This window comes from Quercus suber, unplaced genomic scaffold, assembly GCF_002906115.3.
Source record: "Quercus suber isolate HL8 unplaced genomic scaffold, Cork oak 2.0 scaffold_679, whole genome shotgun sequence".
Lineage (NCBI taxonomy): Eukaryota > Viridiplantae > Streptophyta > Magnoliopsida > Fagales > Fagaceae > Quercus > Quercus suber.
The window spans coordinates 228,558-300,646 of record NW_027070120.1 but is presented as its reverse complement, the minus strand read 5'-3'; the positions used below and the strand labels follow the sequence as shown (position 1 = coordinate 300,646).

At 36.4% G+C, this 72,089-nt stretch overlaps 3 protein-coding genes, 2 long non-coding RNA genes, 1 other non-coding gene and 2 pseudogenes across 6 annotated transcripts in view; 3 read left to right on the top strand and 5 right to left on the bottom strand.

Moving 5' to 3' along the window:
• Positions 1-3,514, top strand: part of LOC112035946 (sodium/proton antiporter 1) — an 8,435-nt gene extending 4,921 nt beyond the window's left edge. Inside the window, 4 exon segments of the mRNA XM_065766083.1 lie at positions 336-397; positions 2,206-2,508; positions 2,742-3,036; positions 3,120-3,514. Coding sequence (XP_065622155.1) covers positions 336-397; positions 2,206-2,508; positions 2,742-3,036; positions 3,120-3,239 — 780 coding nt within the window. The 3' untranslated portion in view covers positions 3,240-3,514.
• Positions 3,515-4,062: 548 nt separating this feature from the next.
• On the bottom strand, positions 4,063-20,732 carry LOC112035952 (ADP-ribosylation factor 2-like; annotated as a pseudogene).
• Positions 6,286-9,469, top strand: LOC112035950 (uncharacterized; annotated as a pseudogene).
• On the bottom strand, positions 12,851-13,433 carry LOC136064396 (uncharacterized). Its single transcript, XR_010626019.1, has 2 exons — positions 13,325-13,433; positions 12,851-13,153 (listed from the first exon to the last, which is right to left on the bottom strand). It is a non-coding gene; the product is annotated as an uncharacterized LOC136064396 (long non-coding RNA).
• LOC136064395 (uncharacterized) lies at positions 16,171-16,752 on the bottom strand. Its single transcript, XR_010626018.1, has 2 exons — positions 16,644-16,752; positions 16,171-16,473 (listed from the first exon to the last, which is right to left on the bottom strand). It is a non-coding gene; the product is annotated as an uncharacterized LOC136064395 (long non-coding RNA).
• Positions 20,733-22,237: 1,505 nt separating the features above from the next.
• Positions 22,238-24,035, bottom strand: LOC112035953 (uncharacterized). The gene is made up of 2 exons (XR_010626016.1): positions 23,746-24,035; positions 22,238-22,633 (listed from the first exon to the last, which is right to left on the bottom strand). It is a non-coding gene; the product is annotated as an uncharacterized LOC112035953 (transcript).
• Positions 24,036-57,983: 33,948 nt separating this feature from the next.
• LOC112035964 (sodium/proton antiporter 1) lies at positions 57,984-66,181 on the top strand. The gene is made up of 10 exons (XM_024068786.2): positions 57,984-58,534; positions 59,297-59,473; positions 59,607-59,735; positions 61,025-61,201; positions 61,871-61,977; positions 63,042-63,162; positions 64,154-64,215; positions 64,879-65,181; positions 65,410-65,704; positions 65,787-66,181. The coding sequence occupies exons 1-10, from the start codon at positions 58,286-58,288 to the stop codon at positions 65,904-65,906; spliced, it is 1,740 nt and encodes a 579-aa protein (XP_023924554.1). The 5' UTR covers positions 57,984-58,285; the 3' UTR covers positions 65,907-66,181.
• A 1,682-nt stretch (positions 66,182-67,863) lies between these two features.
• On the bottom strand, positions 67,864-71,804 carry LOC112035938 (D-3-phosphoglycerate dehydrogenase 1, chloroplastic). The gene is made up of 5 exons (XM_024068762.2): positions 71,159-71,804; positions 69,905-70,281; positions 69,718-69,828; positions 69,534-69,629; positions 67,864-68,778 (listed from the first exon to the last, which is right to left on the bottom strand). Exons 1-5 carry the CDS (start codon positions 71,706-71,708, stop codon positions 68,107-68,109), a joined length of 1,806 nt encoding a protein of 601 aa, XP_023924530.1. The 5' UTR covers positions 71,709-71,804; the 3' UTR covers positions 67,864-68,106.
• Positions 71,805-72,089: the final 285 nt, after the last annotated feature.

Below are 72,089 nucleotides of genomic sequence, written 5' to 3'. Positions count from 1 at the left end.
TCCTGTAAATTTATGGAATTCCCTTTTTTAATAAAAGTTAATTTTAATGATGATGATTTTAAACTACAGCAAAGTTGAGTGTCAATCACTTCACTCATAAAATCTACTCTGCGATGATGAAATTTTAAACACCTGTTTATAATTAGTGATAAGAAAAGCTTATAAAGCATTTGGTTAAAGTTTAGCACTCCCCAGCTGTGGCTATTTCAATGCCAGGTCCTTAAATCACTTGAGATATACTTGTTCAATTGCAGTGACTAAGAATGTTTAATCACAGAAGCATAGAGCTGAAATTAAATAAAGAGTTCCCATTATAGCATTTTCTTTTGTTACAGGACTTATTTGTACCTTCAGCTGTGTCTCTAGCTGTCCCACTGGCTCTTATGTCCCTGACTATGTACTCTTCTTGCTATGGTTGTTAAAATCTAGATTTAAATTGTAAAACCTTATGATTTTATAATCCCAACTCCATCAAACAATCTAAAATGCTTTAAAAAACACCATGTTGTAGAATTTGGTGGAATAATAACGATGCCTTAATCCCAAACCATGGTGGAATCTAGATTTAAATTGTAAAAAATCTATATTTTAATTAAGATCTTATGTATTTTTCAATTTAGTAGAAAACTTTTATCTTCTTGTGAGCTGTGATTTATGTGCTTATCTAAAATATTGATATTGTTAATAAGAATATGCTTACATATTACTCTATATACATTGTATCAAATTTTAATTGCAAGGATGCAAGGATTTGAACCTTAACAAATTATCTATAACTTGTAAACAAAAAGTTTTACTTTTGAGCTACATTCCAAACTATTCTACTTCTTGAATTTGTTAATATAAGATGATAATTTTTTTATAGTTATTAAACATAGTGTGTCAAATCTTACAATTCCCGAATCCAATTTTACAATCCAATCTTGTAGACCATTCAGTGATCTTAGGATCTAGGTTTAAACAGTCTTGCTTCTTGTATTGTCAAGGCAAAGCCAGTGAATTTTAGTTTAGCAAGGCTAGGTTTAAGTTTTTGGATTATGGATGATGTGATATGAGTTTCTCTTCTTCCATCCAGTGAAGTTAATAAATACGGACAGGACTCTTCCAATGTTATGGCATCTGAACAGATGGCTCCCCGAGGATAGGGCCTTTTTTTTTTTTTTTTTTTTTTTTTTCCCCCCCCCCCCCCTCCTTCTCAAATTAGCTTCTTTTTTTTTTTTTTTTCCTTTCTTTGAGAAACTTTTTTAGCTATTTTATTTGCATGCTCATATTTTAGAGTTTATAGTTGGCCCCCCTCAAATTTTTGGATTGGTTCAAATAGCCCAAAAGAAACTAATCACTTAACCTTTTCTTTAAACCCATGGCCCCTCTATAGTCCAAATACAACATAACAAAAAATCCACAAATCATCAATATCATAATTCAATAACTCATAACCAAAAAAATCTCATAGAAAAAAAATTTTCTCTTACGGGGGTGACAATATTTTATATAACTTTTTAATTGATTTATAAATTATGGGAAAGTCAATTACAATATTTAAATTTTTTTCAAAAGATAAAATGCAAAATTCTTTTACAAGCCAATATTGATAATATAACATTGCCAACTCTTACTATTAATATCTCATTTTTAAAAAATCCTCAAACAAAGTTTTGAAAACTTCATTAGTGTGATTTTTAGTTGCATTCAAAAGTATGACTTTATTATATTAGTGAGTTGGTCAATGTGATAAAATTAACATATTAATTCTAATTATCCAAAATTTGGAGATCCGAAGTCCTCTTTTTTTTTTTTTTTTTTTATTCTTCTCCAAAAAGTTTTGACTATCATATTGTAACTTTCAACTTTTTTTGTTCATATTATTTCCTTCTTGACTTAAATATTTATGGTAATAAAGTGAATTGTTTTGTCTACCCTGATATTTTTTTTTTCTTAATAAACCATGTCACTTGAAATTTTTTTTGTTCATGCTTTCGCCCCCTAAGTTCAAATCTTGGTTCCGTCCCTGAATATAAGGTGATAATTTTTTATAGTTATTAAACATAGTGTGTCAAATCTTACAATTCCCCAATCCAATCTTGTAGACCAATCAGTGATCTTAGGATCTAGGTTTAAACAGTCTTGCTTCTTGTATTGTCAAAGCAAAGCCGGTGAATTTTAGTTTAGAAAGGATGTGATATGAGTTTCTCTTCTTCCGTCCAGTGAAGTTAATGGATACGAACAGGACCCTTCCAATATTATGGCATCCGAACAGATGGCTCCCCGAGGACAGCTTGTTTTTTTTGTAGGTATTGGAGCTTTGATTTTTGTTCCAGTGTTCAAGGCCCTAACCGGTTTGCCTCCTTTTATGGGTATCCTGCTTGGACTTGGAGTTCTTTGGATTCTAACTGATGCTATCCACTATGGTGAATCTGAAATGCAGAAGTTAAAAGTGCCACAAGCTTTATCACGGATTGACACTCAAGGAGTTCTTTTCTTCCTTGGAATACTTTTGTCCGTTAGCAGGTGAATAGGGAACACATTTTGAACTTCTGTGTTTCATGTACTCTTATGCTACATAATATATTTTTAGATATAGTAGCTGTATTTATGTGTCTCTGGAAGAACTATAATCAAGATATTTATGATATATTAATCTGATTTCCTAAAAAACATACTTGGATACATATACACGTGAGATATGCTAAGTTATTACTTCTGCATTATAACAAACTTGTTTTCTTTTTTTTTTCCCCCAGCCTTGAGGCTGCAGGGATTCTTCGGGAATTGGCAAATTACCTTGACGCTCACATTCCTAGTAGTGAAGTGATTGCCTCTGTAATAGGAGTCGTATCTGCAATTATAGATAATGTTCCACTGGTTGCAGCAACGATGGGGATGTATGACCTCACCTCCTTCCCCCAGGATTCTCAGTTTTGGCAGTTGATTGCATATTGTGCTAGCACTGGTGGATCCATGTTAGTTATTGGCTCGGCAGCTGGAGTAGCATTCATGGGAATGGAAAAGGTGGACTTCTTTTGGTACTGACGGAAGGTATGGACTGCTGTGTAGTGACATTTTATTGACTAAACTTTTATTTTTCTTTTTAGTAAAAGAAGTCATTCTTCTTTGTGCAGGTGAGTGGTTTTGCTTTTGCAGGTTATGTTGCTGGTATTGCTGCCTATCTAGCGATGCATAATCTCCCCATCTCCCTACCTACAACTGTAGCTCAGGTTCCTTTCCTTTTTGGTTCATAAACTATAGAGAGCTTTTGCTTGAATGTTTCCCTGGCTTCAAACAAGGCAGTAAGGAAATGTTGCAATTCACGTTAGTCTAGTGAAGATTGACAGCACCTGGTTTTTCGGAATGTGGACATGGTTTTTTGAGATATAGAAAGTCAAAGGAAGACCGGTGGAAAAGATAGGTTGAGATTATTTTGACCACAGGTCAGTCGGATTCACAATATGATGAATTCAGTGAGAAATGTAATAATATTCTTTATATCCAACGAGTCTTACTTTCAAGGTTAAAATGATTGGGGTAATATCAATGTTTCAGTTTCCACTCCTTTATAACATTAGACAATTGCGATGTACACATCTTTGAATATAGTGATGTATTTGCAAGGAGTTTAACTTGACTTTCTTTTAAGATGTATTTTTGAAGAAGTAGAGAAAATTAAATATAGTTAGCTTGCATTTCAAATGATTAAATTTATCATATTTCAATAGTTTAAGCTTTTGAAACAATTGATAATTTAACATGGTAACAGAACATGAGATCTTAAGTTTGATCCTTATTTCCTCCACTCTACCTCTTATTTAAAATCTCACATGTTGGGCCTCGCCTATTAAAAAGAAAAAACTCATCAATCAGTCATCATGGTTGAATACTTAAATCTCTCAATGCGAAAACAAATGTAAAATTTTCTTGGAAAATGGCTGCAACAAATGTAAAATTTTCATAGAAAACGACTGCAACACTACACCAAGACAGAACCAAACCTGCATCCATTAAGTAATACAATTACAACTGGGCAGATTAAAATAGAAAATTGAATTTGGGAACATGGCAACTCAATGCAGTACAAACTTTTCATCGCAAAGCTAATTTATTGTTCTTCCTTTCCATCAAGCTACAACAACACTCATAGAAACTATCAAAATTGACGCTAGGATGTGGTTATGACTAATACCAACTATCCAAAAAGGAAAAAGAAAGATGTAGTAATTATGATCCACACTACAACTTGAGAAAAACAAACTCTTCAATGGCCAAATCTTCACCAATCTTCTTCAAAGCTTCCTTGCTTGGTTGGTCATCCACACCAATTGCCATTACAGCTTGCTTTCTGGGGGCAATCCTTCCCACACTCATAAAGCTGACTTTCACATTCTCCTCACCCAAAATGCTCCCAACTGTTCCAATCATACCTGGCTGATCGACCTGTCTTCAGAGTATAATACTACCTTCCAAGCTGACATCAACTTCGAAAGATCCTACCCTTGTCAGATGGGGAATCCCATCCTTCACTCATCCCTCGACCTTAATCTTCCCGGACTCTGATATTGCAGAGACAAATTTGGATTCCACATTCGCAATCTGGACTTGGATGAAATCAAGTGGGCTCTCAGGTGAACCATCTAGAACAATTCTCTCCTATGATATCCTCAGACCTCACTGCTTAGCAGTAAAATCAGCATTAACCAAATTCACAAACACACTGGAACTGGGCTCAATGATACCCTTGGTGATCATGGCACGAAGAAGCCTGGTGTCAAGATCATCAGGAGCTCTAGCAAAAGCATACGTCACTTTAACAGTTTTCACACCACTTCCTCCTGCTACTAATTGCATAGCAAGTCTCCCGACTTCTCAGCAGGTACAATATACGGCTTCAGCTCCAATAACACCTGAACATAGAAAAGGAATGACAAAACATGAGGTTTTTGTGCTCCTTATAGCTAAAATTCACTTCAAAGTTGAAAGAAAACAACCGAGATGCCACTTTCTTAATAGTACAAACATGATGCATAATTAATAGCCATCAGCCATTATGAGGCAGACAAGGCATATGGCTAGTTTTTTATTCTTGTAGTTACCATTAACAATAAATCTAGAAGTTAGGCATATAATTTGCATGCACCACAATGGGTATGTTCCTGATACTGCCTGTACTAGCATGTCAATCTTGTTACCATGAATTCCCAATCTAATACAAAAAGGCAATTATTTCCTAACCATATTTTGAGATAAGAGAGAAAACATAGGCTGAGAGAAACTACTTCAAAATCAAAATAACAAAAACAAAGGGAGATAAATAAATAAAGGGATATGTTTTTGCTATTTACAATTTATTTATCTTCCCCATTTTTTCATCTTGAAGGCTTTAATGGACTGTTCTTCACTTAGGGTTCAAATTTTGAGAACCATATGATCAATTGTAAATAGCAAAAACAGAGGGAGATAAATAAATAAATAAATAAATAACTGAGGTTGGTCTATATCCAATCTTCTAGCACTGGTACACTCTTGCTCCATCCATATCCCTATCAAAGTGAACAGTAACAAATTATAACTTCGATTGTAGAATGACATAAGATTTATTATTAAGCAAGACTTGTGAATAAATTTTTGGTCATAAGATTTATTGACGAGCTGAAGCTGGCATTAAGTTAAAACCCTTCAAAACTTAGAAAATAACGTAACAAATAAACCAAATATTTTAAACTCTATTGATGAACCGACTGAGAAACAAAAATGTAAAGGTTTTTTTTTTTCCTATATGTTGCTACAACTTTGTTTTCTCTTCCCAGGAATGATACAAGTAAACCGTCATGCATGTGACATATATAGGTAGAATTACTATAATATGAAAAAAAATTCTGGCAGTTTGGTCCACGTATATGAGCAACTTTCTGTTTATTTGAGAGAACAAGTTTATTATCTTTTTGTTAGGAGTAATTCAATCAAGCTTTTTCCCACATCTATGATATGGGATAAGATAGTGTCTATATTGTAGAAATCCTTTTTTTTTTTTTTAATAAACAATTATAAAGTATTTGTTATTTTTTATATATGGTCCAGTTAATATGTACCCTTAATCTTTTTATTTTTGAAAATATTTTTTCGAGAATTAAAAAAATTATCATTATTTTTTCAATTATCAAAATTTTTTTTTTCAAAAATGAAAATTAATGTGTGCTCCGAGACCACACACTAGTAAAATCCTTTATATATTACACTCCATTGCATATGACTTATATATTCCCATCTCGTGGGTCAACTGCTAGTAGCTATAAAACCCAAGTCCTCTGTTTTCTTTGTTCCGCCTCTCTTTCCTCTCCTACTCACTCAGTTTTATCAGCCAAACCCAAAACCTCTAATCTGTGGGTTTCGACTTTTGATTCGCTGGAAGCTCCAAACCTTCAGTGATGGGCAAGTCACGCTCACGGTAAGACTATCATTATCATATTGGCAAACATTTTTTTTTTATTATTCAATTCATGCCTGGTTCATCATTAGAACCAAAAAGAAAAAATTGATTTACTTATGAATAATTATGCAGACCGGAATCGACGTCTAAAGCAGACCTTAAATTCGAGAAGAAACGCCAGTTTTATACAAGTAAGTTTCTTCTTCTTTTTTTTTTTTTTTTTTTTTTTTATGAATTGGTCCAAGTATGACAATTTTTACAGTTGCTCCTACAAAAGAATCAGACGCATTTAGATTATTTATGCAAATTCTGAATACCCATTTCAGTATTTGGAAATTTATGGGGTTTTAATGCTCTTTTAGATATGCATCACCAGCATGGAGTAGTGTTTCTAGAACATTTGATGTTTTCCCACATTGTTAGTTCCTGTTTAGTGTTCATTTGTTACATCTTTCGGTCATGTGGAATCTTTTTTATCCTCTATAGTTTGATAATTTTTGGTCCCATAAGGATTGATTGTCCATAGTTTTTTTTTTTTTTTTTTTATTTATTTATTATTTTTTTTTTATGAAGGACAAAAGAAATCATCATTATAGATTTTCATTCGTGCTTTAATAATATGCAGAGGTTAAAGATACTGTTGCTGCCCTGAGTGCCCAGAAGGCTATTGGCTAGGTGAGATTCTTAAATTAACATTCGTGTAGTTTATTGTTGTACACTTGCCAGAGTTAATTTTTGGTGCTGTTGGTGGGTAGTTTGAACTGTGTTTACTTGCTTATTGGCAGTTTGGTTATTGCATTGGTTAGTATGTTAAGATTTATATCTTTCTTTTTTTTTTTTCTTTTTTTTTTTTTGTCACTAGCAAGAAAGTTCCAGTCAGGACTTGCATTGCCAAGTTGTAAAGTTTGTCTTCCTTTTGATGGACTGAATTTCAGCTCCTTTACACATGTTGTTCGCCTATCTATTTCAAGATAGATTTAATTTAAGTAAATCTTGCACTTGCAAGAAAATATAGCATTGATTTTGGGGCAATCTTTTAGAGTTGAGACATTACCTCCAAAAGGGAATTTTGTACAGAAAAGTTAAAAGAGTGTTGGAGTTTCCATACTTTTTTAAGTGATTTAGAAAATGAATTGGCATAAATTTTTGGTACTTGTAAAATAAATTATACAATATTTAGCAAAATGCAACCTTTTCCAAAACCGCAAGGATGTAGACAAATTTTAATCAAGTGGTATGCAGGATCCACAAATACATTTTGTGGTTGCTAGTGTGGTGCAAATCTGTTCTATAATGGGTATGGCAAGTTAAGGGAGTAGCATTGAAAAATGACACATGATGCCATGTACAGATAGAGCGAGATTGTTCTACTTACATGTAAAGGTGAGTACCTTCAATCAACCTCTAGGATGCAAGATACAAAATTGAGTAGTTTATTCACTACTTAATTTGGGTTAGTGACAAAGGTTTAAGGAATGTGGTTCGATTGGGATCAACGTTTTGAGTTTGAGGGAGTGATGTAGGTTCAAGCAGGATACCCACTGGATGATGCTACTCGAACCCCATGAGTTGAGGTTAGGCTTTGACCTTTATGAGGGTTTGTCTATGGCCCCTTTATTGTTTAGGCCCTTAAAGCATTGGTTCCTCTGTAGATAGGTGCTACTATGGTCAGGCTCATGTAGGGTCTTCCGTAGAGCAGTCAATCCTTCCCTTTTTAACCTAGCTAAAATTAAGTGAGAAATGTGAAAGGTGGACAATTGAACAGAATCTCGAACCTTTATCTCTTAAATGTCAAAAAGATAAGTTAATATGAGCCTGGATCAAAGATTTTTTGAGTGAAAACTGTATTGCAGCAAAATTATGACCTGGGGATTTCAGATATGATAAATTGTTAATTTGCCCAAATTCTCATGATTCTTTTTTAATTAAAAAGGACCCATTGGAGTCCATAAATCTTACCAAAGCCTTGTAAACCTCAGTATTTTCTCATTCCATTCTTCTTGAGTTTGTTGTCCATCCTAAGGACTTTGCATGGGGACATGGTTCTAAATTCTAATCTCCAAACAAGGAATGTCTAAGCCTTAAAAAGAACTTTTATTCAATACGGACCAATTGTTTTAATGATGATGTTAGGACTCTATTGTGTTCCACAAGTACTAGATTGTTTGTTACAATTGTGTATTAAAATTGTATACCTCTATTTACCAATATATGAAGAAAAAAAATGTATACCTTTATTTGATATCTGAATCTAAGGTGATGCCTTTCTTTTGTTTCGTTTAAACCTTTTGAACGAATATGTTGTGGCAAATGTTTGATAACACTTGTAATACTTATTTTTGAGTAATAGTCATAATCCTTATTATGTTAAATATCTATTTATGTTCTGCCAGAAGAAGAAACTTAGAAGCCGACAGAAGAAATTGAAAGTATATGATCTCTCGACCCTCTCAGATTTCCTTCCTGATTTGAAGACCCCACGGCAACCAACTCCTCCTACAGATGAGTTGAAGGGAAATTGTAAATCTATGAAAAAGTTAATGTGAGCATATGAATTCCATGATTTACTTCCTGTTGCAAGCTTTTTCATTGTGATATCTGTCTTAATGTAATATCGGGTTCATTTTCATCAGCTTGAAGGAAGGAAAACAGCTGAGTACAGTTCTTAATCATCCTGCTTTTCAGTTGGATCCTTTGGCTGCCATTCATCAACACCTGCAGAGCACACAACCTGTTATAGATGAGAAACCAAAGAAAAAGAAGAATAAAAATGGAGGGAGGAAGAAAAAAGCTAAGAAATCTAAGGCTTCAGATGGACCTCAATCTATGGTTATGTGAATTAAACTTTTGTCAATCTACTTCTATAAGCCATATTTGTTCAGATCTGATCCTGAATCATTCCAATACTTACATTTTGAATACGAAATATGTTCACCTGGTTAACAACCCTATCTGGGTTTATTTTGTTTCAATTTCCGAGAGATGCTCTTAGTCCGATCAATGTAATTTTTTCCCCATTTGATAGTTAGCTTTATCAATCTGCTTCTACAATCCATATTTGTTCGTATCTGATCCTGAAACATTCCTATGCTTACATTTTGATTACGAAATATGTTCACCTGGTTAACAAGTCTGTGGATTTGTTTCTTTTCTATTTTCTAGAACTTGGTCTCAAAAAGGATTTTCTTTCAATTATAGATTTCTGTGATTATTCATTTTTTGGAAGGATGAAGTAAAAGCTGTATATTCACTTAACTCAATCTATATTTGAGTCCTACAAGCTACAAATGAAGCTGACTTGCTTGGAGTGCAGAATTACAGTTATTTAAGCACACATATTTAGTTCTTTTACCATGTAACCTTTTAGGTGAAGAAAGGTTCATTTTATACATGTCTTTAAGTTCAGTTCTCTTCCCATCTGTTATTCTATATATTGGTATTTGGATTAATGATCAATGATATACTAGTGATATTTTGTCAGTCCTTTCAAGAAAAAGAATCTGCATGCGCATGTTCTTTTTATGAGCGCAACCATCTGCTTTTCAAGTGTGAAACAACCAGCTAAAGCGAAACGCCTCCTAAGCCAGAAAATGGTTTGCAATGGATGTTATCTTCTTGTACACCAACACTAGCAGTTCATTCATAACTTTTAACATTGGAATAATGTGCATGCAGCTGATCTTAATAAATACTCCTTAAGATAGATCAATTCCTAACTGATTACAGCAACTATCTCGATCAGGCAAAAATATATATATATTGTACTAAACATTCTCAATTGGATTATGATCCAACCAGTGGTTATAATTTATCATATAATATTTGCATATAAGAGTTGTGTTTCACTACCAAGTGCCACTGCTGCTTGAGATATCAAAATTTAAATTTGAAATACATGTTTGCCGGCCTGCTTAGGAGAATTCTCCATTAATGCTCCAATTAGATTGGGTTTTCACAAAAACTCCTCTTTTTAGTACTTATCACATTTGGTCCTACTGATTAAACCGAGGCCAAACTTAATTGGTATAATTTTCCACGTCTTAGTTGTAAGAGGCATTGGGGAAGAGATCATATCATGTAGTTTTGTTAGAAATGTTGTTTGATAACCAATCAAGACCTTCATATAGTCCTTGGCCAGAGGTGGCAGAAGCACTCTGGATGTACCCGCACAATGAATTAAGTCAATCAACCAATACCAGGGGCGGAGCTAGGAATTTTTGTTTGGAGGGGCCAAGTTGCAACTCTAATATATTTATTAAGACAACCCCCACATACACTTATACACACGCTTTTTTATTATATAAACACATTTTTTTATTTGATAAGTTATATATACACACACCAAACAAAAACAAAAACAAAAACAAAAAGAGCTTAGTAATTTTAATCAAAATTATGTTTGGTGGCGATCTTTCATAAAATAAAATTCATTTTTACTATTTTTATATAGTGAAATTCTTAAAAAATTTCATTTTCGATACAAATTATCAAATTTTATACTAAAGTAAAAAATCTTTCAATTGAACTAATGAAATTTTTAAAAACATAAATGATCCAAAACTTTGAGGAATAAGTTAAGCTTCAAACATATTTGATGCTATATTGCTCTAACCCATTATGTAGTAAATAAAAAGACATTTCATGTATAGTTTTAGTGACATTATTTTTTTAATGAGTCAATGACTTGTTAATTGCCACATAACTGGTTGAAAAAGATATAGATTCAAATATGTTTAGTGCCAAACTTTATCAAATATTTAACAGATATAAGAGCATATTTTACAATAAAAAAATAGAATTGTGAAAAATAATGTTATGTCTCTATAATTATTAGACCAATTTTTTTTTTTAAGAGCATCATTGGACTAAATCAAATATTTAGGGGGGCCAACTCTTATTTTTGTAGACTAAATTTTGAAAAAATTAAAATAATTATATATATATATATATATATATATTTAAAAAAATTTCAAAATTTTGGGGGGGCCATNAAAATTTCAAAATTTTGGGGGGCCATGGCCCCCCACCCTTACACGTAGCTACGCCCCCCTGACAATACCGCGATTCAAACTACATGTATTTTGGGCAATCCCATTTGTGTGTTTGGATTGTCTTATTAGTTGATTTGCTTATATCTTGAATGTGGATAAAAAGTACCTTTGAACATAGGAACAACGGGATTTTAAAAAACTGTAGGCTAAACCAAATGCACACTGATTTGAGATAATAAGACTTTTAATTTAGATCATATGCATAAATCACAATAAACCATGTTAGCAGTTATGCAAAAAAGTGATAAAAAAAACATAATTTATATTTAGATAATTTTTTTCCAGAGAAAACCATATCAAGAGTGGTTTCTTCTTCTGTTTGTATTTCTGTCAACTAAAGGGTTTGCCTTGTAGAGTGACAATGTACACTACAAAAAGGAGAGCCAAAGGGAAGAAACAAATAAAATAGTACAGATCATTGAATGAAAACATGACTGATAAATAAGCCAAACACATTACAAAAAAGATTGCTATTAGCGATGGCCAGAGTTCGTCGCAACAACACAAAAAGCCGTCGCAAATTAGTATTGCCGACGGTAAAAGGCCGTCGACGGCTGTCGGAAAAAGCCTTGTCGGTAATACTATATTACCGACGAAACCGTTGCTAACACTCATTTTCGACAGCACAACTCCGTTGTAAGTACTTGATAATTGCCGTCGTAGATTCAACTTCATATGAGGAAGTTGGACGACCAGATACCTTTTGTGACGACCTTCGGCCGTCATTAATGCATAGTTTCGAAGACAAAATGCCATCGTAGTAATTTCATTTATCATCGACAATACAACTTTATATGAGGAAGTCATATGACCAAATACTTTCTACGATGAACTAAGGCTGTTTTTAATATCGTTTTTTGACGAATAAAAGCCGTCGTAATTACTTGGTTTGTCATCGACAATGTAACTTCATACGAGGAAGTCAAACGACCAAATACTTTCTACGACGAACTAAGGCCGTTGTTAATACCTTTTTTTGACAAATAAAAGCCGTCGTAATTACTTGGTTTGTCGTCGACAATGTAACTTCATACGAGGAAGTCAAACGACCAAATACTTTCTATGACGAACTAAGGCCATTGTTAATGCCCTTGTTTTGACGAATAAAAGCTGTCATAAGTACTTGGTTTGTCGTCGAAAATAACTTTTGTGATGAACTATAGTCGTCGTTAATGTAGTTTTTCAACGACTAAAAGCCATTGTAAAATAATTGGTTTTTCGTCAACAATACATCATCAATGTGACCATTTACCTTTTTCAATGAATTTTGACCATTATTGAAACCTATTCACCACGTCAGTAATACATTATTTGCAACAAAATAACTTTGTCAATAATAAAAGAGAGATCATTTCTAATATTTTAATTGTGAGGAAACATAAATCTCCCAAAAGTTTTTCAATTCAAATAACAAGCACAAATCCATAATTGTCCAAATCTAGAAAGTGCATAATGCAATAAAAAAAATATATTAAAACGACTATAAAATAGAATAAAAAATATTAATTAAAACGTCTACGTGAAAGCTAAAATATCCTTCACCAAACTTGAAAACATAAATATTGGAAGATCAATCATCATCTGAGTCAGTTTTCTCCTTCTGAAAGCCATCAGAGTCATCTTCCTCCTCAGAATCATCTTCTGTGTTTTCGTCCACATTTTGATTTCCTTCTCCAGCATTGGTCTGTAATATTTTGATTAAACTAAATAAGTATACAAAAAAATTATTACTATGCAAATTATATTTAAAATACATAATAAAGATATTGAAACGTATTAATTTAACAACATCAACAACAATCCCCACAATGAATAACAATGGTATTATCAACATCAAAGAATACAGGATCCTTACTAACAAGAACCTTGTAGTTCTCTTGTGAATGAGAACTTCAAAGAATAAATTTGCCACCAATAATCACATTAATAACATTTTCATAACAAACACTACAAATTATGTACTTTGCATGGATAGGTAAAGATATACTAATTTAAATAACATTTTTTTAATCTAAATTTAGCGATCCAAATAATTGAAATCTATAATGAGAAACTTTACAACTTATTTCAACAACCTCAAGAAAATAGCAAAAAATATTAATGTTGATTATACTTTCTAACAGTAATCGGAAAATATTTTTTTATTGATTTCAGTTTTTAGTTTTCAACAAAATAAGTGGTATCCAAACACACCCAGTCAACAAAAGCATAATTAAAACCAAGGACCACATATTAGAAATATCAATATAAAATTAATTAACAAATTGCTAATTTAATTAAAACTAATTAACATGAAAAGCTTAATCAAATTTTAGAGATCCACTAATTTAATTAAATAATTATATACAAATAACATGCACAGCTTCAACAAATTGCTAAAGTTTAGAAAAAAAAAAAAAAAGAATTGCTAAGGTTACTTTTATGGTACACTTATATTATTATATATCTACAAGACAAATACTATTATTATAATACTATTATTATAGGGTCACAGTTTCAACAAAACAAATATATATATTATTAAAAAGTGCTCAACAAGATTCTAGTCTCTTGCAGTTTTACAGACAAAGGAATAGTCAACGGTACATTAACCAATATTATATTATTATATATCCACTACAAACACTAACCATTCATTCAAATATATTTTTTTAATCAAAAAAATTTTCAGCCATTCATTCATTGGCTCATCACCCACCCTTCCACTATCACTATATATCTATTCAATTGATTCATTTACCCAGAACACGCAGTATAACATAAAACTGTACAAAAAACTAAAGTGCAGAAAAAGAGAGTGAGATAGAGTGAGTGATACCAGTGGCTTAGCAAGATGATTGGATTCTGGCAAGTATGGAGAACTATGGTGTAGAGACAAGCAAACATACTGACGGCGCAAGAGAGTAATAAGACAAAATTGCGTTTTTTTTTTTTTTTAATGTTTATGTTTTTTGGTTTTTGTACTGGGAATTAGGGATTTGTTGAGGAAGACAGATTTGGGCTTTTTTTGTTTTGTTTTGTAATTAGGGACATGTTTACCTAAAAGGAATTTCCTATATTTTTGGGTTTTTTAAACCTTTTTCTTTTTCTTTTTTTTTGAGAAGATGTGTTTGTTCCCATTGTTGCACCAACTGTATTTTATTTTTTGATTTTTTTTTCAACAAATTTATAGGGTCACATTATAAAATTTTAAAGTATAAATTAAAATTTTTTTTTTGATGATATGAATTTTAAATTTTTTGCTGCCAAATTGTAAATTTTGAGAGGAGTGGGGGTAGGAGGGAGGGATGGCGGTAAATAAAATTTTTACATATGTTGCAATTTTATCCATCTCAAATAGGAAGTTTCAAAAGTCAGGGAAATATAACCTCAATATTGTGTAGGTGGATTTTTTTGAACGAAAATATAACCTCAATATTTTAAAAAAAAAATGGCAAATAGATGCAGTACGGTATATATTTTCCACATATCAGCATTGCATTTGGTACAAGTCAATTTTGCACAATAATGAAATTTGGACTTTCCAGTTCAAGACAGTTGAAGTTACCTTGATGTTAATGGAGCTTCCAATTGGTGGTTTTTAAAAATAAAAAAAATTAATAGCCGTTTGTTTAAGCAAGTACATGCTTGCATTTGTGCATTCATTGTGTGTGTGTGTGTGTGATGCAATATTTTTTCTTCAATAATATGAAATCTGACAGGGACTGCACAACAATGCCACCCCCTTATCCCTCTTGACGTCCTTTAAGACTTCAATGGATCTAATAACATTACACTACAAAAAAGATTGCTATTAGCGATGGCCAGAGTTCGTCGCAACAACACAAAAAGCCGTCGCAAATTAGTATTGCTGACGGTAAAAGGCCGTCGACGGCCGTCGAAAAAAGCCTTGTCGGTAATACTATATTACCGACGAAACCGTTGCTAACACTCATTTTCGACAGCACAACTCCGTCGTAAGTACTTGATAATTGCTGTCGTAGATTCAACTTCATACGAGGAAGTTGGACGACTAGATACCTTTTGTGACGACCTTCAGCTGTCGTTAATGCATAGTTTCAAAGACAAAATGCCGTCGTAGTAATTTCATTTGTCATCGACAATACAACTTTATATGAGGAAGTCATATGACCAAATACTTTCTACGACGAACTAAGGCTGTTGTTAATACCGTTTTTTGACGAATAAAAGCCATCGTAATTACTTGGTTTGTCATCGACAATGTAACTTCATACGAGGAAGTCAAACGACCAAATACTTTCTACGACGAACTAAGGCCGTTGTTAATACCTTTTTTTGACAAATAAAAGCCGTCGTAATTACTTGGTTTGTCGTCGACAATGTAACTTCATACGAGGAAGTCAAACGACCAAATACTTTCTATGACGAACTAAGGCCATTGTTAATGCCCTTGTTTTGACGAATAAAAGCTGTCATAAGTACTTGGTTTGTCATCGAAAATAACTTTTGTGATGAACTATAGTCGTCGTTAATGTAGTTTTTCAACGACTAAAAGCCATTGTAAAATAATTGGTTTTTCGTCAACAATACATCATCAATGTGACCATTTACCTTTTTCAATGAATTTTGACCATTATTGAAACCTATTCACCACGTCAGTAATACATTATTTGCAACAAAATAACTTTGTCAATAATAAAAGAGAGATCATTTCTAATATTTTAATTGTGAGGAAACATAAATCTCCCAAAAGTTTTTCAATTCAAATAACAAGCACAAATCCATAATTGTCCAAATCTAGAAAGTGCATAATGCAATAAAAAAAATATATTAAAACGACTATAAAATAGAATAAAAAATATTAATTAAAACGTCTACGTGAAAGCTAAAATATCCTTCACCAAACTTGAAAACATAAATATTGGAAGATCAATCATCATCTGAGTCAGTTTTCTCCTTCTGAAAGCCATCAGAGTCATCTTCCTCCTCAGAATCATCTTCTGTGTTTTCGTCCACATTTTGATTTCCTTCTCCAGCATTGGTCTGTAATATTTTGATTAAACTAAATAAGTATACAAAAAAATTATTACTATGCAAATTATATTAAAATACATAATAAAGATATTGAAACGTATTAATTTAACAACATCAACAACAATCCCCACAATGAATAACAATGGTATTATCAACATCAAAGAATACAGGATCCTTACTAACAAGAACCTTGTAGTTCTCTTGTGAATGAGAACTTCAAAGAATAAATTTGCCACCAATAATCACATTAATAACATTTTCATAACAAACACTACAAATTATGTACTTTGCATGGATAGGTAAAGATATACTAATTTAAATAACATTTTTTTAATCTAAATTTAGCGATCCAAATAATTGAAATCTATAATGAGAAACTTTACAACTTATTTCAACAACCTCAAGAAAATAGCAAAAAATATTAATGTTGATTATACTTTCTAACAGTAATCGGAAAATATTTTTTTATTGATTTCAGTTTTTAGTTTTCAACAAAATAAGTGGTATCCAAACACACCCAGTCAACAAAAGCATAATTAAAACCAAGGACCACATATTAGAAATATCAATATAAAATTAATTAACAAATTGCTAATTTAATTAAAACTAATTAACATGAAAAGCTTAATCAAATTTTAGAGATCCACTAATTTAATTAAATAATTATATACAAATAACATGCACAGCTTCAACAAATTGCTAAAGTTTAGAAAAAAAAAAAAAAAAGAATTGCTAAGGTTACTTTTATGGTACACTTATATTATTATATATCTACAAGACAAATACTATTATTATAATACTATTATTATAGGGTCACAGTTTCAACAAAACAAATATATATATTATTAAAAAGTGCTCAACAAGATTCTAGTCTCTTGCAGTTTTACAGACAAAGGAATAGTCAACGGTACATTAACCAATATTATATTATTATATATCCACTACAAACACTAACCATTCATTCAAATATATTTTTTTAATCAAAAAAATTTTCAGCCATTCATTCATTGGCTCATCACCCACCCTTCCACTATCACTATATATCTATTCAATTGATTCATTTACCCAGAACACGCAGTATAACATAAAACTGTACAAAAAACTAAAGTGCAGAAAAAGAGAGTGAGATAGAGTGAGTGATACCAGTGGCTTAGCAAGATGATTGGATTCTGGCAAGTATGGAGAACTATGGTGTAGAGACAAGCAAACATACTGACGGCGCAAGAGAGTAATAAGACAAAATTGCGTTTTTTTTTTTTTTTAATGTTTATGTTTTTTGGTTTTTGTACTGGGAATTAGGGATTTGTTGAGGAAGACAGATTTGGGCTTTTTTTGTTTTGTTTTGTAATTAGGGACATGTTTACCTAAAAGGAATTTCCTATATTTTTGGGTTTTTTAAACCTTTTTCTTTTTTCTTTTTTTTTGAGAAGATGGGTTTGTTCCCATTGTTGCACCAACTGTATTTTATTTTTTGATTTTTTTTTCAACAAATTTATAAGGGTCAATTATAAAATTTTAAAGTATAAATTAAATATTTTTTTTTTGATGATATGAATTTTAAATTTTTTGCTGCCAAATTGTAAATTTTGAGAGGAGTGGGGGTAGGAGGGAGGGGATGGCGGTAAAGAAAATTTTTACATATGTTGCAATTTTATTCCATCTCAAATAGGAAGTTTCAAAAGTCAGGGAAATATAACCTCAATATTGTGTAGGTGGATTTTTTTGAACGAAAATATAACCTCAATATTTAAAAAAAAAAAATTGTGTATTTTATTTGGCAAAACCACCCCAGGGAAAAAACATTTTTCACTTGAAATCTCATTAACCAAAATTTTTTTTAATTAATATTTAAAATGTTGTATACTAACTTGCTCTCAATCTTCCAAAATTATCTTATTTTATAAATAAAATTTACTAATTTAAAAATTTTAATTAAATTTTTCTCAAAAAAAATTAATTAAAGAGTATTTAAAATATTCTTCCAATCCAATGGTTAGATTTTGGATTTGAATCTAGAGCATTATGGACATGTGTTGTTGTACCAAATAAACGGGAAGAACATGACTAATAAGATATTCTTTTTCTTTTTGATGGGGTATAGGGAAAGCAAATGCTTACTAGGGACGTTGATTGAGTGAGTATAGGCCAAGTTTATCAGCAACCTCAGAAGCACTCATAGAATTTGGAAGGTCATGCTTATTGGCAAAGACAAGAAGCACGGCATTGCGTAGCTCAAACTGCACACAAAAAAAAAAAATGATAAAAAGTGAATCTTTATTTATATGATTATAGTTACTCATCAATGCAATACTTCTATTATAAGCACAGATTTTTTTTGTTCTTTCTATATTGGGATGAAGAATTCTCTAAGCATAGGATTAATTGCACTAAAAGAAATTCAAGATATAATCATAATGGAGATTTTCAATACTGAAACATTGATTTGGAATCTGTTTAACAATGAAATTCTAAGTTAAGAAGGTAAAATCTAATTCCAAGTTCCTAAGTTCTAACACGTTGTCCTTACTAACCTCAACAAGAATACGATGTAGCTCATTCCCAGCTTTTGCAACTCTTTCTCTATCATTGCTGTCCACGACAAAGATTAGTCCTTGAGTATTTTGAAAGTAATGGGTCCGTTTGGAATGAACTTATTGTTGCCGAAACTGAAAACTGAAAACTAAAAACACTGTAGCAAAATAATTTTTAAATGTGTGAATAGTACCGTGGGACCAATTTTTAATATTTTTTAGTACGTGAATAGTGCGGTGAACAGTGATGAACATTGCGTAAATAGTATTTTTTGTCCCCTACACAGTGAACCCATGTGATGTTACTATTCACACACAAGAAGGAAAAAAAAAAAAAGAGAAAACGTGAAACGCAGACGCAGGACGCAGGATTCAGTTGAATCCAAACGCTCACAATGTCTCCATAAAGGTTAAATCTGTTTAATAATGAAATTCAAAGCATATGCAACATTATTAAATTTCATAGAACATAATGACAAAACCATTATTATTTTAATATTTTTCAAGAATAAAGATGAATTCTTTTATTAATTACAAATGGGTACACTTCAACCTTTCTTTTCTACTTTAAAGAAAATAAAATGTCTTTCACTATATTATAACCATAGGTAGAGCCAGAGTTCGAATCCCTGTTGTAAGTAAAAACAAAAACAAAAATTTCCATGGTTCAAAATTGAAATGGAAATTACAAATTATATAGCAATATTAGAGACAATGGAAGGTACATGAGATTATTCTATGAAATGTGTCTCATCAATGTATGAAATATTTGAGAGAAATAACCTTGGAAAATTATAAGGTACTTATGATTAGGTTAATGGGGATACTTTGATCTTTGTTGAAAGATGAGCTAGATTAACTAATTCATCTTTCTTCATAATCAAACTGAACCCTTACATAACTCAGTTGAGTTACTGCAACCACTTGATTTTATCATGGATAAATATTTGTTATTTTCACTTTCTCATCATACAGAAATCCATTTTTCATTTTTGAGGCCAGAAGAGAGGAGGCAGAAATTTATGTGCAAATCACTAACAAAAGAGTTATGCCATAGAATAATATCAAGTTGGTACCTTATCTTGTCCTCCTACATCCCAGACAGTGAAGCTAATATTCTTGTACTCTACAGTCTCCACATTAAAACCTGTTCCATTAAAAATGAAGGCAATATATCATTATGTATGAAACAATAAATCAAACAACAAGGAAATATCACATATAAAAGATCTGGAAAAGTTTCTAGCTCAATCTATAAAACCATCACATATATTCAATGAAAAAACTATAAAAAGAAATAAATTCTACCTAAACTTTGAAATATCTTGTGCTTAAGCAACAGAAAAGGAGGTAGTTCCATAGTGACATTAAGCATTAAACATAATCATCTTATTTAAATTGTAAGAGTTTCTAATGTAGTAGTTACCAATTGTCGGTATGGATGTAACAACCTCTCCCAGTTTGAGCTTGTACAAGATGGTGGTCTTCCCAGAAGCATCAAGACCCACCATCAAAATCCTCATCTCACATTTTGTAAGAAACCTCTTTGCTAGTCTAGATATGACTGCACCCATGCCACTTTACCAGCAAAAAAAGATCAACTAGTATTAAAATTTTCAAACAAAACCTCAGCAACAGAGAAATATTGGAAGAGAAAGAAAATGGATTGTTTCATCAATATGAGAACTTATGTAAGAGACAAACTTAAGGAGAAACATAGGAAAAAGGATATCTCTTGTATTTAAAGCAAGCACCAAATGGGACATTGTTGGGTGGAAAGGGAAAGGAGAATAAATTCTGATTTTAGAGGAGAGGCTCAAATTATATACGAATATTGTATTGTTCAACTTCATTAGTACTTGCCATCATATGGGAACCCTCACAAAAAATGTTGGTGTACTAGATAGCCAAAATTCTTTTGGTTGCTTTTGAAGTTAAACAGTAGTGTGTAATGTGTATTTGACTTTTATAAAGCCTACACACACGTCTTTGTGCCTAACAAAGCTGAAACAATAGATCCTTCTCAATGAGCACTTAGAATGATGCCCCAATAAGAGCTAATTGATTCCAGATGGTCCAGGTTATTGTTCTTTCCTGGAATCCAATCAATTTCAAATAATCATAACTCTTAATAATACAATCTTTTTCTTCACACTGTTTATCATAAGCATTTTGTTTTTCATGCAAGCCCGTCCAAAAGCGTAGAAGCAAATATTCCCAGTATCATCATTGAGCTAAATAAACTCTCACGCATTTATTGTCCTCAAAATAATACTACTATTTGGAAAAATATTTCTTAAGATAGTGCCATATTTTATTTTATTTTGTTGAAATATACTAAATTCAAGTATCATTGTGATGCTTTCAGTTAAGGCAAACGTTTGAATATTATGTTTATATGCTTTCCAATAAGGTGTTGATAAAGTAGATAAATCACATTTGGTCAATTTGATATCATGTACATCTCAAAATTTAAATGAGTCGGGATTAAAACGGCTATGTTCTGCCAAGCATATGGATTCCGTAACAATATATTTCAAAATATATACAATTATGAAGGCATCAAGAGCTTTTTAATTTAATTGGTGTTTCTAATGGAGATGTCCATCCCTCTACACTGTTACAACCTAGAATTACCTAAATTACCACTGACATACAAAAATTGTCAAAAATCAACTTGTGAAAAAGCAAGAAAACTATTAATTTGGAAAGCTGTTAAAGAGACACAGGTCGCTCTTAAAACATAAAGTTCAGCTCGATAAATTATTTTTGTAGTGTTTTCCTTGCAGCTTCTTTCAGAGATGACATGTAGGGACAATCTCTCGCCTTAAAATGCTCAAGTCGCCTCGACAACTGCTTTTTAGTGATATGGGGATACCCTTTTGCGCCATAACCCACAAACACAATTCCATTTCCATCCCACTCCAAGATACTAATAGCTGATGCACTTTCACTTACATTTTCTAAATGCAAACTATATGTCAACTTTCAAGTGTCAACAAACTCAACACCCTTCAATCCTATGGCCAAGGAAAAATGCATCCCTCCTTTCAAACCTAACATAGTATATTTGTAGTTGTCACTCAAACCTTAAGAAAATAATAAACGCAAACTAGGCTTTTATAACATCAACAGTATTATATTTGAAAAAAAAAAAATCACGACTGCATTATTTTTTGAGAATATTTTTTACAAATAGCATTAGGATAAGGAAAAGCTTCAGTGTAGCACTGAAGAATAAGTGAAAGTAACACCACAGAGAAAAGCCTTTACATATATTGAAGTTTCCATATCTGGTACATTCTCAAATCTTAATGTCAATATTTTTTGGTTACAACAAGTGGGGGAGGGGGATTTGAACCAATGTTTTCCTTTATGGGAGAATCAGGTAATGGAATTGAGTTACAAGGGCTCTTGGTATCTTGATGCTAATGTTGGCATTGGTACAAAATTACAAACAAATGGACAAAAAGTAATCTAGTAGATTTTTCAGAATTACAAACTTCACAAACATGAAGTGACCTAAAACGTGATCAATCTTTTGAAGCAGACTGGAAGATAAAAACTGCTGTTAAAACGCCCACCAATGCTGTAACCGCCAAGGCTACTGTAGGCAGGGGACTTGTGAGCCCAAAATTCTACAAAAATTAAAATGACCAAACATTTTTTAATAATTGTTTGTGAGTGCAATGTTGCTCTTGCAATATTTGGTTGTGTGCGCTTTTGTTTGTGTGTGTGTGCAGAGAGAGCAGAGTAGAGCGTTTCCATGTCAACAAGAAAAGACTATCAAAACCAATAAACTTGACTTCCACGAAAATGATTTGACATGTCCCAACTTCCAAGCTAAAAGGAAACCAAAAATGACAAGGGAATTTATAATTGCTCGCATTTTTGAACCTTATGACGGATTAGAAATACCATTCCCTTTTTGGCAAGAATATAAATGTGTATGTGCGTGTGTGGCATTCCCCTGGTGCACATCAACCTTTGACTTTCCAACATTAGAAAAGGCATCAAGAGCTCAACAGGAAACAATAAACTACTAATCACCCAAAAGGTATCTTATGTTTCAACAGGTATTAAAACACATCAATAGCCAAGATTCTCCAGGATCTCCACACCAAAGCCCCGGGCTTGAAGGTTCCAAAGACTGTAGAAAACTGTACTATTGGACAGTTGGCTCAGACATCATCTAATGTCCAAGGCAATCCTCATTAATGAGATGATTTCCTTCAGTGATGTCATACATATCTTCCTTTTTGAGGGATGAGGTGTTTGTGAGTGTTTATAAATATAGAATGGGGAGGGGAAGAGGGCCGGGGTGGTAGGTTTGTTTGATTAAGGAGGCCTCACTCAATTGATTAAACCAAGATAATTTTCTCTAGCTTTAAATTTGAACAAGTAATTTACAAATGATGCTTCTAATAGAGCTAAAGATCATCATTAGTGTCTCGCATTAATTATTGACACGTTAAAGCAACATTAAATTGTATGAGTTTATGAAATAAGCGACACAAATAGAATAACCTTTTTTAACGTATAATACACAGATATCATTAAAGATAGTCATAGAACATTTTACTTGTTTTAATTTCCTGATGAATATAATGCCTTTTTTTTTTTTTTTGTTATTTGTGGTTTGCAAAAAACTGCAAGTTGTATCCAGCAACCAGTGCAGAAACAAAAAACTATGCTTGAAACTAAAAGATAGCTTTTGCTTGGATCTAAAAACCCATAGCATGTGACATACCTCCAAAAGTCCCTTGCCTGTTGTTATCTCAACAGTAATAGCCACTGCAAAGCCAATCATTGCAAATCAGCCTAGCCATACATCCAAACTGTTGTCCTGGGTGCCTTGTTCACATCTTATGGAAAGTGACATTGCTTTGCCTGCAGGCTGCTTTTGATAACAAGTTCTCCGTATCACTAAAAATGAAAGCAAGCATCAGCTCTCACCAATTAAGTGATCCTTAGGTTGCCAAGAATATTGAGGAAAATTTAAAACTACATTTTACAAATAATTCAAATTCTCTTTTCTTTTAGTATACGTTTGGATACTGCTTATTTTACTGAAAACTAAAAACTAAAAACAATAAAAAAAAAATAATTTAAAAATTACTGTTCATGCGTGGGTTACTATTTATTTGCATACTTTCACTGTTCATGTCCCATGAAATGAACAGTGCAAGAGGCGCTGATCAAGGGGGGAAAAAAAAAAAACAGAAAACAAAAACAAAAACACCAAACGTTAAACGCAATCAACTATCCAAACGGGGCTTTAGAATGTTTAGTGTGCAGGGAACCTATGGCTGAATAATTGGGCTGAAACGTGATCCAAACGCAAAGAAGAAACTTCATCCTTCAAGACTCAAGAGGCTTCTTTCTAAGCTTATTTAAAGGAGTCTTTCCCTTAATACAAGATGTGGTGTTTCCTAGAATCCAATTCTCTATATGAAAAAAATCCTTTTGTAACTAAACTATTCAATGTTCCAAATTCATTCAATTGTAAGTTGTAACTCTTTTCATTTGTAATAGCTTCATATGCCACTTTTTTTCATCTGTCCAAGTGTAATGACTCTCTAATATCGATACATGTTTGTTAGTTCTTGAGAATTATTTCATGAGAATCATTACCATTTACGATTTGTTGAGATATAGTTTCCAATTTGTTGAGAGATAATTTCAATTTATGCTGTCTGCTTTTGATGATTGTTCTTCATTATAAAATTAAAACATTAATTGATTTTTGGTATAGGTGGAAATTCAACACTAAATTTCATGTGCTAAATTATTATTAAATTACTTAAGTTACTAAATTGTTTTTTTTTTCTTTTTTTCTTTTTTTCTTTTTTATGAGAAACTAGTATAACCTTGGTTGTTTTGATCGTGCCTTGTGATATAGGATGTTGCGATGGCATTTCGAGACATGAAATTCGGAGACATAAACGTTCCTAAAGGTGTAAATGTATGGACCTTGATGGTATCCTTTCACGGTTTCACCAAGACCCTGATATTTGGGGACCCGATGCCAACATCTTCAACCCCGAAAGTTTTGCCAATGGAGTCAGTGGTGCATGCAAGCTTCCTTACGTGTACATGCCATTTGGAGTTGGACCTCGCATCTGTGTAGGGCAACACTTTGCCATGGCAGAGCTCAAAATTCTTCTAGCTTTGATTGTGTCCAACTTCTCCTTTTCCTTGTCACCCAAATACAGGCACTCCCCGGCATTGTGCTTGCTTATAGAGCCTGAACATGGTGTCAATATTCTTATTAAGAAGCTCTGAGCTGTAAGCCAACTATCATACTAATGTTGGTATTGCAGAAAGTTTTCTTATTTAATGATGAAGTTATTAATTAAGTCAGTTCTTGATACTCTGTGTTGAAACTTGGTTTATGACAAGGGCAATGCATATGTAGAATAGTACGCGCAGGGGATTATGCATGACCAGCTGTTCTAGGCACGAGAGTCTTACGACCTAGCATCTTGGCCAGACACATTTCTTTTTCTTAAGTTGTAGTGAAATGTAATAATTGATTTACAATAAACATGATATAAGTGATATGTTTAGAAGGATACCAATCATAATTTTTATTATTTTTTTTTTTTTTCAAAGAGTTTCAATATATCAATCATAATTTGTACTTAGATAACTTGTGAAAAAAGTTGATATTATGTGTATGTATATTGCATTCATGCATTGTTTGTGTAAAAATCTTTGTTTATTTTAACATAAAACTTACTCTTCTTTTTTTCTATTTTACATAACAATTTTTCAAAAATATCCACATCAAATTATCTATTCTAAAATCTATTTCATCAAATATCCACCCCCCCCCCCTCTCCAAAACAGTATATTCAAAGTGTTGCTCTTTTGTGAGTTTATAGTGGTTTTTTTTCTTTTTTTAATCTAGTTTACACTTCGATGATCCTGAAGGCATTTTGGACTTCTTCTTTTTTCTTCTTTTTTTTTTTTTAATTTTTTTTTTAAATTTTTTTAATGTAATAGAGATTAGGGTAAGGCTTCTTTAAAGTCAAGTATTATTTCTACTCTTACCAGTCAAATTCAAATCATTTAAGAATATCTATACATTGATGCTACTTTGGGAAATCTAATTCATAAGTAGCTGGATGCATTTGCTAAGCCCTATACCAGTTCTACTTCTTCTTCTTTCTTAGATACTTTTGTGTGTATCAGGACCATCTCGTCTATGTTCCATTCATAGACATGTATAAAAAACAATTTTTAGTATTATTGTTTATCTCTAGATAGAATCATTTATATGGAAAAAGGAATTCCTCTCTCCCTCGGGTATAACAACCTTCTTTAAATTTATTTTGTTTTCTATGAACAAAGTTCCTCTTGTATGCTACGCGAATCTTTATCTTCCTTTTGACTCACGTCCATGCATGGTTGCCTCAAAAAGGCAATCGTATTATTGACCATGATCATTTTTTTTTTTTTTTGTGAGTAAGATATGAACTGACCCTGCTCTTGGTATAGCTTGCTTGCCAGCAGTATGCCAAATAAGTCGGCTTATATGATTGGATGACCTTGCCCCTTTATTTATTTATTTATTTTTGGCACATAAATAACTCTTCCTTTGACAATTTCTTTTGCACGTATAAGCTGGTCCATGATTGAAGAATTTGGCTTCAAGTTTTTGCAGGAGTTTGATTATACACAAATTAATCTTCGGAGGTACATTCTTGTACAAAACTTTTCTTTCTTGTGAATTTCTCTTCCTGCATGTCTATTTTTGTTTTTGTATTGTTCCATTCCATTTAGAATAGGTAATATGATGACTTAGTGGCACTACGAAGGACCTACAAGAGTTTATTTTGTTCCTCAAGCCAAGTAGCTCAAGAAGTCTATCTGTGATACGAAGACTTCTTTAAAGATGAAGACAATCTTGAAGACGAAGACAATCTTGACAACGAAGTCTATCTGTGATACGATGACTTCCTTGAAGATTAAGACAATGCTTCCTTGAAAGCAAAGACAATCTTGACAACGAAGTCTATCTGTGATATGATGACTTCCTTGAAGATGAAGACAATCTTGACAACGAAGTCTATCTGTGATACGATGACTTCCTTGAAGATGATGACAATACTTCCTTGAAGGCAAAGACAATCTTGACAACGAAGTCCATCTGTGATACGATGACTTCCTTGAAGATGAAGACAATACTTCCTTGAAGGCAAAGACAATCTTGACAATGAAGTCCATCTGTGATACGATGACTTCCTTGAAGGCAAAGACAATCTTGACAACGAAGTCCATCTGTGATACGATGACTTCCTTGAAGATGAAGACAATACTTCCTTGAAGGCGAAGACAATCTTGACTACGAAATCTATCTGTGATACGAAGACTTTCTTGAAGATGAAGACAATCTTGACAATGAAGATTGCATTGAAGAAGAAGGCTACTTTAAGGACAAAAATTGTCTATGCAAAGATGTGTGTCCATTGATATCTTGCGGTGGAGCAATGCTTGCATATGAGGATAAAATAACTTTATGTTTTTTTCCTCTATTTGTTGCATGTCCATGGCCCCTTCTTTTTATTTTTAACCTTCTTTGGACCGTAGTTTATGTTCTTTTTTACATTTTTTTTTGTAGGTTCGCCCTATCATCATGGTGTTCTTCAAAGACTTCTCTTCATTCAACAAGAAGTATCTTGTTGTTACTAAAGAATCGAATGATGCTAAGGAAGTAGACATATCAATGCTTGTTGAAAGGCCGATTATTGGTCGATTTGCGGAAAGATGGCCTGAACTTAAAGACTCAAGAGACATTGTTGAATGGACTTATGATGTCTCTCAGAATTCTGGTTCCCCCTCTGGAGCATGGTCTTTGCGTAGTTCTCTTCACAAGAACACTACAGAGTCTCGTTATTTAGTGACTCTTGGCCGTCATATAATATCAGGCGGAACACGTTGGGGCACTCTTTTCAAGATCAATGGAGAGTGGAGTTACATACCTCTATATTGGGAATGGCTTGAAGATGTTCTTTTTAGAAGCAAAAAGACTCTCAACAAGGCCCGTATTTATGACACGGTTTTAGCATCTCTCTACACATATGATCGAAATACTGATGTAATGCGAGCATTTTGCAAAGGATGGTGTCCACAAACCAATACCCTTCACATATCACTTGGTGAGATGTCTATCTCACTTTGGGATTTGTATCGACTTAGCGGGCTCCCTATCTTTGGTCGTCTTTATGATGAAGTTATCCCTTGCTACGAGGAATTGACAGGAAGTGACGAGACAAAGAGGTTCATCCCAAAGAGTTGTGAGCACCTATTTGCAGCCTTTCATCGCTTTAATTCTAAAAAGGAAAGAGAAGACCCGCGTGTTTCGGCAAACGATTGGGTCAGCTTTTGGTGTAGGCATGGAATGAAATATTAAAAACCACCTAGTCGAAGGACAAAGAGGTTGAGTTGTGCTATCAAGACTCATAATCCTGATGGTCCGCTTAATAAAATTCAAGGTTGGTCCAAATGTGGGAAAAATCCTTTTATTGAACTCAAGATTGAGGATGGGCTATGGGAAGAGACCTACTTGGCTGCATTACTTTCTTGTTGGCTTTGCACCTTTGTTTCGCCCAGTGAAGATCTCAATACAATTCGCCTTGGAACCTTCAAGATTGCAAGCTTCATGGCAACAAGTCACCTTATTAGTCTAGCAATACTAGTTCTAGCTAGCCTCTACCGAGGCCTAAACAAGATTGCTTATTCTTCTCCCATGATTAGTCGTTCAGGTGCCTACTTCCCTGTTCATTATATTTATGGCTAGTTTGGTCTTTATTTTAGAACTCATTATGAGATTGATGTCCCGGGACCCAAGATAGTTGTATATTCTGAAGAAGGAGGGGCCAAGCATTTTGATGAACACGAAGCAAGGAAGTTGATACATGGTACTTCTATGCAATGGGATGCAAATTTGTATGTCAAGAATAGGGAGGAAACTTTTCTTGATGATGGAGGACTTTTTCGTAATTCATTGACATATTTTATGAGTATCCGTTCCTCTTACTTGTCCATGCGTCAAGATGGTCATCTCATAGTGGAACCTTATAGTCCTTTTCGGTTTAGCCGTCAACTTGGACTTTGCCAAGACATTCCAGGTACCATTAAAGAGGACATTTGTCAAGGGACTTTGGATAAAATTGTGGAGTTTTGGAGATTATGTATTCTTTACAAGACTGGTTGCAAAGCATTCTTCCCAGTGCCTCCTACCCTATCTAATTCCATACTTCATACTACAAGTGGCTACAAAAAGTGGTGGAATCACATTCATGGGAAGTATCTTGATGATGGTGTAAATATTTTGGTTGCAAGTGCACATCCTCCTCCTCCCAAGAGTAAGGTAGTTCAGCCTATCAATGTCAAGAGCGACAATAATAAGGATATTCAATTACCCAAAGTTCATGTGCCAAACACCTTCTCAAAATCTGTGAATCACCCTATTCAGTCCAAGGAGTCTCAAGGTGTCACAACTAAATTGAAGAAGCCTCCTTCAAAGGCCCCCTATATTGAAAGATCCTTAGAAGTGCAGGACGCATTTGATGGAGGAGCAAATCCAGTCCTTGAAGAAATGAGTGATGATAACGATAGTGATCATCATTGGGTTCGGACTAAAAAGCCCAAATTAACAATACCTAGCAACCCAAATTCCCTTAGAGGTATTACAAGTGCTTCTGAAAACCTTAAGGGTGCAAAGGATCAGGTCTCTTTTTTTTTTTTTTTTTTTGAAGAAACTTTCCTTTTGTTTATGCAAAGTATATCTTATATGACCAATGTGTATTTGATGGCAGTCTGGTCAACAAGTTTTGAACATGGAGGTTGACAATGAGGCGGCTTTTGAGAATAATTCCAATCCACAATCTCTCTCTACATCACCAAAAAACAGAGTTCAGGGATTCATGATTAGTCTTTAACTCTTCTTCATGCTTCTCTTTAACTCCTTATGAACTATGTATTATTATTATCATTATTATTTTTTTTTTCAGTCTGATCAGCAAACCTTGCCACTGGACATTGATAATGATGTGGCCTCAAATGATAGTGAAAGTTCAATTTCTGGTCCACAGTCATCTACTGCATTGCCAAGGAACATAGGTGAGGTGGCTAATACTGATTCTAGGAAGAATGTTACAAGATCTCCTCAAAGAACTAAGTCTTATACTCCTAAAGTTTTTGAATATAATCCTAATGATGAAATTTTGAAGTGCCGCATTGATCTTGCATTTAATCTTTGGAAAAGTCTTCAACAAAAGATTGTTAGAACTCCATTCAACAAGACATATTTACTCCTTGATGGGGCTAACAAAATTTTTGAAGCCATAACAACCAATCAAGCTATTGATCCTTCAACATTAGAAACATTGGTTGCAGAATATTTTGATAAGGCCAATACTTTTACATCTCTACAGTCTTCCTTTTCCTCGTGTATGACACTTGAGCAGCATGACAAAAAGTTGACAGAATATAAAGTTCAACTTGATGATTAGCTAAAGGTAGAGGGTGAATTGTTAGCAAATGGTGAGGCACTTAAGGATGGATTAGTGAACACCAATTCTAAAATAACATAGCTCCAAGAAGAATTGAAACGATTATTCACTCACAAGAAAGAACTTGAAGCTTCTGCCCTTGAGAATGATGAAAAGCTGTCTAGCCAGAAAGCAATCATTTCAAACATCCAGGAAGAGATTTCTTCTGTAGAGACTTCATACTTTAAGTAATGTAGACACTGAATCCTTGGAGTTGTTAGAACAAGAATTAAGGACAGCCCGTGATGAATTAGAGAATTACAATTGGAAATATTGACTTGTAACAGATAATTGTTATAACTATCTTCTTCTTTTCTCTTTTCCTTCTTCTTATTTTTATTTTTATTTATTTTTTTATGAACAATAAAAGAATTCCATTATGTCAAATTTTTTTTTAATGGATTGTTTATTTCTCTAGCTCTTGCTTCAATGATTGTTAAATATACATATATATATATATATATATATTTGGATATGTGACTGAACTTAACATAGAATGTCAAGCTACCTATGTACCCGAAAGGAGATTAAGTCAAAGTAGTTCAGGAGGAGAATTTGTTTTTGAGGATGTGACTGAACTCAGTAAATGATACCAAGCTGCCTATGTACCCAAAAGGGGATCAAGTCAACACGTAGTTCAAAAAGAGATTTTGAGGATGTGACTGAACTTAGTAAATGATACTAAGCTGCCTACGTACCCAAAAGGGGATCAAGTCAACACGTAGTTCAAAAGGGTTTTTTTTTTTTTTTTTTTTTTTTGCCCTAAATTTTGCATAGGTCGCCTTATACAAAGGTTTTCAACCTAGCGGGCTTTTTATTTTTTTTTGTATGCCCTAACTTTTGCCTAGGCCGCTTTATAAAAGGTTTTCAACCTAGCGGGCTTTTTCTTTCTTTCTTTCTTTTTTCTTTTTTTTTTTCTTTTTTTTTTAGGAACACTTTCAAGAGTAATGGGAAAACATCATGTACCCTTTGAATGTTGAGGTAGGTAGTTTAGGCTCTTACCAAGGAGTGCTTCAATCTTTAGGCATAATAACGTTTCAGGAATTTGCCGTTGATAGGGCCAATTCTCAAAACGTCTTTAGTTGTATCAGTGTTGATTTCCTTCAATTCATCAACTGTAGCTTGTATGCCTTCTTCAAATATGGGCGGCGCATCCTTAACATCATCTTCGACTTCTTGGTTTGTGGTCACCATTGTACACCTTTTTACAGTCGAGGCTTCTCCAGCATTCACTTCCTAAATGGTTCTACGTTTCATACGAGATGGAATGGAGCTTCGAATCTCATTTGAATCTTGATCAATAATAAGTGTGTCGTTAGCACCTTTAGGGAGGAAATTTGTCCTCTCATTCTACTTTCACTTTGCCTTTAAATCTTTTGAGAGTCGAGAAGGGATTGAATGACTGAGCCTTGTGAGAACTGAACCTCGAGTGCCAACTTGAGAAGGAGTTGAGTGATTGAGTCTTGTGAAAATAGAGCCTTGAGTGCCAACAACAGAGTTATCTTCTTGTGTCCCCAACCTATCAAAGACTAAGATATGTGAAGTGGGTCACCCAATACGGTAAAAAACAGATGATTTCTTTGACAGGTTCGAAGATTATTCTTCTTCCTCATAATTTGTCGAAATTACTGAAACACTAGCTTTTCTGATGGGAATATGAACAGAAGTTGGTGGGGTGTATCCAATTCCAGCCTTACAACTTGCTACTCTAAAACCTTTAGCCTTTGACACCTTAAGTTCTTCTTTTCCAAAGGCTTCAGGGATGAGCTTACCCAAACCACTCGGCTTCTCATGGTTATAACCAACTTTAGCCGTAAGTCTATATGCATTAGGGTCAAAACCCTTTTTGGTTCGTTTGGTGGGCAAAGTCCCATGTTTAACAATCGGTTCTTGGGATGGTTTTGTGAACCCTTTCAATGGTTGGCTTGAGATTCTTGATTTTGTGATTTTAGCAAATGGGAGAGTTAGTCTCTACAGATTTTCCAATATTGACTCCTCATCTCCTAAAAAGGGTGATTGGCCCTCTTTTCTTTTGGTGACTGGGACATAATGTAACACAAGAGCTGCCTTAGTTGTTTTAAAAGCTTCAAGCTTCTTCTCTTTTGTGGAAGTATTTGTTTGCTTGGTTTCCTTCTCCTCAATTGGCTTGGCTTCCTTCTCCTCAACTGGAGAGTCAATCCTTGAAGTTTTGGAGTGGAGGTTTACTTCTTTGCTGGATGGTGAAACAATGACTTGTGCTTCTTCTTGCGTATTATCTTCCAAGTAAAATTTTGCATCAGCAAAATGTGATTCAGCTACAGTAAAGGGCTTGTGATTAGCTACTATCTTCTTAACTTGTCCATCTTGGAAATATTTAAAGCATTGGTGATACGTAGATGGCACAACACAATACTCATGCAACCATGGTCTTCCAATAAGCATTTTGTAAGTGGTCTTGACATCAATGACATAAAAGAGCGCACTTGATTCCATTTCACCAATGAGCATATGAAGTCTAATCTTCCCAATAGCTCTTTGACCACCTTGATTAAAGTCTTGAATCATCAATTTACTAGGAAGTAGTTCATCCAAGGAGATTCCAAGTTCTTTCAATATTTTGAGTGGGAGGATATTGACTGCAGATCCACCATCAATAAGGATACGATTGACTTCTTGTTCTCGAATGTAGCCAGTCACAAATAAGGGATGATTATGACTCTTGGATCCCAACAAATGATCATCATCAGTGAAAATGATTAAAGACCAATATGCTCTATACACAATAGCTTGCTCTGTTTTCTCCTCACTTTCTGAAGATTCTTCTTCACCGCTTACTTGATAACATGTAAGAGATGAAAATATATAATCCTCGGAAATTGGCACTGGTGAGAAAGGTACTTTCACCTCAATAGGCTCAAATGAACCAAATTGAATGGTGAAATAAGTAGAAGTGGTTGTTGAGGCTACCATGGCTAGATTGGCAGTTGCAACTTCATCATCAAACATGATCTTTCCTTGACGAGCTAGCTCCATGATTTTATCTTTCAACACAAAGCATTACTCAACGGGGTGGCCTATGAGGCGATGATACTTGCAATACTTGGGATCATTTGCTTGGTCAGCCTCTTCAGGACGTTTCATCTCCGGTAGCTCAATCAACTTTAACTCAAGTAGATTATCCAACATGTTGGAGATATTAGAATCAGGGAATGGATATTGCTTTTCTTGCATTTCTTGTAATGTTGGTCTTCTTCTTCTTTCTTGTGTGAGAGCATATGTCTATTCTTTTATCTTGGGTTTAACTCGAACTTTGAGAGGAGCTGTAGTTACAATCAAAGACTGCTTGTTTTTTAGTTTAGGAGGGAATTTGCCCCCTTTGCGAGTATCTTGTCTTTCTCTCCCATTGCAGGGTTCTTGAACAGGCGGGCCTTGGTGACCATTGGAAGCAATACTAAGCTCCATGTCATGCGCACGTGTTGCTAATTCTTCAAATGTTTTGGGCTTTATTCCTTGAAGGATGTAGCTTATAGCCCAATTCATTCCTTGAATACACATCTCAATTGCAGACGACTCAGATAATTGATCCTTGCAATTAAGACTAAGGTTTCTCCACCGTTGAATGTAATCAATGACCGGCTCTTCTTTCCACTGCTTTGAATTGGTGAGCTTTATCATGCTAACAGTGCATCGAGTACTATAAAAACGGTTTAGAAATTCTCTTTCCATTTGATTCCAACTATCAATAGAGCTAGGAGTTAGATCAGTATACCAATCAAACGCATTTCCTTTCAATGATCGAACAAATTGCTTGACCATGAGATCCCCATAAGTGCCAGCATTGTTACAAGTTTCCACGAAATGAGCTACATGCTGCCTTGGATTGCCTTTACCCTCAAATTGTTGAAACTTCGGTGGTTGATAGTTTTAAGGCATCCTCAAGAGATCTATCCTTTGATTGTATGGTTTAGCGTAGGTAATGGATGCTTGACTTCCACCCCCAACTTGGTCTTTAATAGCTTCGTTGATTAACTCCTTGAGCTAGTCAAGAGAGATAGACCCATTTGTAGAGAAATTGAGATCCTTTGTTGAACTCTCGGGTTTGTCATTATGGGTTTGTTTCAACCTAGAGCTTTCATTTTCACGATTTAGTCCAGATCTATTCCCCATCTTAGCCATTGAGTGTTATTTGTGCGTCTCTCAATGCTTCCCTTTCTTTCATAGACTTCATTAATTCTTCTAAAGTCTGAGCTATAGTCAAGACTTGTTCCTCCAAAGATGTTGTGTTAGTCATCATGACTGGCATGGCAAATGAGCTAACAAAGCGAGGAGAATCCCTAAGTTTGGAAGCAAGAATATTTTCTGAAAATGAGAACTCAAAGCCATCGCGTGACTCATCATCTTCTTCAATAATCGGAGCTTCTTATGTTGATTCTGGTGACAAAGCTGGTTGAGACAACATTTCATTGATGAGGCCAACTACATCTTTGCTTGTCCCCTGAGTAGATGAGGCTGTTTGTGACTTCTCAGTTTTAGAAGTGTTGAAAACAGACGACGATTGGGGTATGGGTGTTTTCGAGCATAGGCTTCTACAAGGGCTTTTATCCTTCCCCTTGTCATGGGTCCAATATAGGAAATATCAGAGTTTAAATCGAGTGTAGGATCAACTTCACTTGTTCCAAAAAAAGGGTTGTCGATTTGAGTCTTCTTTGAAGTCATATGGCTTCAAAGGTTGTGACAAGTTGATGAAGAAGAGATGAGAGGTAGAGATAGTCCCACCAGGCGTGCCAAAAATTTGTAAACACAAATTTTTCTCAATTGCAGAAAATTAAACAATTGAAAAGAAATATGGTTTGCAAATATAAATTTGTATTGATGTATAATGAGTACAATCTCTATTTCAATTCTTTTACAAAAGAATGCCCTCTAATTCTATCTTCATTGAACTTGACTCGAACAATGAATCTTCTTGACTTTGGATGGAAGACGGATTGAACGGTCTTCACAACAAATCTCTAGCTTTGAGCTTATTAGAGATTTATTGTTCTTCAAGTCTTTGAATGTGAAGGCCAGTAGGTTGAAGTTCTTCAGGGCTTTAGAGGCTTGATCTGTTAAGCTTCAAAGATTTGGGTTTGTTGGAGTTTATGAAGGCTTTTTAGCTTAATTCCAATAGAACTTCAAAGAACTCGAACAAGAGATCTCCTTGACTTTGATTGGAGAAAGGATTGAACAGTCTTCACAACAAATCTCTAGTTTTGAGCTTATTAGAGATTTATTGTTCTTCAAGCCCTTTAATGTTCTTCAAGTTCTTCAAAGATGCTTGAGACAGAATTTCTCCAGAGCTTGGGTCTCTTGAAAACTTCCTATTGAAAATGAGAAGGGATATCCTCTATTTATAGTGATTTTAGAGGATAAACTCCACTACGAATTAATATACTTGAAAATATGTAGTAGACTTTTGATTGGCCCAAATTCTTCTTAGAGATAATTATCTCTATTTATCTATTCTGATAAATATCATATTTTGATAAAGATGATAATCAATAAAGATAAATAATTATCTCTATTTAATTTATTTTAATAAAGATAATTATCTATCAATTTTGAATAGAAAATTTGTCTTTATTTTATTTATTTATAAAAATAATTATCCATAAATTTTGAATAGGAAATTTATCTTTATCTTATGGGCCAAATGACACATGACAAATTTTGATATGCCAATGCAATGTCAATTTGGATGACACATGTCATCATTTAATTTAATTAATTTAATGACATATTAATTTAGAATTTTCCACTAAACTTTGACGTGGCATTTTGTAATTGGCTTGATAGCTTTTTGCCTCCTACACACGCCTTCCTCATCCCCTTGGACCTCATTGAGATCATAGGCATACGGATCCGCATCATTATACACCTCTTCACCCTCTTGTTCACCTTCTACCTCACCCTCTTCTGCCACTACCAGATTCACTGCGGCTCACTTAGGGCAAGTACTAGATCGATGTCCTGGTTCTCTGCACTTGTAGCACTTATTCCCAATTGGCCTAGCATAGGGGTTGGCATTCGCTATTGGCTGGGCTGCGGAACCTGCTACTGCCATTGTGGATTGGTTGACACCACTATTCTCCCTAAACACAGGTTGTGACCGTGGTGTAAACATAGGCTGTTTACCTTTGTTGGCAATAGAACTAGAGGACTCCGAACTGCGGTTGGAAAACTTTGAACCTGTCCTGAGATGCTGAAATTCTATTTTCTTGGATAAGGTTACAGCCTCATTCAAAGTATATAGGGTTTGTAAGGATACCTGATCTCGGATGGAAACTCGTAACCCGTGTACAAATCTAGATATCCGTTGATCTTCAGTTTCCTCCAAATCATTGCGATTCGCCAACCTGTCAAACTCCTCCATGTACTCATTAACTGTCCGAGTACCCTGCCTGCAATCCTGGTACTGTCTAAACAACTCCTGCTGGTAATCTGGTGGTAAAAACCAATCTGCCATTAATCTTTTCATCCTCCTCCACGATTGTATTGGAAGCTTTCGTTCACTGGTATGGTTTAATTGAACACGATCCCACCAGGCAGATGCTCCTCCCTTCAATTTATAGGCCACCAAACACACCTGTTTGTCATCTGCTATACCCATATAGTCAAAAAACTTTTCCACTTCACTGACCCAATTCAGATACTCTTCAATGGAGACATTACCATTAAAGGATAGTAACTCTATTTTCATCCGATAGTCCCTCTGCTCCTAATAATCTCGACCATTATCCCTCACGAGACCACGATGATTTCCAAGGACTCTCTCTGCATACTCCTCATTTTCATTGTCTTCTTCATTGTAGTATTGCTGCCTATTCCGATTTGGACCACGATGGGGAGGGCCACGCACTCGGTTATCATGTCGCTCTTCGTCATTGCGATTAGGGTTTCGGTTAAGCAAGGTGGCCAGTGCTGCTTGAATCTGGTCCAGAGTCTACTAGGTTGAATCACGAAATTATTGATTTTCATCATGAAAATCAAGGAACTCTACCCTAGTGAGGACTGGGACGTCGTCACCACCGTCATTGTTATGGTGGTCACTGTCTCGCTGGTTAACCATCAGACCAGGGTAAATCAAGACTCTAATACCAATTGATGTCGCAGAAGCCTGAAGAAAAGCACACACGATGCTCTCTTGATGGAATAGAAACTAAACTGTTAGTTTCTGGTAGTAAACCTTGAATCCACGAGGGGTTTCCCTGAATCCACAAGGAGATAAAACTGGATTCCACCAAAGAAAATTTGACAAAATGTCTATGTTTATTGATAATAGTCTATCTGCCTCTGACGGCTACAAAACATATAAATACTGAGAAAAAAAAACGTTCAAAACCTTAATTCGCACTAATTAAGTGATTAGGTGACAAATTACCAAATTTTACCAAAAATGGCAAAATTGTGTTAAATGCAGAATCATAAACTACTGACCTTAAGAGTCGTCCCAAAACAAACGGGATTTTATTCTGACTTTTAAACTAAAAGTTAATAAGGAAAAATAAATATTACTGTAAGGTTGAATTTAATCAACCATCTAATTGGTTTTATTCCGTGACCAATTTGCTTGTAATTTAGCACTTAGTAACCCTGTATTTAGGTGGGAAAATTGTAAGGGTAGTGTGTGAGAAGATATGAAGAAAAGCTCAAGAGTGCGCAAGAAAAACAGAGGTTCGCGGCTAGGGCTCGCGGGTGGATCGCGACTATCAAGCCGCCAAAAGCTGGCACGTGAGAGGCACACTAGGAAGCTGAAGGGTCGCGCCAGCTGTCACGCTACAGGACAAAAGTCCCAGACTAGCCAGGCCGTTATGTTGTGACTTGAACTCGCAACTTGGACAAGCCGCGAGACCAAGTCGCCAATTTGCCCTGTTTGACAAAAACTGACGTTTTACATTCCCTTCTCACCCTACTATATATACACCCTTATACCCATCATATTGAGAGAGCTTCCAGAGAGAATTTTGTGAGAGAAAATCCTAGAGAAAAACAAGATTGCCTCATCCCCAATCTTCATCTAAGAGACTCTACAAATTCCTCTACTCTCTTCCACTCCATTGTCATACCCTTAAGAAGTTATTTACCAAACCCTTATCTCACCACACCCACATCTGTGAGAATGTCCATTTGGTGCTTAGGGAAGCAGTTTGGGAATAAACCAATATACATTGGTTGATGCTATGGTCAAGTAGCGGAATCTGGGAAGCTAAAGAAGAAATAGGTTCGGCGTAACCTCGTTGGAGTAAGAAGCTTGAAGGGCTTAGGTACTTGGGTAGATTAGACTTGGAGGGTCTTCTGCTGTTCATGTAGCCCAACTATATTCTTTAGTAGATTTTATCACCGCTTGGAGGGCGGTGGAGAGGTTTTACGCCGAGGACTTCGGTTTCCTCTTCGATAACACATCGTGTGTTGTCCGTGTGTTTGCATCTCTCTTTCCTTTATCTTTGCCTTATATTTACTGCTGTGGATGTGTTTATATTTAGCTTAGATTGTTTTATCAATTCTGTTATAAGCTTGTTATCATATTCCGCACATTAATTGTTTAATATAAAGCTTGATTTGGTATTTTTGTAATTTAGGGGTCTAAACGTTCAAGGGTGTTTCATACCCATTTTGAACTTTCAATTGGTATCAGAGCGGGTATACTTGTTGTAGTTTTAATACCCGAGTGTGATCCTTGACCCCTTGTTGAGATGGATAGGTCTCAATCTCTCACTGTTCCACCATTTTTTGATGGTAATAATTATGATTTTTGAAAAGTCCGAATGAGGGCATTTTTATGCTCTATAGAAGATACCATTTGGGATGCGGTTGAGATAGGTTGGACTAAACCGGAGGCTCCTAAGGCCAATTGGGATAAGGCAGCTCTTGTAGCAGCCAATGCTAATAGTAAAGCTTTAAATGTTATTTTCTGTGCTATGTCTCCTGATGAATTCCACAGGATATCTCACATGACTGTGGCCAAGAGGTGATAAGAAAGAGTTTACGAGGAAAGAAGGGAAGGAGTCTCAATCTCCTTCGGACATTGTGTGCTTCGAGTGCAACAGACATGGACACTTCAAAAAGGAATGTCCAAATTATTTGAAGTCAAAAGGAAATGTTTATGCCACTACTTTAAGTGACTCAGACTCATCAAAATTTGACTCTGAAGAAAGCTGTGACGGAGAAGGAAATTACTCAGCATTCATGACCATTGCACATGTGGGATCTTCAGATGATTTGAGTACTCTTATGAATGAGCTGGGTGAATGTTTTGATGAGGAGTCCATTGGGATTGTTGAAGAATCAGAAGCTGAAGAAGAAGAAGACACATCCAGCCTTCAAAAGAATTACACATTACTTCTTGAGAAATCAGGAGAGTATACAAAGGTGGCAAAGGCAGCCGTGAAGAAAATGAAAAGAGCTGAGGAAGATTTCAAAAGTCTGCTGGTCAGATATAAGGAGGCAAAGTGTGAGATTGAAGCACTTAATGGTAAGCTATCAGAAGCTTACACGAAGGTGAGGTTTCTCGAGCAAGAGGTAGTACAAGCTCATGCCAAGGTAGATAGGGTCTCCTCCAGGAAGCTAGATGATGTTATTTCATCTCAAAGACATGCCTCAGACAAGTCCGGGTTGGGATATACCGAGGGAGCAGCTCATCAGCCAAAGTCACCAAGGAAGTAAAGTTTGTGAAAACCAAAGAGACGGCTGTTGATAAGTCTACTCCAGAGATAGTTGAGGCTAAGAAGAAAAAGAATGTGGCTAATCAACAGATGTTTAACAAGTCCCTAAATCAATCTGAAGTCAGATTTAGAGCTAGAGGAAGATCTCTCCCAAGACAGTAGCAGGGTCCTAGAATAAACTATATTTGTCACTATTGCGGACTGCAAGGACACACTAGACCCAACTGTCAAAAGCTAAGAGCAGACAACAATGCGAGTGTACCTCAGTCACGAGGAAGAAGAAATGACTTGAGGTCTTGGGGTGGTGAGCAATCAAGGAGCCAAAATCGTGATTCCGGAATGACGGACGTGATGAAAATGATTGGTGCCTTCACCACTTGCTTGGAGAGCTTCAACAGGAGGTTTGAAAGTCCTAACTCTCGTACCCGATCCGTCAAGGATATCACCCCAAACGCACGTGACGTGTGGGTGACAAAGGGTACTCATGCATAAGTATTATAACATGTCCATGCATCAATTCTTCCTATGCTTTGTGGATATGATTGGTTATTTGCGTTGTGTTTTTGAGTATCTGTTTAATTTGTGGTTTGTTTGTGTTTAAAATGCTTTTACATTTTTCTTGTTTTTGATCATTCTTTCGCTGTCCTTGGGCTTACCATCCGATGGGCCGAGGCTATCAGGCCCACGGGCCCCACAGAGATAAAAGTCAAAAAGCAAAACTTATAGAACAAGTCACAAATGTACACTTAAACACAATTTAAATTTGGGTGTAGAAGTGGGCTTAAGTGATAGTTCACTCATATTGGTGGTGCCCTGCCAGCTATCGCCTATGATTAAAATTCCACATTCTCCTCTCTCCCACTATTTATCTATCTATCAATATCAAAAGGAAGAAAATTAAAAAAAAAAATTAAAAAAAAAAACAATAAAAAAAAGGAAGAAGAAGAAGCTTTCAGCGAAGCCTCTAAGCAAGTATTTTATATTGAGGTTACCCCAAGTAACTACTCTCACTAATTAATAAATTAATTATATATTTTTTGTTATGATATATTTCTTCAGTTAAAGGATAGTATTTAATAACTCTTTAATTTAGGTAAAATTTTATTATTTAAATTTCAACAAATTCAGCATAGAAGTCATGGTTGCGCTAAATGGCAACTCTCACTAATTAATAAATTAATTATATATTTTTTGTTATGATATATTTCCTCAATTAAGGGATAATATATAACAACGGTTTAATTTAGGTAAAACTTTATTATTTACTCCCTCTGTCCCAGTATGTTTGTTATCTATTCCATTTAAACTTTATTATTTAAATTTCAACAAATTTAGCATAGAAGTCATGGTTGCGCTAAATGGCTACTCTCACTAATTAGTAAATTAATTATATATTTTTTGTTATGATATATTTCGTCAAGTAAGGGATAATATATAAAAATTGTTTAATTTAAGTAAAACTTTATCATTTACTCCCTCCATCCCAGTTTTTTTGTCCTCTATTCCGTTTTGGGATGTCCTAAAATATTGTCCTATTTCTAAAAATAAAAGTCATAAATTTACTAATATTCCTATTATACCCTTACTTTATTTTCAAAACTATTTGAAAAGAAAATTAACAAATATTTTTAAAAATCAATCTAATTTGGGCACCTTTTTAATTGCCTCATTAAGAATAACTATTTTTTTTTAAGCTGATAAATTTATTTAAGGGTAGTTTTGTAAACTTATACATTTTTATAAGGTAAACAAGATAATAAATTATGTTCCCTTAAAAAATTTGACTTTTCAAACAGGACAAACAAATTAGGGTGAAGAGAGTATCATATTATATCATATCATATATAATAAAAGTTGGACTTAAAAGTTATAGTTGCACCAAGTGACTACTCTCCGTAATTAAGGAATAATATTTAATAATTTTTTAAGGAAAAGTTTGACTACAAAATTGGTTATAGTCTAAGACTACAACTTTAATATTACTACATATTTTGAAAATTTAACCGTTGGATTGTGTGTTCTTTATGGTCTTAACACGCATGTCAAATTTTGTGTCAATCAAAGGTTATTTATTATATGATCTATATACTTATTTTGTATCCATAATTTTATACTACAAAAACTTGTAATTTAAATATTTAGTTGATGACATATCTATTGATCTTTGATCTTTTAAAAATTTTACAAGTACAGAAGATATAAGAAAAAAATGTAATCCAATAGTGGATTTGTCAAAATTCACATTCAATAAAAATATATTAAGTAAAGTTATAACCTAGGTTATAACAAATTTTGTAGCCAAACTTTTTATCCATTGTTTAATTTATGTAAAACGTTTTCCTTTAAATTTCAATGAATTTAAATTCTATTCAAATTAAAAGTTATTATCAAAAATTTCTAAACTGAAATTTCACACAGCAACCCATGTTTAAAAAAAAAAAAAAACTATGTTATGACTAAGGGGTAAGATTTAACAATAACTAGTAAGTTACTCATACAATGCACGGATAATATTATAATGTTTTATGCAAGATGGTTTTGAAAAATGTTGTATATGTATTATTGCATAATTGTTATAGAATTTTATTAGAAATGAGTTCATCATAAAAAGCAACAATTATAAATTGCATACACATATCCATTATAATTATTCAATTGAAGTAATAAGAAAAAAAAATTTGGAGAAAATTTTATAATAAAAGTTGATATAGAATATGTCTTTCTTTTTCTCCTTAATTCTAAAACAAAATACACATCTCAAATCAAGGGAGTCAATACCGTACCGGAGGCTGTACCGGTTTGCCCAGCGGTACGGTATATTTCGGATACCGGTCAATACCGGTGTACCGTTTCGGGTTTACCGCTATTTTTTATATTTTTAAATAAATATATATATGTATGTATATGTATATATATTATAATAAATATAAAAGTTTACCATAAAACATTTCCTCAATTCAAAACTAATTATTTATAATTTTAGACTTTAGTATCAATTAAAAGAAAAAAAAAACACACAATATAAAAAATAGAAAGCTTAAAAGTTATCATTGCATGCTAAGAAAACAAATAATACTAATAAGTTAATGCAAATAAGTTATCATTCTATCCTAACAAAAATTCAAAAATTACAAAACTTAAAAAAAAAAAAAAAAAAAAAAAAAAAAAAACCTTTTTTCTGTACCGGCCGGTATTGCTCGAAATTGGCCGGTATGGCTGGTACATGGCCGGTACGGCCGGTATTTAAACCGGTACAAAACGTTAATGTTTCGATACCGGAATGCAACCGATACGGCCGGTACCGGTACGGTATCGACTTCCTTGTCTCAAATACCCACGGTTAATCATATCATTTACAAAACCCACAAACCTACAACGTCAAGTTGAGCTTAGAAGTTGTGGTTGCACCAAGTTACTACTCTCACTAATTAAGAAATAATATTTAATAATTGTTTAATGAAAAGTTTGGCTACAAATTGGTTGTAGTCTAAGGTTACAACTTTAATATTATTACGTATTTTGAAAATCTAACCGTTGGATTGTGTGTTTTTTATACTTTTAACATATATGTCAAATTTTGTATTAATCAAATGTTGTTTACTATATAATTTATAAACTTATTTTGTATGCATAATTTTATACTACAAAAACTTGCAATTTAAATATTTAATTGATAACATAGCTATTAATATTTGATCTTCTGAAAATTTTACAAGTATGGAGGGCATAAAAAATGTATTCTAATAGTGAATTTGTCAAAATTCACGTTCAATAAAAAGATATTGAGTAAAGTTATAACCTAAGCTAAAAACAATTTTTGCAGCCAAACTTTTTGTCCATTGTTTAATTTATGTAAAACGTTATCCTTGAAATTTCAATGAATTCAAATTCTATTCAAATTAAAAGTTATTATAAAAAATTTCTAAACTGAAATTTCACACAATAACCCACGTTTTCTTTAAAAAATTAAAAAAAATTATAATAATAAAAAAAAAAAAAACCTATGTTTTGACTAAGGGGTAAGATTTAACAATAACTAGTAAGTTACCTATGCGATGCACGGATAATATTATAATGTTTTATGTAAAATGATTTTGGAGAATGTTGTATATGTATTATAACATAATTGTTATAGAACTTTATTAGTAATGAATTCATCATAAAAGCAAACAATTATAAATTGCATACATATATCCATTATAATTATTCAATTGAAGTAATGAGGAAAAAAAAAAAAAACTTTGGAAAAAATTATAGAATAAAAGTTGATATAGAATGTGTCTTTCTCTTTCTCCTTGATTCTAACATAAAATACATATCTCAAATACCCACAATTAATCACATCATCTACAAAACCGACAAATTTACAATGTCCGACTTTGACATCAAAATCATAATCACCGTTGTCAGTCAATATAAAATATAAGCCCTCCTTCCTTGGTTGTAACAAACTTAAATGGGGTAGGATTAAATAAAACAATAATGTTAGAGTTAGGTAGGTGTTGACAAAAGGTTGAAAGTAAATGAAATCATTTTTTGACTGTGTGTATTTAACATGTGATGACATAAAAGGTTATGCGTATTGTAGGGATTGGGTTTGAGCAGCTCTACTGTTGGATGAGTGAACTCAAACCCAACTAATCCAATACAATGAATTTGTATATGATGGGTTTAAGAACTAGGCTTTAGTGAGGATTACGACAAACGAACATGGTTGTGGAGGGGTTTAATTACAAGAATATAAGCTAAAGCATGAAATTCTGCTCCTCGGCACTCTTCTGAGGAATGTGTAATTCTTATTATTCCTTCAATGCTTGGTTACAAACGCCTCTCAGATGATTCGAGTCACTATTGTCTATCCTACCTTCTATTGCTTATCCCCTCTCTCAGAGGGATTTCTTACATTACATATCCCCCTTCAGTTGATCTTGGCCCTCCATTTGTTGATCAAGCAGGTTGCTACTTGAGTGCCTGTCCCATCAGTAACCTTCCCATTCTTTCTCTGGTTACAACAACCAATGCTGCACTGTTCAGGGGTCATTTCCTCATTACTGCAGCCAGAACATTAGTTGTGGGCATTTAATGTGAAGGTAACAGTTCATCTTGGAATTGTTCTTCCACCATATTTCTATAGCTGACACTTTGTACTTGCTCTTTCTCCTAGGATGCTCTGGGAGGCTACTTTTGATGGCCCGCTGCTTCCTCCTTCTATGGTCTTGATCGGCTGAGGACAGGATTGTCCTCGGCAACGTCTCTGGGCAACTTGGGCTTTCTCACTTCGTCCTCGAGCACCTCTTCCTCCTCGGCCTGGGCCTTGGGCTTGGTACAAAGTGGGCCAAGATTGCCAGATTCTTTGGGCCCCACAATAGCCCCTCAAAATCCTACTGTCCGGCACCTCGGACGGGGAGGAGGATTTTGATGTCCTCGAGTATCTGTCATGGCTTGTCTAGTCTTGTCTTACATCAGCGCTCGAGTCTACTCACCTGTCCAAAGCACGTTCCTGGCGCCTTGGAATGCGGGGCGTGACTTCATTAAACTCTGGCAGCTCTATGCGTCCCATATCCAACAATGTACTGGTGATCTAACGGTGGGGATTTCCTTACATTTATAGGTGGGAAAATCCACACGATTCCTCTTTAATTAAGGGGACAAATACCCAACTAAGCCGATTTTCCTCTTTACTTTTGCACTCAAGAGTTCTTGCGCACATACCCTGAATCCGGTCAAACCTCCAATTAAACTCGTCTCTTTCCAGCATAAAAAAAGCCCGTCCGAGGAGCTTCTCCTCATTTTTGTAAGTTCTCTCCTTACCTTGTCTCGTGTTTTTCCCTTTTCTAATTTTCTCTTCCCCTTATTCTTCTCTTTCTTTCACTCTTCCCTTAGTTTTTTAACCGTTCTTTAGGATGGAGAGGTTTAAGAAGTTGGTTGAGTCTGAGGAAGCGATGGAGAAATTCGTCGCCGATTATAGGATACCTAATAATGTGGGTTTAAGGTATTGCGAAGAAGGGGATTAGCATATTAGGAGGAAAGAGGGTGAGGTAGTGATTCCCATAATCACCTTCTTAGAAGGTGGAATGAGAATCTTTATAGGGCCGGTGACAAGGGACTATCTTAGGCATTTTAGATTGGCTCCCACCCAATGCGCCACCAACATGCTCAAGATTTTGGGTTGTGTGGACACCATAAATGAGAAGATAGGCTTAAGATTAACCCATCACGATGTAAATTGGTGTTACAGTCTTCAACATTTGAAGGGTAAGTCCTACTACATGAAGACAAGGGACGATAGGGTTTGGCTTATCCAGTGCCTCTCCGAGTCCAGTAAGGGGTTAAATCAGGATTTTCTCATCGTGTCGGGGGGTGGCACGATGGCCTCCATTGCCTGACAGTAGAGGGAGAGCCAAGTGGGGTACTCAGAGTAGGGGAGGGTTGATATGCTATGTTTTCATAGTTTGCATCATTTGGTTGCTAATTAGAACATGCTTTTTGTTTTTGTAGATCCGCATGCCTTTGAACGGCACTTCCATTTGGTCAACCGAGAAGATTTGCAATTTGTTCTCAGGGCAGAGATCTTCGTGAATGAAGCTGACAATCAAGTTAGGGCTGCTCACAAGATCCTTGGGTACGATCCGGCCCAAAAGTCGTTCCCGGCTTCGAAATATGTGATCAGAGCCTGCAATCCTCGGCTTCGCCAAATCAATGTGGTGGAGCACAGGTTCTCATTTTCTGAAGGATCTTCCATCCCAGAAGGCGTCCCGTTGGCAGGCCTTTCCTTGTCCCACCAAGCTGTGGAGGCTGAAGGAGGAAGTTCGGAAAGAGAAGAAGAAGTAGTTGATCTGGGTCCATTCGAGGACGACTTTGGTGCATTCGACCAAGTCCATCTATCCGAGGATCCTTCTGGTGACTTGGGACCCCCATTTATCAAAAGCAGACCTTCTATCATCAAAGGCTAGTACTCAGGCTGAGATGGGTTTCAAGAGACAACCTCAAACCAGCCTGCTCGACTTGATTGAGGGCCAGCCATTGAGGGACACGCCGGGGAAGTCACAATCCAAGCTTCCCCCGCCTTCACCCAAGCGTCAGCCGGTTCAGACTAGGTCGTCTTCCACCCAATCCAGACTTTCACTTCCTCCACCTAAGCCGAGTCTGCCTCAAAGGTCCGAGCCCACTAATCCCAAAAACAAGAAAGACAAAGATAAACGGCCCATAGGAGCAGACAGATCTCGATCCTCCCGAAAGGGGGATGAAGCGCGGTGACCCTAAGCAACAAAAAACTAGGTACCAAGGCCCAAGAAAGGAGGTGGACTCACAAGTCGAGCCGCAGGCCTGGCTCCCCGTCCCAATGCTCCACGGGGAGCCTTTGAGGGACAATGCTTCCCTTAGGGGCTTTAGAGGTGGCGAAGGCACGTTTGTGGCCGATGCGTTGGAGAGGTCTCTACTACTCCTCCCTGACATGGCCGAATTGGAGAGCCTGAGGAGGCAGGAGGTCGTCCTCAGCCTGAAAAGGTACCTGGGTATGGTAGGACCTCTGACACTTGTGTCCTCGTCGAATTTTGTTCCTTAGTTCTTGACTTAATGTGTGCTTATTTCGATTGGAAGGCTATCCAGGCTATTTTTAGGTTGAAGGATGAGGCCAACACCCAGAACAAGGCCTTTGACCTCGAGCGCGAAAAGCGTCTGCACGCTGCTCGGACCCTTAAAGTCTCTAAGACTAATCTCTCGAAAGCAAGAGAGGAGCTGAAGAAGATGACAAGGGCTCGAGACGCCGCTGAGACAAGTCTTGCTAATGCTCAAAAGAGGGCCGAGGACGAGATAAGGCACCTGCGCGATGTAGAGGACCAATTAAGGATTTCTAAGGAGCAGATCGTAAAGCTGAAGAAGAAGATGGCCAAGGTGGAGAGGGCCAAGAATGTCACCGAACAGGCCAGGGAAGAAGCCTTGAGGGCTAAGGAGGAGGCTGAACTCGCCAAGACAGAGGCCGAGACCTCCAAGGAGAAGGCCAAGAAGGCGGCCTACAACTTAGGAGTGGTTGAAACCCAGGCCCTTCTCAAGTCTCAAGTGCCTGAGGTATACAGACGCTACTGCTCCCAGACTTGGAATGAGGCCCTCAAGCAAGCTGGAGTTGAGGCCTCATCTGACTTGTGGAAGGCGAAGCATATGTACTACCCCCTTGCCATTCTTGAGGCAGCTCTTCCCAGCTCCAAGGCTGAGGTGGTTCCTGAGGAAGTTGGTACCACTCCTAATGAAGTCACTTTGACCACTACCACTTATGATGCGCCTGCCAAGGGAGTTGAGCCTACAGGAGCGACCGGGACAGACAAGGATTAAAGCAAGGAGGTGCCCCAGGGTGCTACAGAATCTTCCGCAGGTTCCCAGGCCACTAATGCTAAGGAAATGTCCCTCTTAGTTGATTCTCGGCAGGTTGCTCCTCCGGCTGAAGGCCCCAAGGATCCTAAGACCCCTTCTACTCAGCCCCCTAAGGAAGGGGTAAAAATAAAGTAGACCTCCCTGGCTTGCCCCAGTTGGACTTTCACCTTACATTTTCCTCCCCCTTTTTTTTTTTGAACGTTGTGATGTAACTTTTGGATCGAATATACAAGGTTTCTTTTTGCATTATGTGCTTATTGTTATTATGATGGGCTTTGTTACTTGTATGGCTTGCGCTTTGATTATTAGCTAAACCATCTCAATAGCGTGGCTTGCTTTATATTTTGGAATAACGGCCGAAAAAGGGGCAAACTCTATAATGATAGTTTCCACCTAGACTTTGGTTAATAATCAAACCACCTTAACATTATTACTTGTTCTCGCTGAGTAGACTATAAAAGGCTATGAACTTGGAATATGAATCCCATACCTTATGAATTTGGTTGTCAAAAAAAGAGGGGAGGAGGGGGAGGGGCGATCCGAGGAGCTAGACTCCTACCCCCTTGTATGAGTAATATTATTTTATTATTTTTAAACGTAGTTAGTTTCCCCATAGGCTTGAACCCAAGGACTATGCAATGCTTTGGTTCTGCCTAGTACTTAGCTTTTTCTTGAAGTGACTAGTTTCCCCATAAGGTTGAGTCCGAGGACCATGCAAGACCTTGGTTCTGTCTAGTACTTAGATTTTCTTGAAATAACTAGTTTCCTCATATGCTTGAGTCCGAGAGTTATGCAAGACCTTGATTTTGTCTAACACCTAGATCCTTCTTGAAGTAGCTAGTTTCCTCATAGGTTTAAGTCCAAAGACCATGCAAGACCTTGGTTCTGTCTAGTATTTAGACGGTTGCAAAAATATAAGTCCTATAATCGTAATAGACTTTAAGATTCAAATTAGAGAAAGTGCTTTTATTGATAATAATACCTCCTCAGATTATTTACATTCCATGGACGAGGTACAGCTCTTTCATCCAAGTCTTCTAAGTAGTATGCACCTATCCCCACTACTGAAGTAATTCGGTATGGCCCCTCCCAATTAGGTCCTAGCTTTCCACAAGATCGGTTCTTAGCATCACCCATAACTTTCCTCAATACCAAGTCCCCTGGTGTTAGTGGTCTCAGCTTCACGTTGGTATCATGTCCCTGCTTGAGCTTCTGCTGATAGTAGGCCAACTGGATCATTGCATTTTCTCTTCGTTCATCAACTAGATCTAGATTCTTCCTCAGTAGTTCATCATTACTGTTTGGAATGAAGGAGCTTGTCCTTAGCGTTGGGAAATTTTCCTCTAGAGGGATAACAGCCTCAGCTCCATAAGTCATAGCGAAGGGTGTTTCCCTTGTTGACCGCCGTGGTGTGGTTCGGTAAGTCCATAGGACGTGTGGCAGCTCTTCCACCCATCTTCCCTTAGCGTCATCCAGCCTCTTCTTAAGCCCATTGACTATGACCTTGTTAACAGCCTCGGCTTGTCCATTTCCCTGAGGGTAGGCCGGTGTTGAGTATCTATTTGTGATCCCGAGTTCGTAACAGTATCTTCTGAAGGCTTTGCTGTCAAATTGGAGTCCATTATCTGAAATGAGGGTATGAGGGAACCCAAACCACGTGACAATGTTCTTCCAGATGAATTTTTTAGCATTCACATCTCTGATGTTGGCCAATGGCTCAGCTTCGACCCATTTGGTGAAATAATCTGTGCCTACCAGCAGGTATCTCTTATTTCCAAGCGCTTTGGGGAAAGGGCCCACAATATCCAGGCCCTACTGGGCAAACGGCCATGGATTGAACAAAGGGTTAAGGACCCCTTCTGGCTGATGAATGTTTAGGGCGAACCTTTGGCACTGGTCACACTTCTTGACATACTCTAGGGCCTCTCTCTGCATCTCCGGCCACCAGTATCCCTAGGTGATGGCCCAGTGCGATAGGGATCTTCCTCATATGTGACTCTCACAGATCCCTTTGTAGAGCTCTTCGAGAAGTAATTTCAACGCCTCAGGGTGGATACACAGTAAGTATGGTCCGGAGTAGGAGCGCCTATACAATTTGTAGTCCTTGGACAACCAGAACTGAGAAGCATTTCTTCTTACTTTCTCGGCCTCTAATTTCTCCTGGGGCAAGATATTATCCTTGAGGAATCTCACTATAGGGTCCATCCAACTAGAGCCCACTCCAATTTGATGGATATGAATCGTGCCATTTGCCACCTCATTTGCTCTTTCCAGATGTTCGACAAGAATGATCTGAGGCAGGTTTCTTGCCGAAGAGGTATCAAGTGTGGCCAATGAATCTGCATGGGTGTTTCCACTTCTGGAGACATGCGATAGGCTGAAAAAGTCAAAGTTCGACTGCAAGCGCTTGACCTTGTTTAAGTACTCTTGCATCCTCGCATCTCTGGCTTCCAAGTCTCCCGTTACTTGGCCTATCACCAATCTTGAATCCGAGAACATTTCCACTGCTTTACCTCCCATCTTTTACACCATGACCATCCCTTGTAGCAATGCCTCATACTCGGTCTCGTTATTAGTGGCCGAGAATCCAAGTCTCAGGGATTTCTCTATGACAGACTTCTTAGGGGACACCAAGACCAGCCCCACTCCCGACCCCTTCTGATTTGCTACGCCATCAATGTACACTTTCCAACATGGGGGCCCTGGGGTAGAGACTGCCCCAACTGACTTTTCCTCCATGTTTTGCTTCTCTGCTATTGTTTCTACTAGGAGCTCAGCAAATTCGACCACCAAGTCAGCCAGGACCTGACCTTTTATAGAGGTCCGGGGCATATACTTGATGTCGAAGGCCCCTAGAATCATGTTCTGTTTTGCGATCCATCCGGTGTAATTGGCGAAGTACAGCCCTCAAGGGAAATTGGGTTAAAACAACAACTGTGTGGGCCTGAAAGTAATGGGGGAGCTTTCATGTACTGTGGACCACGACTAGTATGGCTTTCTCTAAGGGCAAGTACTTGACTTCGGCTTCGTGTACCGACTTGCTCACGTAATAGACTGGCTTTTGGATGTCGTTCTCATCACGTATTAGCACCAGGCTCACAGCATGAGGAGCCACGACGATATAAGCGTAAAAAACCTCATTGGCGTCAGGATTGGACATGATGGGTGGCCGGGATAGGTACTCCTTAAGTTGCTGAAGGCCATAGTGCAGTCCTCAGACCACTCAAATCCCTTCCACCTGTTAATCAAAAGATAGAATGGTATGCATCTATCCGCTGACCTGGAAATGAACCGATTCAATGTCGCGATCATTCCAGTAAGTTTTTGGACCTCCTTGGGGTTTCGCAGAGGCTTGAGATTATTAATAGCCTTGATTTAGTTGAGGTCACCCTCAATTCCCCTGTGGGTAATAATGTAGCCTAGAAACTTGCCAAATCCTATGCCAAATGAGCATTTGGATGCGTTTAGGAGCAGCTTGTACTTCCTCAAGATGTCAAAGGTGTAACCGAGGTCCTTCAGATGCTCGAACACCACTTTGCTCTTCACCACCATATCATCTACATAGATTTCAATGCTCTTGCCCAATTGCGGCTCAAACATTCTCGTTATCATCCTTTGATAAATTGACCCTGCGTTCTTCAGACTAAACGGCATTACTTTGTAGTGGTAGTTCCCGATGAGCGTCACAAAGGCTATCTTCTCCTGATCCTCCAAAGCTAGTGGTATTTGATGATAGCCCTGAAAGGCATCTAGAAAACTCATCTGGGGGTGGCCCGTAGTTGCATCCACCAACTGGTCTATTCGAGACATGAGGAACAGATCTTTTGAACATGCCTTATTCAGGTCCGTGAAGTCCATGCAAACCCTCCACTTTCCACTTTTCTTTTTGACCACCACAATATTGGCCAACCATTCGAGGTAAAAAACTTCTTTGATAGCCCTTGCATGCTTAAGCTTCATCACTTCTTCTCTAATCGCATCGGCATGCTCTCTTGACGGGCACCGGGGCGACTGCTTCTTGGGGATTACGGACGGATTGACGTTGAGATGATGATAGATGAAGGATGGGTCAATCCCTGGGGCGTCACAAGCATCCCATGCAAACATGTCGATATTGCTCTTGACAAATTCAATCAACTCCTCCTTTTCCTAAAGAGGCAGCTGGACTCCAACTTAAAAGAACCTTTCTGGGTCATCGCCAATGGCCACTTTTGCCAAATCTTCACATTTCACCTCTCTGGCAACTGCATCAGTAGGCGCCACTAGGGCCTTTGATTGCTATAAGTTCTCTTCAGCAGTTGCCGAGGGCTCCGCGTCGAGCCGTTATGAAATGGCAGCGACCATACATTGCCTTGCCGTGGATTGGCAACCACAGATTTCGAGGACTTGGTCATCTGATAGGAATTTCACCTTCTAATGCAATGAGAAGGCGACGGCCCCCAAGGCATAAAGCCAGGGTCTGCCAACAATGGCTATATATGGGGAGTACGTGTCCACTACAATAAAGTTTACCTCCACTATCTCTAGGCCGGTCTGGATGGGTAGTTTGATCATGCCCTTTGGAATAACAAGCTTCCCATCGAAGCTCATCAAGGGAGAGCTATAGGGCGTCAGGTCTTCCGGCTTCAATCTTAGCCCCTTGTAGAGGTCTGGGTACATGACCTCGGCCGCACTGCCGTCATCCACCATCACTCTTCTCACATCGTAGTGCCCAATTCTGAGAGTGATCATCAGCGCGTCGTCATGGGGTTGTATGGTTGCAACCTTGTCTTTCCCTGAAAAGCTCAAAATCGGGTGAAAATTCCCTCTAGCCTTTTTCAGCTCTGGCTAGGACTTCTCAGCTGGCAGCCGAGCCACAGTTAGCACCCTTGAAAGGCGCATGCCTGTTCTTCCCGGAGCAGCCAGGATCACGTTGATCGTCCCTGCGGACGGACCCAGGGCATTATCTCTTTGGGTTTCCTGATGGGCCTGGCCCTGATGCCTGCTGGAATGATGTAGAAGGTGCCTCAACTTTCCTTCTCGGACTAGCTCATCCAGATAGCTCTGGAGGTTTCTGCAGTTCTTTGTGGTATGCCCGTGGTCCTAGTGGTATTAGCAGTAAAGGTTCTGGTTGCGGCTCGTGGATTCTCTTGCCATCTTATTCGGCCACTTAAAGTATGGCTTGTTCCTGATTTCCTCCAATATGCGGTGCACTGGTTCTCAAAACACAACGCCAATGGTTTGTGTGTTAGTTGCTCCAAATTGCCCTGCAAAGTCTCTCCTCGGGCAACTGTTGTTGTATTGGTCTGACCTAAAATCCCTCCTCTCCTAGGGGATAACTTTCTCCTTTCCTTTACCCTGCTGCTGGTCTTCTTCTACTCATTTGTCGATCTGATTCATTAGCTAGCGCACACTGGTGGCAGGCTTGCTAATCAGGGACTTCCTCAAGCCTAAGGGTTATCAAATAGCCCACGGCCCATAGCTCGGCCCAGAAACCCGACTGCCCACCGTACTAATGGGCGGCCCAGCCCATTGTTATTGAGGCTCATGGGTAGCCCACTAGCCCAGTAGGTCAGGCTGTGGGGTAGTTTTTATGCCCATGGGTAGCCGGTGGGCTAACCCAGTAGCCTAACCTGTTGCCCAGCCCGTTGGCCTAACCTATCGGCCCAACCTAATAACTCATAATTCATAACAAAAATATATAAGAAGTGTATGAAAAATTGATCTTGAGATATTATAGAAGAATTTCTTAAGAGAACTCCCTGAACCACTAAGATACTCAAAGTAATTGTGCTAAACTTAGTTTACAAAATATATATTTTTCTAGTAGCCTAGCAAATTTGAATTAACCATTTGACATTTTTTTTATTAAATATAAAAATAAAAATCTATTTAAAGCCTTAATTAAAAAAAAAAATTAAATAGGTTTCCATCATCAAAACAAAAATTAAATAGATTTGATTGTAAAAAAATTTGTAATTAAGTATTAAATTCTTTAATTATTTCCTTTAAAAAAATAGATTAATTATTCCCTTATAAAAAATTGATTCTTTCCTTATAAAAATAATAAAATAATATGATAACACAAGCCCATGAGTAGCCCATTAGGCCCAACCCGATAGCCCAGCTTACTAAAGACAAAATGGGCATTGCCCATGGGTAGGGTCATGGGCTGAGGTTTTCTCTTTCGGCCCAGCTCGACCCAGCCCATTAACTAGTTAATAGCTCATTATGCCCAGCCCATTATGCCCATGGGCCAGGTCGGCCCGACCTGGCCCATTGACGACCCTTACTCAAGCTATGCCCAGCTAGGAGACCATTTTTTATGGTGCTGATGGCGACATCGCCAAAATTGCCATCCAGTTCATTGTACATCTCCCAATAGCAGTCTGAGTAGGCTTTTAGGGTCTCGCCATCATGCATGGATAAAGGCAATAGAGCGCTCAAGGGCCGATGAGCTTTGCTATTTGTAACAAAGCGGGAGCCAAAGGCCTGGGTCAACTGTCTATATGAATCTATAGAGTTCGTCTTCAAGCCATTGAACCATCTCATCGCCACTGAACCTAAGCTGGAGGGGAAGACTTTGCACATCAGCGCCTCATCCTTGGAATGGACAGCCATCCTTTGGCTGAATTGGCTCACATGCTCCATAGGGCCTGTTTTGCCATTATAGATGGTGAAGGTTGGCTGCTGGAACCGCCGAGGGAGTATAGCTTCTTCTATGTGACACGTGAAAGGTGACTTGGAGAGTTTATCCAGTGCCCTGCTCATGGCGTCGCTCCCTAAGCCCCTAGGAGATGGGCTTTTACGTCTATGCCTCCGGTGGTACTCTTCTTCATGCGAAAAGGTCTCGCTCGGAGGAGTTCTCGACCTTTGCCTATAGTCGTCATCGTTTTCGTCGTTAGAGGGCATGTTAGACTAGGGCAAGCCCGCCTTCGTTGTGCTTGACGCAACTGTCTCTTTAAGTTGTCTATCTCTCGCTACATGGCCAGCTTATTATCCTGTTTTTGGGATACGTGACTCCTAACCTCTTCTTCTCGTTGCATGACCTGGTCGTCATTTCGCCTCTAGAGCACATGGCTGCCCCCACGTGAGTGGCTTCTGCTGGTTTGAGTGGTGTGTACACTTCCCTCTCGAAACCTTCCATTCTCTTCATTTCGATCATGCTCAGGGTTTTAGAAGTTACCCTGCTGTTAGGACCCAACCGGTTCAAGCTGGTGGGGGCCTGCTTGGCAAGGGCCTGATCCTTCCATCTTTGATTGTTGCCCTTACTAACACACAAGTTCTTCTCATAGACGGCGCCAATTGTAGGGACTAGGTTTGAGCAGCTCTACTGTTGGATGAGTGAACTCAAGCCCAACTAACCCAATACAATGAATTTGTAGATGATGGGTTTAAGAACTAGGCCTTAGTGAGGATTGCAACAAACGAACATGGTTGTGCAGGAGTTTAATTACAAGAATATAAGCTAAAGCATGAAATTCTGCTCCTAGGCACTCTCCTGAGGAACGTGTAATTCTTATTATTCCTTCAATGCTTGGTTACAAAGGCCTCCCAGATGATTCGAGTCACTATGGTCTATCCTACCTTCTATTGCTTATCCCCTCTCTTAGAGGGATTTCTTACATTATATATCCCCCTTCAGTTGATCTTAGCCCTCCATTTGTTGATCAAGCAGGTTGCTACTTGAGTGTTTGTCCCATCAGCTGCCTTCCCATTCTTTCTCTGGGTTGCAGCAACCAAGGCTACACTATTCAGGGGTCATTTCCTCATTAATGCGATTAGAACGTTAGTTGTGGGCATTTAATGTGGAGGTGACAGTTCATCCTGGAATTGTTCTTCCACCATGTTTTTATGACTGACACTTTGCACTTGCTCTTTCTCCTAGGATGCTCCGGGAGGCTACTTTTGATGGCCCGCTGCTTCCTTCTCCCATGGTCTTGATCGGCCGAGGATAGGATTGTCCTCGGCAACGTCTTTGGGCAACTTAGGCTTTCTCACTTCATCCTCGGGCGCCTCTTCCTCCTCGGCCTAGGCCTTGGCCTTGGTACAAAGTAAGCCGAGGTTTCCAGATTCTTTGGGCCCCACACGTATGTATATATAAAATGGTAGAAGTGTAAGAGGTGAAAATAGTGTTAAAATGCAAAGAGTTTTGAGTGTATGTGTGAGAGATGAGAAGTCTTGAAATAGTGAACCAAATGATACAAAGAATATTTATTTTTTTTAATTAGAAAAGTCTTAAAACATTGAACCAAATAAAACAAAAAGTTAATAATTAATTTTTCTTATCTCTTATGTTGCTTAAGAGTATTTCAATTTTCTTTATAAAGTGTGCCACATGGCAGAATCTCATGCTCTTCGGTATGAGGTCTCTGCTTATATATATATATATATATTGATTTAAAACAAATTTGAATTCTATTCAAACTAAAAGTCTATTATAAAAAAAATTTCTAAACTTAAATCCCACACAATCCATGCTTTTGTTTTTTGTTTTTTCTTCCTCAAGTTGCATCTTATTAAATTAATATTTTATTAGAATATTAAGCTACAAAGCTAGTGACTAAATGATAAGATTGAATAAATTTTAATTTAAATAACATTTTATCATCTATGTTTATAAAAATAGATAAACACCGGTAAAGTTTAAACTCTAAACAACCAGAATTTAAAATAACTTTTTTATTAAAATTATTTACTTATTTTATAATTTATTATCACTATTTATTTAATAATTTAGTTTTAATTATTTAATAATTTTGGAACATCTTTATCAAGCTGTGCATCAAGCTGTGCATCACATGGTAATATTACTAGTTAATGCGAGTGCCATCATAATTCATATCATAAAATAACTAAATGGAAGAAGACACTTCATCCTTCAAGACTCATGAGGCTTCTTTCAAAGCTTATTTAAAGGAGTCTTTCCCAGAATACAAGACTTGATGTTTCCTAGCATCCAATTCTCCATATGAAAAACTTCCATTTGTAACTAAACTATCCAATGTTCCGAAATCATTCAATTGTGAGTTGTAACTCTTTTCATTTGTAATTGCTTCAGTTTTTTCATCTATCCAAGTGTAATAACTCTCTAATATCTATACATGTTTGTAAGTTTTTAAGAATTATTTCATGAGAATCATTACAGTTTACGATTTGTTGAGAGATAGTTTCCAATTTGTTGAAAGATAGTTTCAATTTATAATGTCTGTTTTTTATAATGTTCTTCGTTATCAAATTAAGACATTAATTAATTTTTGCTATACCTAGAGATTAAACACTAAATTTCTTGTGTAAATTATTATTAAATTATTTTAGTCACTAAATTGTTAACTTTACTGTTATAATTATGAACTATGCGTAAAGTTTAGTAATAAAATTAGCTAAAGGTGAATGGTGTAGCCTTACTCCGAATCAGTGACCGTTCCCTTCTGCAAAGAGTTTCTCAGTCACCCAGAGACATATAACCAAAGCAAATCCCATGTCCCATGACCGTATCTAAGTTGACCCACAAATCCAAGACCAAGAAAAAATCACTGCTTCCACTCCCATTTCCACTCCTTCCACCGAATCCCATTCCATGCAACTTGGAATAACAAGACAAGAACAACAGTACTACTGAGTCACTGACCCAAACCCCCCCTCTTCTTCTTCTTCTCCTTCAATCCTTAACACCTCTCCTTGAAAACTCAGCTTTGCTCCAATGGCTTCCCTCTCAATCTCAATTGGGACCCACTTATCTTCAACCGGCCATTTCAAGAACTGTTCACTTCCTCAAACCCAAAACTCAGTTCCTTCCCATCATTGCTTTGGCTCATCTCTGTGTAGAACCAGAGGTTCAAGATTGCTAGGCAATGGGGTTCTTGCTAGAGCTGAAGATAAGGCCAGAGGCTCTACGTCTTCTTCTTCGTCTCAGCCTCAACCAAACTCTAACTCTGAGAACCCGCTAGAGGTTATTCTTGTTCATTCTTACTACAAAATTTTCACTTTTTTAGAGTACCCATTTGGTGATTTCTCTAGATTATGAGTTTGAATGAGTGATTTTGGTGAAGTTCGGTGCATTGAATTAATGGGCTTCGGGAAAGTGATGAAAATTTTATTTTTGTTTTGTAGTTCTTTTAGGATTTTTCCTATATACATAGTTACAGTTACTAACTTAGGTGTTGTACTTAAGGTTCTTCAATTAAGTTTAACTACATGGCTGCATAGTCCAATAAGTCACATGTTTGAATTTAATTGTAGAGAAGATAACACTGTTTGCACTGTTATCTTCTCTACAATTAAATTCAAACATGTGACTTATTGGACTATGCAGCCATGTAGTTAAACTTTAATGGATGAACTTAAGGTACAATACTTAAAGAATTGTACCTAAGTTTTTCCCTTTTAATTAAACTAATATTTGGTTAAAACCCTGGATGGTGGGATTTAAATTGCATATTTGGTAATAGTACCAGTATATGCATTTGTTATTTTGGCAAATTAATGTCATGTCATCATGGCAATGGGATTTCGTTTTGCTTAAGTTAGATGTGCTGCTTTCCAAGATAGCACATTAGTTGCTGTTGCCAATCATGAAAATCTAAGAAAAGAAAAATCTTCAAATTATAATGTGAAGATTTCAATTTAATGTGTTTCAATATTGTTATCATTAATATAGAGCTTATATATTTTCTGCTAATACTTCAAAATTGACCCTTTAGCATGTTATCAGGAGCTGACACAAAAATCTGGATCATGTGATCCTTTATGTTCACTAGACGAAATAAGTTCAAGCGATTTTGAAGCCACTTACCAGCCCAAGACTGATTTGCTGAAAGCTCTTGCAGTAATTGCAGCAACTGCAACAGGGGCAGTAGCAATTAACCAATCATGGGTTGCTGCAAATCAGGTCCATTTTTGTTTTTTTGAGCTATCTTTTGTTTTGTGGGTTTCCTGTGATAATTACCTGCCTTTCAGGAAAAAGTGAACTAATTGATCTTGAGTTATAACCTTGGTTGTTTTGATCGTGTCTTGTGACATAGGATGTTGCGATGGCATTGCTATTTGGAATAGGATATGCAGGCATCATTTTTGAAGAATCTTTAGCTTTCAATAAAAGTGGAGTAGGATTACTGATGGCTGTGAGCTTATGGGCGGTGCGTAGCATTGGGGTAAGATTCTTTCTCACTACTTGAAATTAATGACATATTATCTAGCCACAACCCGTTGATGATTCCTTCTATGATATAAGTTTTAGTGGCAAGGAAGGCTTCATATATCCAAGTAGGCATTTATGGGCTGTTTTCAGTTGATATATCCTTTTCTAATGTGGAGTTCCTCGGCATAGTAATGTAAATTAAACAATGCTATAGACAAAACAAAATTACAAATTTCACTACTTGGGGAGGTGACAAATTGTGATTAGTGCAACATCACTTTCACTAGGACCACCATTAACATCGGTTTAATTGATGAGTTTGTTACTTCATTTGGTGTTGAGATTAAGACATCAAAGTTGCTTATGGGCTGATTAATTCTTCTGCCAGATATTGATAATAAAAAATATGGTTACTTATGATATGAAATGAGATCAAACTTTTGTACACTTCTGTTAATTTTTAGCTTTAGATATGACAGGTGCTGAATTGAATTCCCACCCCCCCCCCCCCTCCCCCCCACCTCCCTAAAACAGTATATTCAAAGTGTTGCTCTTTTGTGAGTTTAAAGTGGTTTTTTTTTTTTTTTCCTTTTTTGATCTAGTTTACACTCCGATGATCCTGAAGTCATTTTGGACTTTTTTTTTTTTAAATGTAATAGAGATTAGGGTAAGGCTTCCTTAAAGTTAAGTATTATTTCTACTCTTACCAGTCAAATTCGAATCATTTAAGAATATCTATACATTGATGCTACTTTGGGAAATCTAATTCATAAATATTTTTCATTCAGACCAACCTTGCTAGTTGGATGCATTGGCTAGGCCCTATACCAGTTCTATTTCTTCTTCTTTCTTAGTTACTTTGTGTGTGTCGGGACCATCTTGTCTATGTTTTATTCATAGATATGTATAAGGAACAATTTTTAGTATTATTGTTTATCTCTAGATAGAATCATTTATATGGAAAAAGGAATTTTTTTCCCCCCAACAACAGCCCCCATGGGCAAGAGAGATGAGGATATTTATGTCTGATGATTCTTATAAACTTTTTATATGTTTGGTATTGTGAAATAATAGCTTTTTCTCGCAAGTTGTCATCTGAAATAAACTTATTGTATGTATTTAATGTTACTGCTAATGTTTCTAGTGCAATCTACTTTCTTTATCCTTTTATACAAACTTCACGGTCTTAATGCCTCTTACTACAATGATGTGGCTACATCTGTTAAAAACGTATTGGTTGCAATGTGGGGTTTTTTTTTTTTTCAATTTTAATTACTTTGTGTAGGCGTTTGACTTGTGTAGGCTCCTTCAACTGAAATAGCTGTTTCAGAGCTAACGAATGCATCTGCAGAAGTCAGTGAAATAGTATTTTTCTTGTTTGGTGCAATGACCATTGTGGAGATAGTTGATGCTCATCAAGGTTTTAAGCTGGTTACCGACAATATAACCACCCGAAAGCCAAGGACTCTCCTCTGGGTGGTGAGTGCTCTATTTTTGCTGACATAACCATATTAACTAATGTTGAAGTTTTAACATATCAAATTTAATCTTGACATCTAAACTAACATTTTTTTCCCTATGGTCCAAGGTTTTGGTCACTCATGGTATTGGTATTCGGTTTGGTGGTCAACAAAAGCCTTGGAAAATTATGAAAAGAAAGGATAGATTGATAAAAACCTTGGGCAAATCAAGTTGTCTGTTCACTGTAGTCCAAACTTCAGTTTCTATTATACATCAATCGAATAACTTGGATTAGTTGGTATATAGGGGTAGTTTATCCATGTCCCTTAGCGAACATTGCTTGTCAGCATCATTCCTTGATGCTGAAGTGTTTCCCCTGCTGATTCATCAAAAAATGGAATTGCTATTCTTCTCTTTAAGTTAAATGCTACACAGAAATTATTAGCTAATTTTCTATCATAATTATGATATTTAGTCCCTCTTTCATTAAGAAATTCCAAAATATTGAATTTTCTAATTTTAATTTTTATAGAAATTAGCTATAACTTGTCTTATTCCACCAATGCATTTCTCTGCAGGGACCTTAGTGGTCTATTTGATTCTAAATCTTCCTGTATCAGCCTTTTCCTTCTACACTACAATTTCCTTATCTGTTAATGAAGTTTGACACAGTCATGAAAATTGCAGATTGGTTTGGTGACTTTTTTCCTTAGTTCGGTCCTTGATAACCTGACGTCTACCATTGTCATGGTTTCTTTATTGAGGAAACTAGTACCTCCATCAGAATTTCGCAAGTATGAGCTGGCTATTACTCTATTTTATCTCATGTGATTTAAATCTTCTTGAGATTTGCATTTCATTAGTCTCTTGTCATGTATTGAATTTCAACAGTTCATTCAAACAAAAATATTCACTACAGTATTACAAGTTTGAGTTCTCCTGTACCATCCTCAAAAACTATATGAAATTAGGGTGTTTAGCCTAGCTGTGGTTCTCAAATGTAGCTTTTTCGTAATTATTTTCTTGAGAATGCATTTCAGGAATATTTGTTAATGGTGGATCTCTTAATTCAGCGCATTTCCAAGGGGGGTTGTTTTGTTTGTGTATCTTACTTATAGTATCAGAAAGCGTGGAGGCTTGAACCAGGAAATTTAGCTTTGATACCATATTAACCAAATAGTTTCTCTAAAAGCTTAAAATGATGGGCATGGGTGTGATTTATATATTGATATGCTCCTACAATCTTAATACTTACCAAAGTACAAGATGGTTATCATGAAGAATGTGGAGTTAGCTGTCACATCAGCAAGGAAGATAAAGAATTAAAGATCCTATCCTCGATCTTTATCTACTAGGGGTTCTCTAATATGATAGATAGGCTTTCTCTTTGTCACTGCATATTCCGACCATGTACTTACCTTATCTAAGCCACAATCTTAGAAGACATGACTGGTAGAAGGCTATTTGAAAGTAAATACTTATGAAATGTACATCATCTTTTTATTTCTTTCCAGAATCAAGGACATAAGAATGTGCAAAACTTCAGAGAATTTAATGCCTTCATAGTCATGAACCTTATCTTAACTAAAAATGTTTAAGAGGTATGCTGTTAAAGTGCAGATAACGATATCATAACAGGATAATTGTGTTTCTCAGACGCTTTTATCTACTACCTTGTCCAAATAGCTTGACCTTAATGGGTTTAAGGAGACCTCTGCTACATTGAAACTGGCTGTGTGCTTGCTATCTTATCTCTTCTCAAAAACTTTAGATCAAGTCCTTGCTAATCATATTTTTCATTTTCAATTATTGATTTTATTGATAAATCTCCATTTTCTGATTCAGATTTAATTGACAGGCTTCTGGGAGCTGTTGTTGTGATAGCAGCAAATGCAGGTGGTGCATGGACTCCCATAGGTGATGTTACCACTACTATGCTGTGGATACATGGTCAGATATCAACTTTGCAGACAATGAAGGTCTTTTAATTCTAACTAAATCATCACATGTACAGAATATGCCTGCATTTATGTGTTACATTGTCCATATATGGGACTAATGCATGATGCGTGTGATTTATTCTCACCAAGGTATTCATTATACTGTCTTGATACAATACATTTCATGCTGCTGTTGCATATTTAATCCAATGAGATCCAACCAAAACATTTGCATTAGCTGACTGTCTTCCCCTAATGTCACTAAAACGTAATAGAATATAAATTTTTTGAATTTTATGACCTGACTGCAGTACTAGGAGTTCGGTTCACAAACTGGATATGTGTGTGGTTGGATGAGCATGTGTGCTTGCGTGTTCCAAGTAGCTAAATATACATTATGTAAAAGGTGAAGCTTGCAAGATTTTAGTGTTTAATGTAATCAACTCATACTTGCTCTCTCTTTATCTGCTGCATGTGTCTGAGAAAGAGAGCTAAGCAGGGTCCTATCATGAGCTGGTCCAGTTGAATCTATGTTGAAAAAAATTGGGGGTGTAAATGCTGTAAAATGTGAGTTAACTGTAGTGGTGAAAAACTCTTTTTTGTTCAAACTTTAGACTTCAGGTATGTTAAGCTTTTGTAACTCTCGGAGTTGAAATTTCTCCTGTAAATTTATGGAATTCACTTTTTTAATAAAAGTTAATTTTATTGATGATGATTTTAAACTACAGCAAAGTTGAGTGTCAATCACTTCACTCATAAAATCTACTCTGCAATGATGAAATTTTAAACACCTTTATATATATATATATATATATGGGGAAGGAAACCTGTTTATGATTAGTGATAAGAAAAGCTTATAAAGCATTTGGTTAAAGTTTAGCACTACCCAGCTGTGGCTCTTTCAATGCCAGGTCCTTAAATCACTTGAGATATACTTGTTCAATTGCGGTGACTGGGAATGTTTAATTACAGAAGCATAGTGCTGAAATTAAATAAAGAGTTCCCATTATAGCATTTTCTTTTGTTACAGGACTTATTTGTACCTTCAGCTGTTTCTCTAGCTGTCCCACTGGCTCTTATGTCCCTGACTAGGTACTCTTCTTGCTATGGTTGTTAAAATCTAGATTTAAATTGTAAAACCTTATGATTCTATAATCCCAACTCCATCAAACAATCCGAAACGCTTTAAAAAACACCATGTAGTAGAATCTGGTGGAATAATAACCATTCCTTAGTCTCAAACCATGGTGGAATCTAGATTTAAATTGTAAATATCTATATTTTAATTAAGATCTTATGTACTTTTCAATTTAATAGAAAACTTTTATCATCTTGTGAGCTGTGATTTTATGTGCTTATCTAAAATATTGATATTGTTAATAAGAACATGCTTACATATTATTCTATATACGCTGTATCAAATTTTAATTGCAAGGATGCAGGATTTGGACCTTAACAAATTATCTATAACTGGTAAACAAAAAGTTTTGCCTTTCGAGCTACATTCCAAACTATTCTACTTCTAGAATTTGTTAATATAAGATGATAATTTTTTATAGTTATTAAACATAATGTGTCAAATCTTACAATTCCCCAATCCAATTTTACAATCATTCAGTGATCCTGGGATCTGGGTTTAAACAGTCTTGCTTCTTGTATTGTCAAAGCAAAGCCAGTGAATTTTAGTTTAGAAAGGCTAGGTTTAAGTTTTTGGATTATGGATGATGTGATATGAGTTTCTCTTCTTCCGTCCAGTGAAGTTAATGGATACGGACAGGACTCTTCCAATGTTATGGCATCTGAACAGATGGCTCCCCGAGGACAGCTTGTTTTTTTTGTAGGTATTGGAGCTTTGATTTTTGTTCCAGTGTTCAAGGCCCTAACCGGTTTGCCTCCTTTTATGGGTATCCTGCTTGGACTTGGAGTTCTTTGGATTCTAACTGATGCTATCCACTATGGTGAATCTGAAAGGCAGAAGTTAAAAGTGCCACAAGCTTTATCACGGATTGACACTCAAGGAGTTCTTTTCTTCCTTGGAATACTTTTGTCCGTTAGCAGGTGAATACGGAACACATTTTGAACTTGTGTGTTTCATGTACTCTTATGCTATATATTATATTGTTAGATATAGTAGCTGTATTTATGTCTCTGGAAGAATTATAATCAAGATATTTATGATATGTTAATCTGATTTCCTAAAAAACATTCTTGGATACATATACACATGAGATATGCTAAGTTATTACTTCTGCATTATAACAAACTTGTTTTTTTTCCTTCCCCTAGCCTTGAGGCTGCAGGGATTCTTCGGGAATTGGCAAATTACCTTGACGCTCACATTCCTAGTAGTGAAGTGATTGCCAGTGCAATAGGAGTCGTATCAGCAATTATAGATAATGTTCCACTGGTTGCAGCAACGATGGGGATGTATAACCTCACCTCCTTCCCCCAGGATTCTCAGTTTTGGCAGTTGATTGCATATTGTGCTGGCACTGGTGGATCAATGTTAGTTATTGGCTCAGCAGCTGGAGTAGCATTCATGGGAATGGAAAAGGTGGACTTCTTTTGGTACTTACGGAAGGTATGGACTGCTGTGTAGTGACATTTTATTGACTAAGCTTTTCTTTTTCTTTTAGTAAAAGAAGTCATTCTTCTTTGTGCAGGTGAGTGGTTTTGCTTTTGCAGGTTATGTTGCTGGTATTGCCGCCTATCTAGCGATACATAATCTCCCCATCTCCCTACCTACAACTGTAGCTCAGGTTCCTTTCCTTTCTGGTTCATAAACTATAGAGAGCTTTTGCTTGGATGTTTCCCTGGCTTCAAACAAGGCGTAAAAAAATGTTGCAATTCACATTAGTCTAGTGAAGATTGAGAGCACCTGGCTGTTTGGAATGTGGACATGGTTTTTTGAGATATAGAAAGTCAAAGGAAGACCAGTGGAAAAGATAGGTTGAGATCATTTTGACCTCATGTCAATCAGATTTACAATATGATGAATTCAGTGAGAAATGTAAATAATATGCTTTATATCCAACAAGGCTTACTTTCAAGGTTAGAATGATTGGGGTAATATTAGGGGTGTCAAATGGGTGGGTTTTGATGGGTTTGGGGTGAGCATAATTGGATTGGGTATATAAAACCCATTCACCCATTAAAACCCTTTGAACTAATTACTTCTAACTCAAATCCAACCCAACCCAATTATAATGGGTAAACCCTAATTCACTCAATTACCCAATTATTAAAATTATCAAAATGCCCCTAAAGTGAAAATGACCAAAGTACTAAAATATTTTAGTTTGCATTTTTTAAATGGCACATCAACATTTTGATTTTTTTTTTTTTTAAAGCCACGCTAGAAAATTAAAAATAAAATTTTGAATTTATAATGTTTTAAAATTTAATTAAATTAATTTTTTAAATCTTAAACTTTGAAGCTGCTGAAGCTGAAAAAAACCATTTTTGATTTTTTTATGAAACAAACACAAACTCTCACACACACACACACTCGCATACTCAATCGTAGATGTCTTGTTTTTCCACAGCATAATAATTACTCTTCTTACATTTCGTTTTCCACACAGACTTCATTTCCCAATTCTCATCATTACCCCTTCTCTCTCTCTCTCTCTCTCTCTCTCTCTCTCTCTCTCTCTGTTGTGATCTAAAGAAAAATCATATCAAGATTCTAAATCAATGTTAGTTTTGAAGTTGAAGGAAAGAAAAAACAAAAATAAAAAAAAATACCCGAAGCAGAATGGAGGTTGGAGGCTGCTGCAGCCAGCATCAGAGGTGGGGTAGGTAGATCAAGTACGGCGGTGGCAACAACTGGAGGTGCGTGAACTCTAGGTCAGTCTCTGCCTCACTAGGTTGATCAGCTGGTCAGTGGGTGTGGGTCAATGGCAGTGAGGTGAGTTTCACAAGGTGGACGACGACTATGGTGGCGATGGCAGTGGCTTGGATGGCGGCAGCATGGTTGGCAAAGTCACTCACTCTCATCACTCTCTCGATCTCTCTCTCTCTCTCTCTCTCTCTCTCCTTGAATCTTATCTTCTTTTTTTTTTTTTTTGAATTAGGCTGCTGAAGCTATTGGGTTTCTGACTAAAAGGGATTAGGGGCCGAGAAAATAAGGAAAAATGAAAACCCTCGTGTAACACTGAAACATCTGTGGGTTGGTTTTTTTTTTTTTTTTTTTTTAATGGGAAGGACTAATTTGAATTTGGGTATATTGTTTTTGGATTAAATGAGGTTCAATTGGTTTTTAGTTAAAACCCAATAATCACTGGGTTTAATTGAGTTGATGCTCATTTAACCTAACTAATAATTGCATGGGTTTGAGTTTAATTAAAGTGGGTAGATTTAGGTGAACAAATGAGTTTAGACTTACTTTGCCACCCCTAGTTAACATCAATGTTTCCGTTTCTACTCCTTTATAACAATAGACAATTGCAAAGTACGCATCTTTGAATATAGTGATGTATTTGCAAGAAGTTTAACTCGACTTTCTTTTAAGATGTATTTTTGAAGCAGTAAAGAAAATTAAATATGGTTAAGACAGCTTGCATTTCAGCGAGCCCTCCTTGCATTCTTTACAACTCCTAAAGAAATCAGTATTATCAGTAGAGAAATTCCAAGAAAAAACTCATCAATCAGCCATCATGGTTGAATACTTAAAACCTCTCCATGCAAAAACAAAATTAAAATTTTCCTGGAAAACGACTGCAACACTACACCAAGACAGAACCAACATGCATCCATTAAGTAATACGATTACAACTAGGCAGATAAAAACAGAAAATTGAATTTAGCAACTTGGCAACTCAATGCAGTACAAACCTTTCATCGCAAAGCTAATTTATTGTTCTTCCTTTCCATCAAGCTACAACACTCATAGAAACTATCAAAATCGGAACTAGGATGTGGTTATGACTAATACCACGCATCCAAAAAGGAAAAAGAAATATGTAGTAATTGTGATCCACACTACAACTTGAGAAAAACAAACTCTTCAATGGCCGAAACTTCACCAATCTTCTTCAAAGCTTGCTTGCTTGGTTGGTCATCAACACCAATTGCCATTACAGCTTGCTTTCTAGGGGCAATCCTTCCCACACTCATAAAGCTGACATTCACATTCTCCTCACCCAAAATGCTCCCAACTGTTCCAATCATACCTGGCTGATCGACCTGTCTGCAGAGTAAAATACTACCTTCCAAGCTGACATCAACTTCGAAAGATCCTACCCTTGTCAGATGGGGAATCCCATCCTTCACCCGTCCCTCAACCTTAATCTCCCCAGAATCTGATATTGCAGAGGCAAATTTGGATTCCACATTCGCAATCTGGACTTGGATGAAATCAAGTGGGCTCTCAGGTGAACCATCTAGAACAATTCTCTCCTCTGATATCCTCAGACCTCTCTGCTTGGCAGTAAAATCAGCATTAACCAAATTCACAAACACACTAGATATTGGCTCAATGATACCCTTGGTGATCATGGCACGAAGAAGCCTGGTGTCAAGATCATCAGGAGCTCTAGCAGAAGCATATGTCACTTTAACAGTTTTCACACCACTTCCTCCTGCTACTAATTGCACAGCAAGTCTCCCCAGCTTCTCAGCAAGTACAACATATGGCTTCAGCTCTGATAACACCTGAACATAGAAAAGGAATGACAAAACATGAGGTTTTTGTGCTCCTTATAGCTAAAATTCACTTCAAAGTTGAAAGAAAACAACCAAGATGCCGCTTTCTTAATAGTACAAACACAATGCATAATTAATAGCCATCGGCCATTATTTGGCAGACAAGGCATATGGCTAGTTTTTTATTCTTGTAGTTACCATTAACAATAAATCTAGAAGTTAGGCATATAATTTGCATGCACCACAATGGGTATGTTCCTGATACTGCCTGTATTAGCCTGTCAATCTAGTTACCATGAATTTCCAATCCTGCAATCATTTCCTAACCATATTTTGAGATAAGGGAGACAGTTAAATGAACAGTTTCCAGCATTTAACCCTGAACCGGAAACATAGGCTGAGAGAAACTACTTCAAAATCACAATAACTATTAAATGAGCTGAAAAGTCCAGGCTTTATTTGGTGGGGAGAGAGAATATCCATTTTTTGCATTCTTATTTTTCCCCAAAAAGCTCTTTTGTTTCTCCGTTTGTATCAGTGATTCTTCTATCTTTAATAAACCTATTTACTACTTATCGCAAAAAGCAGAAAGGAATTTAGATTGTGCTGCATAAACTAATATGTAAATGATGGTGGGACCACATTATATACTAAAAGTCTAAAATACAATTGATATAAAATACCAGATCCTGACACTGTAAGCAAAATAAAGATACAATGATTTTTTTTTTTTTTTGGATAAGTAAATAAAGATACAATGATACCTCTGCAGGAACCATTGGTGCATTGACTGCAGTAGCAGCAAGCTCCCCTCTAAGGGCTCCCACAACAGCTTCAGCTATTTCAATGGCCACCCCTTCCTGAGCATCAAACCCAAATATTATCAGTTTACTTGGTCAGAGAAAAAATAAAGCTAGTAAAACTGTAAATCCTGTTCATTAGACACACCTGAGCTTCCATTGTACTGGCACCAAGATGAGGAGTTGCAGTAACATTCTCGTGCAGAACCAACTTATTGTCTGCTGGTGGTGGCTCCTTTGTGAAAACATCAAGTGCAGCCTAAAACAAAGAGACCATGTCATTGACTTTCTTCAACCGTAAGATATATGTGAATCAAGTATGAGAATGTAAGAACCTGAGCAACAATTCCAGCATCTAGTGCCCTCACTAGTGCATCTTCATCGATTACTCCTCCACGAGCAACATTGACAATTCGAACTCCTTTCTTCATCTTTGCAAAAGTATCGTCATTGAGGATCTTTGATGTAGTAGGTGTAAGAGGCATGTGTAGAGAGATGAAATCTGCAGTTGTTATAGCTTGATCAAAACTCACAAGCTCCACACCGATTGCACGAGCACGATCTGCCGGGGCATATGGATCGTGTGAAATCACATGCATTCCAAGCCCCTTAGCACGCCTGGCAACTTCTGATCCAACCTTTCCGAACCCCATCACTGCAAGTGTTTTCCCCACAAGGGAAACACCTACATATTTATTCCTCTGCCATTTTCCTGGATTAACCAAATTGTGTTAAATAAGTCTCGATGTGTCTTCACTACAATTTGAAGCTAATAGCTTCAGAATATTCACAATTACTAAACTATGATATGACAAATTAATATAGAAATACAGCTTATACAGAAAAACGCCAGAGACCAACTAGGAAACAATCACACACTTTTTTTTTAAAATCAGATTCTTCATAAATGGGTGGAATTTCATCCACAAGTAACTCTAAATTAAAAGTTGCCCACTAGGTGGCTCAAGAGTAAAGAATCAAGATACATTAGCCACATGTTGAACTAAGCTTAGCATGGAAATTTCTCTAAACCCCAAACAAGAAAATAATTTCCAAGAACAAAAAACAAAGTATAAGGAATTCTCCCTCCTGGGTATGTGCATAAACAGCTTAGCTCGTCAGGGGTAAATACCCTGAATATACCCGGGACTGGTTTTCTAAAGAAAGGTTTTTCCTTTTATATATATATTTAATAAAAAAAAAAGCCCTTCAATTTAAAATTTTCAACCAAAAAAAAAAAAATATCCAGCGAAGATGAAATCTTTAAACCAAAGAGTATGCATGTAAGAAACAATAAGAGAGTGATAACCAGCATGCAAAATCAACATTTTAAAAAGCATATCTATTAAGAGAGAGAATATTCGCCTAAAATCTTTGATCTTTTTTGTACCATCAATAAAATCAAGCCTATAAAAAAAATAATTCCAGAATCTAAAATAAAAGGAAAGAAAGCAGATCTGCAAAAGAAACTATTTTCAAAAGTACTTTTTTTCCTGCATTTCAAAGCAAAAAAGCACTTAAACCAAAATAACTATTCGACGAAATGCCACAAAGAAAAATAATCTTATTAAACATTATTATTCACTGACCAGCTTTCACAGAAGCATCGGCTTGAGCAACGTTCCTAGCCATGGCAGCCAAGAGAGCAATACCGTGCTCGGCGGCGGCGACGGTGTTAGCCGTGGGCGCGTTGACTACCAAGCAACCGTGCTCGGTCGCCGCCGCCAGATCCACATTGTCGATCCCGACGCCGGCTCTTCCAACCACCTTGAGCCTCCCAGCGGACGATTCAAACACCTCGCGGCTAACCTTCGTCCCGCTCCGAACGATGATCGCGTCACAGAGCGAGATCTTGGTGCAGAGCTCTTCGGGACTGAGATTGTAAGAGCAATCCACGTTAGCAAACTCTTTGAGAAGCTTCAGCCCAGCCTCGCCGAGCTTCTCAGCCACCAAAACCGTCGGCTTCGCGTCCAAAGAGCCAGAAGCCTTAACGATCACCACCAAGGGCTTCGAGAATCGCCGGCTAGGACGGAGAGCTACGGAGAAAGCCGAGCTGAGTGACTGTCTGGAAGACAGCGACAACGACGGCGTTTTGAGAAATGGAGTTGTTCGGAGAGTTTGCGATGCTGACGTGGCCATTTTACGGTGGCGGCGGAGTATAAAGAAATGTATAAATTTGGTGACTATAGATTTTATTATTATATGATGAAGTGAAGTGGTGGGAGAGATGTACGCGGTGTGGTATTTATATATGGTGTCACTGGGGTTTTGGTAGGTGGAGATCCGAATCTCAGGGTTTTTTGTTTTTTGTTTTTTTTTAAATTGTGCTGGAAGGAAATCTAAACTAAATATAAATTTTTTTTACTTACCCGGAAAATATGTAAACCAAACACCAATGTTTTAGGCGACGCGCTAGAGGTGGTGAGAGTGAGACTGAGATTTTAATATTAGGTCTGGTAAGGGACGATTGACCTACCCCAGCCATGATCTTCTCTATAATAAAAAATTTTAAAAATTAAT

Bases quoted from the DNA above. Each gene is read 5' to 3' on its own strand.
- LOC112035964 (XM_024068786.2), top strand. From the start codon at position 58,286: ATGGCTTCCCTCTCAATCTCAATTGGGACCCACTTATCTTCAACCGGC. The intron at 61,978-63,041 runs GTATGAGCTGGC...TTTAATTGACAG, and splicing joins CCTCCATCAGAATTTCGCAA to GCTTCTGGGAGCTGTTGTTG. The intron at 65,182-65,409 runs GTGAATACGGAA...TCCTTCCCCTAG, and splicing joins ATACTTTTGTCCGTTAGCAG to CCTTGAGGCTGCAGGGATTC.
- LOC112035938 (XM_024068762.2), bottom strand. From the start codon at position 71,708: ATGGCCACGTCAGCATCGCAAACTCTCCGAACAACTCCATTTCTCAAA. The intron at 69,829-69,904 runs GTTCTTACATTC...TCTTTGTTTTAG, and splicing joins ATGCTGGAATTGTTGCTCAG to GCTGCACTTGATGTTTTCAC. The intron at 68,779-69,533 runs GTATCATTGTAT...TTCTATGTTCAG, and splicing joins CACCAATGGTTCCTGCAGAG to GTGTTATCAGAGCTGAAGCC.